At 42.4% G+C, this 71,576-nt stretch overlaps 3 protein-coding genes and 1 long non-coding RNA gene across 5 annotated transcripts; 2 read left to right on the top strand and 2 right to left on the bottom strand.

Moving 5' to 3' along the window:
• Positions 1–17,160: 17,160 nt before the first annotated feature.
• On the top strand, positions 17,161–49,998 carry LOC146581566 (serine/threonine-protein kinase 4 homolog A-like). The gene is made up of 3 exons (XM_085249097.1): positions 17,161–17,508; positions 48,427–48,534; positions 49,070–49,998. The coding sequence occupies exons 1-3, from the start codon at positions 17,161–17,163 to the stop codon at positions 49,505–49,507; spliced, it is 894 nt and encodes a 297-aa protein (XP_085105223.1). The 3' UTR covers positions 49,508–49,998.
• On the bottom strand, positions 49,088–58,111 carry LOC146581563 (uncharacterized). 2 transcript variants are annotated; one of them, XM_085283947.1, is made up of 14 exons: positions 57,972–58,111; positions 57,715–57,882; positions 57,336–57,373; positions 56,951–57,035; positions 56,761–56,851; positions 56,531–56,619; positions 56,323–56,450; positions 56,177–56,228; positions 51,701–51,798; positions 51,463–51,599; positions 51,314–51,379; positions 51,080–51,126; positions 50,766–50,914; positions 49,088–50,054 (listed from the first exon to the last, which is right to left on the bottom strand). In XM_085283947.1, the coding sequence occupies exons 3-14, from the start codon at positions 57,358–57,360 to the stop codon at positions 49,732–49,734; spliced, it is 1,290 nt and encodes a 429-aa protein (XP_085140073.1). In that variant the 5' UTR covers positions 57,361–57,373; positions 57,715–57,882; positions 57,972–58,111; the 3' UTR covers positions 49,088–49,731. The 2 variants fall into 2 exon arrangements, with proteins under 2 accessions (XP_085140073.1, XP_085140065.1); XM_085283939.1 differs by lacking the exons at positions 57,715–57,882; positions 57,972–58,111 and having other exon boundaries at positions 57,336–57,426.
• LOC146581565 (uncharacterized) lies at positions 52,508–53,859 on the top strand. The gene is made up of 2 exons (XR_014893578.1): positions 52,508–52,756; positions 53,595–53,859. It is a non-coding gene; the product is annotated as an uncharacterized LOC146581565 (long non-coding RNA).
• Positions 53,881–55,670, bottom strand: LOC146581564 (uncharacterized). The gene is made up of 2 exons (XM_085283958.1): positions 55,358–55,670; positions 53,881–54,469 (listed from the first exon to the last, which is right to left on the bottom strand). Exons 1-2 carry the CDS (start codon positions 55,615–55,617, stop codon positions 54,199–54,201), a joined length of 531 nt encoding a protein of 176 aa, XP_085140084.1. The 5' UTR covers positions 55,618–55,670; the 3' UTR covers positions 53,881–54,198.
• Positions 58,112–71,576: the final 13,465 nt, after the last annotated feature.

The following is a 71,576-nucleotide window of genomic DNA, read 5'->3' as shown; positions in this document are numbered from 1 at the left end:
GCCGGAGGGCGTATGACAGCATGCCACCATCAGTGCAGGCGGAGTTAGCTCGGGACCAGTTCCTGCAGGCCCTGAGCCCTAAAGAGCTCCGCATGCAAACTCAGCTTGCTCGGCCGGCCACACTCAGTGCAGCCCTGGAGCTAGCGTTGGAGAGGGAGATGCTTGCAGGATCCTCTGGGGGCGCTGACGACGCACACGTGGTGAGGGCTGTGTCAGCACCTGTGGAACAGATGGAGACGCCAGCGGGCCTGTGCAGTTTGGTGCAGACAGCTTCGCTGCAGTCGCCTTCCCCTCAGGCTGGCCCACACCGCCGACCTCAGAGCTGCTGGGGATGTGGACAAGTCGGACACCTCATCAGGCAGTGCCCCAAGCTTGCAGCGGTTCAGGGAAACGCCCACGGGCCCGTGTAGGCGGGAGTACACGGGCCTGGGAGAACGACATCCCCACACCACCGCCACCTCCACCCGGTGCGGCCATCACTGTGGGCTGGACCCAGGTTGGCGGCTTTTGCCATGTTCCAGTGACGATTGCGGGGGTGTCCTGTACGGCCCTGCTGGACACGGGATCCAATGCAACGCTGGTCCGACCCGATATTGTCCCAACCGGAGCTGCTGTACAACCGACTAACGTGCAACTTAAGACTGTGACCGGTGATCTGGCCCCAATGAGAGGGAAGGGAGTGTTCCAGTTCAAGGTGGGGGACCTCGGTGTGTCTTATGCTGCCTGGGTGGCTGACGTGCAGGACGCCTGTGTCATGGTCCTGGGCCATGTTGGCCCAGTGTTCTTAGTTTTCTTGTATGTTTGTATTTTGTTCCCTGTTTAGGCTCTGTTTCCTGAGTTGCCCTGTTGTGTTGTTCCCTGAGTGCTTTCCCTTTGTGACTCTCACCCCCTGTGTGCCCCTCTGTGTATTCATGAGCCCTCGTCCCCTTTCGTGTTTATTCCGTGTCTCCCCTGCCCGTTATGTTGGTGTTCTCCCCGTGCTCTCTCTCCTCCTGTCTGAACCTCTGTACTTCCTGTTTCACCTCTACCGTCAGTGTTGTGTTCACTCCTGCCATGTCCCGTGATTATTATCAGTGTCACCTGTGTTCCCCGTGTGCTCCCACTTCCCTCATTAACCCTCTGTGTATTTATGTCTGCGTCTCCCTCAGTTCTGTGTCGCGTTCTCCCTCATGTTGTGTGGATCTCCCTGTGTCTCTCTGCGTAGGTTAGTTTACTTTTCCCAGTTTAGTTTTGTATTTCCTATGTTCTGCCATTCCAGCATTAAAGCTGTGATTTTGAGTTCATCCCCGTGTCTGTGAGTTTTGCGTTTGGGTCCTCCTCCTGCCTGCCACACAGCGATCCATGACAGAAGAACGCGACCACGATATGGACCCAGCAATTCACAACCCCTCCGCTGACCTCCGGGAGGATCTGATTTATACAGTGGAGTACCACTGTCAGGAGTGGGTGGTGCTGCCCGAGGGTGAGTACCGGGAGACCGTAGCCGTCCGCCTACAGCGGATGGTGTCCGGACTCCCGTGGCTATTCGGCGCGCTCCACCCCCACATCCAGGACTTCCTCGTCTCCACTGTAGGCGTCCTCCCGGAGCGGTCGCTCCTGTACGAAGAGCCGGAGGATGTTCAGCCCGGCCCGCTGACGGATTCGCGGCCCGGCTCGTCTCCTCCCCCTTCCCGGAGAAAACGGCGTTCACGTCGTCGCCGTTCCCGAGCAGCGGAGCAGTTTTCACCCCTGGGAGAGAGTGACCGTGTGTCACACTCTCAGCCCGAGCCTTCGGATCCCGGACTTCTTAACCCGTGCACAACTGTGAGTGGCTCTGTTTTTTTAACACCGGGCTCGGATAATTCTGTCCCCTTTTGTTTGGACTCCGGAGACACTGTACAACGACGCACCACCCCACAGCCGGACACTCGGACTTCCAATTCACCTGCTGTGGTGAGTGAGGACTCTGTGTCTTTTCCAGACATAGTGACTGTTCGCTCAGGGGCTGTGTTTTGTGTGGCGGATGTCGACGCGAGCTGCTTATCGCCGGTGCAGCCACCAGCAGTTCAGTTAGCTCCCTCGCAGCCACCCTCAGTTCAGTTAGCTCCCTCGCAGCCACCCTCAGTTCAGTTAGCTCCCTCGCAGCCACCCTCAGTTCAGTTAGCTCCCTCGCAGCCACCCTCAGTTCAGTTAGCCCCCTCGCAGCCACCCTCAGTTCAGTTAGCCCCCGCTGCCTGGTATTCTCAGCATCGGCATCTTTTCCCGTCAAGATTTATCGCTAAATCATTCGATCCTCCCTTAAGAGAGAGACTGCATCCCCGCTGCCTTCACCCCAGTACACCAGTGTCACCTGGGTCTCCAGTGTCACCCCCAGTTCAGTCTCCAGTAGCTCCAGTGCCGCCTGTAGCGCAGGCCCCAGTAGCTCCAGTGCCGCCTGTAGCGCAGGCCCCAGTAGCTCCAGTGCCGCCTGTAGCGCAGGCCCCAGTAGCTCCAGTGCCGCCTGTAGCGCAGGCCCCAGTAGCTCCAGTGCCACCTGTAGCGCAGGCTCCAGTAGTTCCTGTAGCCCAGTCCCCGATAGCAGTACGGTCCGCTGGTCAGCTTAACATTCAGCCGGGGGTCTCAAATCTCTCTGGCTCTGCATCAGCTCCTGCTGGGAGCTCGGATGAGCTCATCCAGGACTCCGCGGCTCCCACGCCGCCTTCTACCTCGTCAGCTGGAGGGTCCGAGGGGCCCGTTCAGCCTCCTGTCTCCGCTGGAGGGTCCGAGGGGCCCGTTCAGCCTCCTGTCTCCGCTGGAGGGTCCGAGGGGCCCGTTCAGCCTCCTGTCTCCGCTGGAGGGTCCGAGGGGCCCGTTCAGCAACCTTCCTCGTCAGCTGGGGGTTCGGGAGAACCGCACCAGCCTCATGCCACATCAGCTGGAGGGCCCGAGGAGCCCATCCAGCCACCTTCTGCTACGCCTGGTCCAGCCTGTGCTTCGTCAGCTGCAGCCTCAGAGCCTTCGTCAGCTGCAGCCTCAGAGCCTTCGTCTGCTGCAGCCTCAGAGCCTTCGTCTGGCCCAGCTTCAGAGCCTTCGTCTGGCCCAGCTTCAGAGCCTTCGTCTGGCCCAGCTTCAGAGCCTTCGTCTGGCCCAGCTTCAGGGTCTTCGTCTGGCCCAGCCTCAGGGTCTTCAGCCTGTGCTTCGTCTGGCCCAGCCTCAGAGTCTTCAGCCTGTGCTTCGTCTGACCCAGCCTCAGAGTCTTCAGCCTGTGCTTCGTCTGGCCCAGCCTCAGAGTCTTCAGCCTGTGCTTCGTCTGCTGCAGCCTCAGAGCCTTCGTCTGCTGCAGCCTCAGAGCCTTCGTCCTCGTCTGGCCCAGCCTCAGAGCCTCCGTCCTCGTCTGGCCCAGCCTCAGAGCCTCCGTCCTCGTCTGGCCCAGCCTCAGAGCCTCCGTCCTCGTCTGGCCCAGCCTCAGAGTCTCCGTCCTCGTCTGGCCCAGCGCCCACCGGGCCATGGCCAGCACGCCTGAGACTGGAGAGCCGCCGCCTCCTTCGCCGCCGCCGCTGCCTTCCGCGCGGCCGGCCCCCTGAACTGCTCCGTCGTCTCCTTCGCCGCCGCCGCTGCCTTCCGCGCGGCCGGCCCCCTGAACTGCTCCGTCGTCTCCTTCGCCACCGCCGCTGCCTTCCGCGCGGCCGGCCTCCGGACCAGCCCTGTCACCTGTGCCACCCGCCTGGTCGGCCCCCCGACCGTGTGTCCCGTGAACTCTTGTGCCTGTGGGCTCTGGGTCGGCCCCCTGAACTTTATTTTGACTATGGTCATGTGCTCCTGTGTTTTCTGTTGTTTGTTTTGTTTCCCGTTCTGGTCCCTCCGTCCTGGTCCCCCGCCTCCCGCCCTGGGTGGGTTGTTTTCTGTTTTTGTTTTTGTTTCTCGGGTTTGGGCTGTCGGGAGCCAGCCCTTTAGGGGGGGGTACTGTCATGGTCCTGGGCCATGTTGGCCCAGTGTTCTTAGTTTTCTTGTATGTTTGTATTTTGTTCCCTGTTTAGGCTCTGTTTCCTGAGTTGCCCTGTTGTGTTGTTCCCTGAGTGCTTTCCCTTTGTGACTCTCACCCCCTGTGTGCCCCTCTGTGTATTCATGAGCCCTCGTCCCCTTTCGTGTTTATTCCGTGTCTCCCCTGCCCGTTATGTTGGTGTTCTCCCCGTGCTCTCTCTCCTCCTGTCTGAACCTCTGTACTTCCTGTTTCACCTCTACCGTCAGTGTTGTGTTCACTCCTGCCATGTCCCGTGATTATTATCAGTGTCACCTGTGTTCCCCGTGTGCTCCCACTTCCCTCATTAACCCTCTGTGTATTTATGTCTGCGTCTCCCTCAGTTCTGTGTCGCGTTCTCCCTCATGTTGTGTGGATCTCCCTGTGTCTCTCTGCGTAGGTTAGTTTACTTTTCCCAGTTTAGTTTTGTATTTCCTATGTTCTGCCATTCCAGCATTAAAGCTGTGATTTTGAGTTCATCCCCGTGTCTGTGAGTTTTGCGTTTGGGTCCTCCTCCTGCCTGCCACACAGCGATCCATGACAGCCTGCATCCTTGGGCTGGATTTTTTACGAGCCATTGGTGGTGTACTGGACTTAGGCAAAGGCCTCCTCGTACTCCCTGATGGGAAGAAGGTGCCGCTTATTCCTCCCCCGGTCTGCACAGCATCTGCCGCGGCGTCCACCTCCACCGCAGAGACCCCTGCAGACCCGCCAGCAGAACAGCGAGCGGAGGAGGAGGAGGAGAGGCTCTCAGCAGTGAGGAGTATCTGGTCAAAGAACTGTGAGGGGCTGACTCCACAGCAGCAAGAGAGTCTATGGCAGGTACTAAAAGAGTTTAGTGACATTTTTGCCCTGAAAGAAAGTGATGTTGGCTTGACACACTTGGTAGAGCACGTCATTAAGACCGGGGATGCCCAGCCTATTAAAGTGCGCCCCCGCCGCCTGCCCCTGGCTCATCAGGAGGCTGCAGACAGGGAGCTGTGTGAAATGATGAAGGCGGGCATCATAGAACCATCTGATAGCCCGTGGGCCTCCGCGGTGGTGATGGTGCCTAAGAAAAAAAGTCCTAGGATGCGTTTCTGTGTGGACTACAGACCACTCAACAAAGTGACGAAGAAAGACTCTTACCCCCTTCCCAGGATTGATGAGTCCCTCAACTTAGTAGCCGGGTCCTCCTGGTTTTCCACCCTGGACCTGCGGAGTGGCTACTGGCAGGTGCCACTGTCCCCGGAATCCAGACCGAAGACAGCCTTCTGCACTAACAGGGGACTATGGCAGTTCAAAGTCCTGAGTTTTGGCCTTTGCAACGCTCCTGCGACCTTCGAGAGGCTCATGGACAGTGTGCTGGCTGGCGTCCCACGGCAACGGTGTCTGGTTTACCTGGATGATCTTCTAGTGCACGGGAGCTCCTTTGATGCTGCCCTGGATGCCCTGAGACAAGTGTTGGAGAGGGTGGCGGCTGCAGGCCTGAAGCTGCATCCCGACAAGTGCCACTTCATGAGGAGGGAGGTGGAGTTTCTGGGCCACAAGCTGGGTCGTGAGGGCATCAGCACTTTGGAGGAAAAAATTCACACCATTACCGAGTGGCCCACACCAGCAGACCAGAAACAGCTCAAAAGCTTCCTAGGACTGGCGTCTTATTACAGGAGGTTTGTGAAGGGCTTTTCCTCCATAGCCGCACCACTCTTCCACCTGCTGCAGAAGGACCGTGACTTCATCTGGACCCAGGACTGTCAGCAGGCGTTCGACACCCTCCGCAGATCGCTGACAGAGTCCCCAGTCCTTGCCCCCCCTGACCCCGCCCTGCCTTTTGTCCTGGACACTGACGCAAGTAATGTGGGGCTGGGAGCGGTGTTGTCGCAGGTTGGACCGGAAGGGGAGAAGGTGGTGGCGTACTTCAGCCGGGTCCTGAACAGGAGCGAGCGGCGCTACTGTGTCACACGACGAGAGCTGTTGGCTGTGGTGGCGGGGGTGAGACACTTTAAATACTACCTGTGCGGCACAGCATTTGTTGTCAGAACTGATCATGCTGCCCTTCAGTGGCTGATGTCTTTCAGGGAGCCAGAGGGACAGGTGGCTCGCTGGCTGGAGGAGCTCCAAGCCTTCAATTTCACCGTGGAGCACAGAGCAGAGACGCACCATTCTAACGCAGACGCCCTCTCTCGCCGCCCATGTGCTGCAGCTGGCTGCCGTTACTGTGAGAAGCGAGAGGAAATAGAGCGGGAACTCACGACAATAGACGGAGCAGCACAGCTCGCCTGCAGGGTTCTTCTGGTGGTGGATGCAGCGGAGTGGAGGGCACGGCAGGAACAAGACACAGACCTGCTGCCGGTCCTGCAGTGGCTGGAGAAGGGGGAGCAACCCCTTTGGGATGAGGTCACTGGGTTTTCCATCTGTACCAGGGGGCTGTGGGCCAAGTTTGCAGCTCTCAGGCTGAAGGAGGGGGTGTTGGAGCGTGCCTGGAAGGATCCTGCCAAGGGGGAGGAGAGGTGGCAGGTTGTGGTGCCAAGGTCGCTGAGGTCAGCTGTGCTGGGAGCCTGCCATGGGAGCACTGGCTCTGGCCACTTTGGGGTCTCCAAGACTCTTCGCCGCCTCCGCCAGGGCTATTACTGGGGTCAACAGCGGAGGGATGTGGAGGACTTTTGCCGCAGCTGTGATGCATGTTCCCCACACAAAGGGCCACAAGACCAGTCCCGGGCTCAGCTTCAGCAGCAACCAGCAGGAGCCCCAATGGAGCGAGTAGCTGTGGACGTCATGGGCCCATTTCCTCGCACAGACAGAGGAAACCGCTATGTTCTTGTGGCCATGGACTATTTTACCAAGTGGCCGGAAGCATACGCCATCCCAGGTCAGGAGGCTGAGACGGTCGCTGATGTATTAGTGGAGGGGATGTTCAGCCGCTTTGGAACAGCAGAGACCCTCCACAGTGACCAGGGGCGTAACTTTGAGTCCAAGGTATTTGCTGCCATGTGTGAACGCCTTGGGACTAAGAAAACCCGCACCACCCCACTTCACCCCCAAAGCGAAGGGCTGGTGGAAAGGTTTAACAGGACGCTGGCCCAGCAGCTAGCCATCCTTACCTCAGAACACCAACGGGACTGGGATTACCATCTTCCCCTTACCCTCATGGCCTACAGGTCGGCAGTGCAGGACTCCACCCAATGTACGCCTGCCCTGCTCATGTTAGGGAGAGAGCTGAGAACTCCTGCAGAGTTGGCTTTTGGGAAACCCCCGGACGCGCCAGAGGCACCACCGGGCCGGGACTACGCAAGGAAGCTGCAGGACCGGCTGGATTCTGCACATTCCTACGCCCGAGAGCAGCTGGCGAAGGCAGGCCTGCGCCAAAAGAGGAATTACGACATCACCACTAAAGGGAGGCACTTCCGTGCTGGGGAGCTGGTGTGGGTCTACAGCCCAAAGAGGAAGAAGGGACGGTGTCCTAAACTGGATAGCAGCTGGGTGGGGCCTTGCAGCGTCCTAGAGCGAGTGGGGGAGGTTGTTTACAGGGTGCAGTTGCCTCCTAGGGGGAGGATAGTAGCACTGCACAGAGACCGGATGGCCCCCTACAGAGGACAGTCCCTCCCCTCCTTTCCAGAGGGACGTGTACAGAGCGTCCATGACCCTGCTCAGAGGGGCCCCCGACCGGGGCTGCGTTCCCCCCCCTCGGACTCTTCACCCCAAAGCCCCGAAGCTCCGCGTCCTCCTCAGGGGCTCAGGAGGTCAAGGAGGGAACGTAGGCTACCGCCCCGCCTCAGAGACTGTGTCGTTCCCTCGGGGACGAGGAACTTATTGCTGGGGGGGCAGTGTAACGATGGTTAAGTGTTACTGGACAGTGACATGTTGGTTTTCTCTGCACACTGTTGTTGTTCCTTTAAGATTCATGTTTGGTTGGGCTGCAGGAAGTAGTGAGGGTGGTGTACAGGAAGGGGTGGGGGGACCTGGTTGTTCTGTGTGTGTGCCAGGCTGAAGAGAGGTGTAGTTCGAGAGCGCTTCCCCCTGAGTTAACAACCCGCTGGCTTATGTGCCGAATAAACGGACAAACTGAGACCCCAACCGTCTGGTTCTTGTGAACGTTACAGTATGCATAATGTTGAGCAGTGAGTCACTCACACCAAGGCTGAATCCCATTGTGTAGACTGTGGACTACAGGGCTGAACACTTATGAATGTAGATGATACATTCTGAGACGTGAAAGCTGTAAGTCCACAAGAGGCTAAGTGTCTGGGTTAGGAGAGAATATGCCAGTCAGTGTGAATCATAAAGAGGAGCAAATGCAAGCTGAACCACCCAAATGTGAGATATTTTAAAGCTAAAATAAAGGTAAAATGTGAAAATACACACTTTTAAAACATAGTAAGGAGATTAAATAGCACTACACACATTCTGTATCAGTTAAACCTTAGCTTAGAGGTTAAAAAACATGAGTGCAGGTTATTGTGGGCATCAAGTGGGCATCTCTTAAAACAAGTGTTTTGTTCAGTTAAGCATGTACAGTAAAACACCTCCAGGACTCTCAACAGTGAATCACTGCATTGGAGAACCACCCCCACTATTGTATACCTGCTCTCAGCCCTGAAAGTACATACATTAAGCTGTTGGGGTTGGACGATAAACATGCTAAATATTGTTGTTGCATAACAAACATTGGCAATGCCTGTGCTGTGTAGGCATTTACACTGACTGTAGTTGTACTTCTGCCACTTGAAAAAGAGGGAAAACTGATAACTGGAAGATTTATCTCTATGAATTTGATCGATCTGTTACACAATTTATACGGAAAACTTTGAAACCTCTATTATTGTTTATTTAATGTACACATCAGGCATATGTAAAGGTGAATACAACAGAACTGTGTAGGCTTTAACACTGTTAAGTATGTATTTTCAATTCCTTTCAATCTAACTTAATCAAAAGAAAATCCAAGGACTCCTGAGTAAAAAGTGAAGTAGCCATGAGGAATGATACAAAAATGTTGTTTAGAAATGTTTAGAGAGAGCGTTATCCGTATTTTGAAATTATATTGTGCAGCTTAAAAATGTTTAATTATCAGAAAACATGTACAGCAGCTTTACAATGGCTGCCATTTAGTAGGAACACCGAGTTTCAGACGCAATAGAAAAGATCCTCAGCTCTTCGGTGGTGGAAAAGTAGCTCTTGCAATGTCGGGTAGAATTTAAGACATTTCTTAATGAACAAAAACTACAATGAAACTTGTTCTATTGTTGCAATATTACCATTATGCAACATCATTAAACATTTCTCTCTAGGCATAAGAGGTGTTTTTTTATTTTCAAAACTCAACAAATAATATGCAGCGAGACCTCTAGAAGTGTTGTTCTTTTTTGTTATTATTGCACAACTTCTAATGGTGTTTTTCTTTGCAGGATAAAGTGATAATAGGTTTGCTGTGGGTGTCTCTCCTTTGTAGGTCTTACACCCTTAGTTACTGGGGAAAGGCATATAGTTTTAGTTGGCCACATGCACAGACACAGCAGCATTAACACTTGCAAGTACAGAATAGAAACAAGAGGAACTGGTTGTATGTATGTTTCAGGGAGACGGTCCAAATTTTGCTGTACACCTCTACAGTGACAAATAAAGGGATTCTATCTAATTCTGTTGTCTTGGTGGTTTATATAGGACCTGGGACTCTGCTCAGGGCCTGACGCTCTGGTCGCGTCTATCGCGTTCGGTGTAAGGTATGTGCCCTAACCACTCAGCTATCAGGTCCCTCTAAAAGGTGTGTTTTTAAGTGATTTTAAGTTGTTTTGAGTTTGTGTGATGAGAAAACTATGAATAACTAATGTTAATTGACCACGAGGGTTAAAAAATCTGGGAACAGGAATGTTTAGTAATGATGATAGGTTCAGATCTCTTTAAATGAAATGGGTCCTGCCACTCTGTGCTGTAGTTAAGACATAGAGGTTGAAGGCCAAGAAACTACAATAATGTCACAACCCATGCCAGCAGCCATATCCAAACAATTTCACCCACATCACCAAATATGCTTTGCAGTTAAGTCTCATTTTCTTTCCTAGCTGTTATGTGTTAAACCTTTATTTGTCCACAGCTTGTGGACCTTCATGACAATACCATCTGTGGTTGCTAGGGAGATTTGGGACGCAGCTGCAGAGGCTCAGTTCATGACTTGCAGTGATGCCAGTGTAATTTTGCTGCTGCCATCTAAGCTTCGACTTTAACTCCAGCACCAAATTGACTCTTGAAATGCCATTCCAGCATAATGACAGACACTGCAGCATGCATGGCAAACGTTTCCCTTTCTTTTGAAAGAAAGGGTGTTTTTTTTCCTTTCTTTTCTTTTTCTCTGAGGTAGGACGAGGGTGTCGACTAAGCTCTGGGATAATGCAATCTTTATTTGCTGATACTGTTGGCAGAGTTTCTCCAGTCTGTTTTATGATATAGACTCATAAGGTATTTTTTTTCTTTACAGGCCATCTGCATGTTGTTTTATAACATTTTTTGCATATTTCACTGAAGTTTAAATGTAACTGTTAATGCAATTACTCTTTTAAAGATTGTTTCATTGTATTAATATTGTGAAAGATTAAGAAAGAAATAGTGAAAATATACCAGGTACAATATGCCAAGGTCCAGTGGGAGATCTTAATTGCCTTTTTCCCCCTCTGTATTTCAGTTATGCTCCTATAAAACAGAACATTTTTTTAATATATATACATATCGGTCAAAAACCATGTTGTACTTTGCGAATTGTGGATTATGTCTCTTTCTAGCAATTTAATTACAGTCAGTTTAAAGGTCACAGAAGCAATAATAGAGCTGACAACCATAGATGGAGCAAAGCCTGGAAGTATGATCAGGCAGGCAACTAGAGCTCCATTGCTTCATATACAAATAAGATGCTATCTTAGTTCTTTTATATGCATTTTTTGGATCAAGGGTGTCATCATGCTCTGTTGCTGCCCTTATTTGGATACCTTGCTTAAGAAGTATGACATTACTATTACATGAAGAAGGTTAAGGGTTTGTTTCTTTTAAATAATTAAAGGTCTTGGTGTGTTACACCTAATGATAAACTTTTAAAACATATTTGAATACTTAAATCCATATTTTCTTATTTTTAACTTTAAACTCACAAATATTAGTATACAGGGGAAACACATACATATGTTGCTTAATGTTTTGGCTAGCACTACACAATAGTAAATTCTAAATTAGCTTTTCTTCTTTCTTTCTCTTTCTCTCTCTCGCTCTTTCTCTAACTATCATTCTCATCCAGTCACCACCTTGCCAGACACCTCCCTGAGAGACTTTCAAGTTTGAAGGTTTGATCAGACAAAAAGGAAATTACTATCATGGGATTTACTGATTGATGGGACTAGCTGTCTGTCAGAACACTGCAGGAAAATGAAATGGTTTAGCATGGCATGTAATACAAATTCAACACAAATGTGGCTGGTCCCAGTTACATAGATGTTACTCTACTAAATTTTGTATGTACATGTCAAGCACTTTGTTCTTTGTATTGTGTAGTCATATGGGTTTTATCTGTGCCTACAAAAGAGTTATGGTCTGCAAATCTGGCAAACCCAGTCAGAAAACAGAACTGAATTTGAACTTGTTAAATGCCAGAAAATCAGTCGGACAGCTGATTAAATTTCAGGGCTGCAACAAAAATACCAATTACTCAGTGATCACTATAGGTGGGAAATAATTGGCGAGTGAAGGCTTGCATTTTTGTATAATTAACTGAAAATTAACAATTAATTTCTGCTGCTAATTATATTTTCACGTGTAAGTAAACAATTATTAAGGGGCACCATACCTGCAACATGACTTTTCAAAATATCACCTACAAGTAAGAACTCTTGAGTAATCAATTTTTCACTGACTGCAGGTTTTGATTCTCCGCAGACCTGCTGGGAAGGAGAACAACACTGCTTTAAAAATAATTCAGTAGCAACAATCTTTTTTGAAAGGGGATTATTGTAGTTAAGCATTTGTAGGGAGATGAGGCACAGAGAAAAATGCTCTCTTTTCATATTTTCTTTCTTTCTGTCACAATGGCAGGAGCCTAAGAAGCGAAAAATGATAGCCACTTGTTTATGGGTGATTTCAGCAAAGGGAGGAGAGGAGCACCTCCAACGCAAAGTCTTGGCTTAGTGAAGAATGATTTCGTATTTGCCAGCAAACTGAGTCGGCAGGAACTTGTCATATTCATTTGCTTCAGGAGACAACACAGTGCAGCACCCACAGCTCCTGGATTCTACTCTCTCTCGTTCTCTCCCGCCCACTCTCCTCTTTTCTCTGTGTTTCTGGTGTGTGGTGGCATGCTGACGTGCAAAGGTCTTTGGCAAGTGTGTGAACAGAAAATTGTGCCCAAACCTTTGACCAAAGTCTCCCTAAACAGTGGGGAAACCATGAATAACACAGGATATATTTGTGGTATGCCCGTACCTCAACACCTTAGTGTCCTACATGTGAAAACAAGCTTGGAAATGCAACAGTGCCCCCAGTTGGTTAACAGGGAAACTGCTCCGACCACAGGCCGTCATTCTTCTGGGGACATGAAGTAAAATAGGCTGGGAATTTGTCAGGAGTTGAATTTAAGAGCAAAGTGTCAGGAGATGCTTGAGGTGATTTGTTGGGATTTTAGACAGCTGTGAAGAGGTTGACAGTGTTGCAGGGTCTGCAGAACGTTCAGCTTTCTGGCTAACAAGGCGTAGAGGAGGCCTCCGAGGAAAAAGAGCTATCCCAGAGGTAAGAGGTGAATGCTGACATGGTAAAAATTAATTCCAGCTTGAAATACCTGTGGCTAGTGTGTGGTGAGTATGTCACAGGAATTAGACACTGTTGCATTGCGTTTGATCTCTATTAGCTGGCTGTCATGCAAGCTATAGTAAAGAAAAATACTAGATTCCACCAAATCAAATCAAATCAAATCACTTTTTATTGTCACATCACATGTGCAGGCACACTGGCACAGCACATGCGAGTGAAATTCTTGTGTGCGAGCCCCACAAGCAACAGAGATGTGCAAACACAACAACACAAACGAGCAAAATACAAGAATGGCCAACCTGAAACTAATAAATATATGTACAATATATAATAGTGTATGCATTTCTGGATGTGTATACTAAATATTTTCCTACGTGTGTGTGTGTGTGTGTGTGTGTGTGTGTACACATTTTTACAAATTAAATAGTAAAAAAATAAAATAAAATAATAATAATAATAATAATAATAATAATAATAATAATAATAATAAAATATATAAAATATACAGAGTTGAATATGTGCAAAACAAGTGGCATTTATATACAGTATGGAGTGCATAATGTTAAAGTTCCAGTAGTGAAGCTGAGGTGTCTATGACGTGTTCAGCAGTCTGATGGCCTGATGGAAGAAGCTGTCTCTCAGTCTGCTGGTACGGGACCGGATGCTGCAGAACCTCCTTCCTGATGGAAGCAGTCTGAACAGTTTATGGCTGGGGTGACTGGAGTCCTTGATGATCCTCCCCGCTTTCCTCAGGCACCGCTTCCTGTAGATGTCTTGGAGGGAGGGAAGCTCACCTCCAATTATCCGTTCAGAGCACCGCACGACTCGCTGGAGAGCTTGGCAGTTGTAGGCGGTGCTGTTGCCATACCAGGTGGTGATGCATCCAGTGAGGATGCTCTCAATGGCACAGTGATAGAAGGTCCTGAGGATGCGGGGGCTCATGCCGAATCTTTTCAGTCTCCTGAGAAAGAAGAGGCGCTGCTGCGCCTTCTTCACTGTTTTGTTTGTGTGTACTGACCACGTAAGATCCTCAGCCAGGTGTACGCCAAGGAACCGGAAGCTGCTCACTCTCTCTCACCAGGAGCAGACTCAAGAAAATGCAGCAGTAATTTGATTCCGTGCAAATGCAAAAGCATGTTCAAGCAAATCTGAAAACGTGACATCTGACATCATCATTGCGTGTAGATGAAAATGGCTTGAAATTCTTTGATGATGGTCATCTTAATGACTTATTTCTGCAGTGTTAATTATCATATTTACATGCACTGCCAATGATAACGAACAACATGTTTTATTCCTGCCTGCGTGTGTGTGACATTTGAAGGATGACTAAGCTTCAAGGCAGCTCATTCAGTGAAGAGGAGACATCTTTCTCCTCTAACCATTTGACTCATCTCCTGCCACATTTAGATCTGGGTAGTAGGCAACAAACTGAATGGCATTAACCCTTTAAGACCTACCATAGAACCAATTCCGCCAGAGCTTATATTATATTTTTACATGCTGTGGAGCCATTTTTGGGAGTATTTCAAGTTGCTATGCATCAATACAACCATTATATCATAAGTTTTAATAATATGTATTCATTAAGTGCATAGTAATTACATAAATTATAAAAAAAACTGCAATAAACTACAAAAAAATTGAAAATCGTTTTTGTTTTTTAACATATATTTCTAGTTAGAGAAATTTAAGAGGCTTATCCCTCAAAACTGTAAATACAAAAAAGTTGCACAAAATAGTTTCCCACCACAGGAAATTTATTTTGAGTGTCTTCATAGTTTTATTTTTGATATACACCAATTTTTATACACTGCAGGAAAAACGAAAATAAATATTATAGTGCAAATTTGCAAAAAAGCAGCATCTGCATCAAAATAAACTATTTCCAGCAGTGCAATATGACTTCTAAGCATCCCAGAAACGACACAGAAAGTCATAAAGTCAAAGATAACTTTTAAAAACACCAGTATAGGCTCATGAGGCCCTGATGGTAAAAAACTACATTTCCGCGAAAATGACGTCACTTCCGGTTTCGGGCAGGACATGGCGGACATGCGATAGTTCACGCTGATGGACGTAGGAGGTGTTACAAACAGCTGATCGGCAAAGCGTGTTTCTGGAATATTATGTTTTTGTTGCTGCAAGTGCTTTTTATGCAGTTTTTGCAAAGCTATATGTGAAAGGAAACCGTGACCTAGGTACGGTGTACATCAGGGCCGTGCAGAGAGGTTTAAAGGGACGGGTGCTCAAAGTTAAAAAGGGGCACATTGAACCAGGCTGAATAACAACAACACACATTCATCAAGAATCTAATATGGGAAGGGCAGGGCTGTGTTGATCTGAGACTGTAGACATTAAAAAGTCCACAGGAGAGATGGTAGCTGATTAAACAAGTGTCATGAGATAATAACAAAATGCAAAGATTGGTGACAGCGCTTGGAACCATAAGGCAACAAAAAACTGTGAGAAATAATTTAGGCTCTGCCTGTGAATCACTCTTTACTTCTCTTCTTCCTTCCATCCCATATATCACTCTCCACTTGCTGTCGATCTGAGAACAAGGCACAACTTGCTATTGCAATAAACTATAATCTAATTATCCACACCTAACAACTCTTGCACTTAATCTATAATAAAATGATGACAGAAAAATGTTATAGCACTGCCTTTAGTAGCCTCACACAGCTCCTACTGTTTCCTCCTCATGTCCTTACCAGCCATGTCTGGACAATGTTATATCATGAGTAATATTTTTTTTTAAATCCATCTAAATAAAACACTCACATGCACGCACACACAGTGACATTTTAGACCTTCTTCAGAATACTGTATATACTATGGGCATCATGGTGCTGATCCAGAATCCTTACATTATTATTTATTACTAGAGCTACATTTATGATGATTCCATTTGTTTCACTATCCACTCTGTGCAGGGCAAAGCTTATTACATTTTTAAACTGATACAATAATTTTACTGCTGTAAAATCTAAATTCTGTCTTATTTAAAATATAAATCTAATATAATCTGCTTCTTAATGTATGTTCTTTAAAATACAGCGTGTGTTTTTTAATATATTATAATTATAATAATGCATAATTATGTGGACATGCATATTAGATCGTTTTTAGTGAAATATCCAGAAAGGCAGGAAAAACTCTGTAACTTACCGTATTTCCCGGACTACAAAGCGCACCTGAATATTAGCCGCAGGGTTCAAAGCTTGTGCAAAAAGTAGCGGCTTATAGCCCGACAATTACGGTACTTTAAAACTAAATATGTTCCCTAAAACGGTGACAGAGCTACAGACCCATGACAGCCTTACCCAGTCAGCCAGCAGCTATGACCAGCACTACTTGTGCAGTTAATAAAAGGACAGGTAATGTTTGTCGCGCTGTTGCACACACAGCACGCTCGTTTGTTTCAGTTCGTCAGTTGCAACAAGACAGCTTACCAACGTGTACGTAATAAGCTAATACTCCTGGGTGCTATACACTACAGTGTGCGCTGTACACCTACTTACTGGTTTTGTCGCATCAGTCTGTGTCTCTGAGTTAACTTGTGTTTCTCCTACAGCTCCAGACCGCAAAAAATGCGCGTGCTTTTTGTGAGCTCGTTCCCGGCTCGTAACCAGCGCGTTCTGCCGTCAAGGGCGATCATTGGTTAAATGTGATCATGTGACTGATGCAAGTCAGATCCTTTTATTTAGCAAAACTGTGATTAATAGTTAAATATTATTGTTGAGGAGCACAGACAGGACTCCGCACACACACATAAAAATAAATAAATAAATAAAAAAAGTTTAAAAGTTGCCTCAACAAAAGGGCACTTTGGGCAGGAAAGGGACGGGTGCTCAAGCCCCTCTAGCCCCCCCCTCTGCACGTGCCTGGTGTACATTTTAGGACATCGTCAGGTCTCAAGAAAAAAGTTGTCAGGTATCAGACAAAAAAATTGTCAGGTCTCAGTTCTCAAGAAAAAACATTGGACATTGGAATGCCCAGTGCAGTAGCAAATCGCTCGTGCTTCACTGCACAAGCTGGACCCACAGAGTCTGCTAAGGTTTGTCACTGCCATATTACATATGATATTTATATAAACCCATTTAGAGTGAGGTCCATGTAAATTTACCATACTCTATTTGTTTATCTTCTGACAACGTAAGATTACAAGTGCGCTCCAAAGCTTCCTTTGCCTGTTAGACGTGGGAAAGCTGCAGACCGTCAGGGAGTGTACGCTCCATCAAGCCCACAGAATAGAGCCGGACTGGAATTTGTCAGTTCATGAACTGATGGCATTCATTTCAATCCTGTTTGTAAGAGCAATCATGTGTCCTGTTGGTGCCATTGTGGATTGCTGGTCAGAAAGATTTCTGGTGCCAGTAATCAAAGAGACAATGCCCCGAGATAGATTCATTTCAATTATGCCACACCTTCGATTTGATGACAAGGACACGCGGGCAGAACGGGTGAAAACAGATAAATTTGCGGTGATCTCCGACATCTGGACACGCTTCAACAAGAACTGTGCTAAGAGTTTCACTCCAGGAGAACACATGACCATAGATGAACAGCTGTTCCCTACCAAGGTTCGTTGTCCATTCACACAGTATATCGCAACCAAGCCAGACAAATTTGGGATCAAGAACGTGGTCATGAAACTGATGGAGCCGTTTTTGGATGATGGGAGAAACGTCACAACAGACAATTTCTTTACTTCACTGTCACTGTCGCACAGACTGCTGCAGCTCAAAACGCCGTTATGGGGCACGGTGAATAAAGTCTGGCGTGAACTTACTCAACTTGTGCGGATGTATTCCGTAAGAGCAGCAACACGCAGGTGGTCAGTAGCGGTTTTCTACAATATCCTGGACCTGGCGGCGGTGAATGCCTACATTTTGTACAAGGCATGTACAGGGTGGACAGGCAAAAGAAGATTGTTTCTGAGTCTTCTAGCTCAGGAACTTCGTTGCCGATTCATGTAGCACAAGGAAATATTAGCACAGACGCAGGCTGCTGAAGCTGCTGTGCCAGGGACTGTAAAGACAACACAGTGCCAGTGGAATTTACGTAAATTTGCGCAGGGCTAGTAAATCTAGTAGTAGGGACTCGCACCAGGGGGAAAAAAGGCTCAGTAATTCTAGTGTTAAGGTGTGAAACAGCTGTGTACTGCCTTTTGTTCCTGGAGAAGGTTTTTAACTGAGAGCCATGCTGGGCTCAGGGAGACTCTGCTGACCGTCTGTCCCGCGGTCATGCAGGGACTTCATCAAGCTTGGTTGTCTGTTCTTTGTGTGTTTGATTAAAGAATGTTAGCTACCGCTCACCGCTCGTCTGCAGGCTTTATTTAAATGGAAAACTTCCACAACAAAATGGCGTTGTCGACATGATAGGAAACGGTAAGTGACGGAAGTGATGTTGTAGGTGACGTCAGACGCCGGAGATTTTGGCGGAGAAAAAGCAAATGGTAGCATAGAGTTTAACAAAGGTTTTCCAAGCTTCAGTATTACCAAATATACTAATCAATTGTCATATAACTAACAACATCTGTTTTATCATCTCTAACACCCTGGAGGACAACGGGGAGAGTTTAGACGCTCTCCAAGATTACATCGACCGCTGTTTTCAAGATTTAGTAATGCATAAGGCCCAGAGTGCATCTTCCCCGGCCAAAATCGAGACGCCGTCATCGAAGAGAAGTCGCCAGGCAGACTCCCCCGGTACAACATCGCCTGCCGGCAAAGACATCGCAGAAATCCTGGAGTCAATCGACAAGCGATTGTCCAGTTTCGATGCGAGGCTGTCCCTGGTGGAGATTTTACACCGGGAATTTAAATCTCTGAGAGAATCCCTGGAATTCAGCCAGCAGCAGGTGGAAACGCTTGCCGCTGAAAATGCCACGCTACGGGAGTCGGTTAAATCTCTCACCGATAACGTGACCCAGCTAAACATTGAAAATAAAAAAATAAAAGAGTCCGTTATCGATCTACAAGCCCGTAGCATGAGAGATAATCTTGTGTTTTCTGGTATTCCAGAAACTGCCGGAGAGGACGCAGAGGCAACGGTGAAAAACTTCATCAAAATCCACCTGAAGCTGCCGGAGGACACCGTAAAGAACATCGACTTCGATAGAGTACATCGCTTGGGGGGCGCGCGGTCGCGGACCGGGAGACCACGGCCTATTGTGGCCAAATTCAGTCAATTCAAACAGAAGGAACAGGTGAAGAGTCGCGGCAGAGAGCTGAAAGGAACGGACTTCAGCGTGAACGACCAGTTCCCCAAAGAGATCCTGGAACGACGCAAGGTCCTGTTCCCAGTTCGACGTAGCTTCATCCAGAAAGGCTCCCGTGCTGTCATCACCGTGGACCGGCTCTACGTGGACGGACAGCTTTACCGCGACCTCGGCACCACACCGTGGTTATATTAACTGCACTCCAGATAAGAACCCGCTACACTCTTTTCTTATTCATTCACACTTTCCCCTTTAACATGGGTTTAACCTAGTAATATCAGTATGATGTCATAGCAGATATAACACCGTCACCCTCCGTCATTGCTTTAATTGGAATGTTTCCGTTTCGTTTCTTTTTTTTTGTTGTCGCTCACAGTTCATGTGGTTTCTTTCTTTCTCTTGTCTTTCACTGCTGTGGTCACCTACTTCCCCACTCACCTACAAACAACACCCTCTATTTCTCCATATTTTCACAACACGATCACGCAAACACATCAGCTCAACGGCAGCACATTCACAACAGCCTCACAGCACGCACAGACTTGCAGGACACATAAGCAAGCCACGCTTGTTCATATTAGTGAATATTCACACACATAGTCAGACTTATGGAGTCTCTCACCACACTTCTTTTTCTCTTTCTATTTACAAACAAGGGATGTTTCCATATTCTCTCCACCTGTCTAAACGAAACACCCAGCATACATCATTAGACATACACGCACAATTAAGGGCATGCTGAGGTTTGTCACATGGAATGTAAATGGAGCTGGCACCAGAGGAAAGAGGTTAAAAATATTTAACCAGCTTAAAAAACTACAGGCAGATGTTGTTTTATTACAAGAAACTCACAAACCTGTCACAGGTTTAAATGAACTTAAAACACCTGAGTTTCCTAACGTGTTTGCAGCCAGTTATAATTCTAGACAACGGGGAGTAGCAATTTTAATACATAAAAATGTTAATTTTACAGTACTCGATACAGTTATAGATCCAGAGGGTAGATTTCTAATTATTAAACTATCAATATTGAACAAAAAACTATGTATTGTTAGTATATATGGTCCAAATGTTGATGAACCCTCATTCTTCCACGGTTTTTTTAGTGCACTCTCTGAACACCTTGATTGCACACTCATTCTTGGCGGTGATCTCAACCTTGGACTAAATGAAGAAATGGATAGGCTCAACACAACAGGAACTCAGCGTAATTGGCAGTCCACAAATATAATCAAACAGTATATGAACGACTTTGGTCTTTGCGATGCATGGCGCTCTCTTCACCCCACCAGTAAGGAATATACTTTTTTTTCGCATGTTCATCACTCTCACTCTCGTCTGGATTATTTTTTGGTCAGCAGCTCACTGCTGTGTGACATTTCAGACACTGAGATTCATCCTATAGCTGTCAGCGATCATGCTCCTGTATCTTTAACACTAATGCACAAGAATAATACTACGCCAAGTAAAAACTGGAGATTTAATATATCACTACTTAAAGATGAAGACTTTATTAAATATTTTAAAAAGGAATGGACTTCATATTTAGACTTTAATGACACTCCCGGAATATCTGCTTCTGTTCTATGGGAAGCAGGGAAAGCTGTGATGAGAGGTAAAATAATTTCTTTCTCATCACACAAAAAGAAAGAAGAAAACAAAAATATTCAGGAATTAGAAAAAAACATCAAATCACTAGAAGAAGCCTACGCGTCCCACCAAGATCAGGAAACATTGAACAAAATATGCAAAACAAAACTAGAATTAAATGAAACTATTAATAAAAAAACACAATTCCTTATACAAAGACTTCGCTTGCAGAATTTTGAACACAGTAACAAATCAGGTCGATTTCTAGCTAACCAGCTAAAAATAAATAAAGAAAAAATAACTATATGTGCTGCTAAAGATTTATCGGGGAACACTATATATGATCCTGGAAGAATAAACAACATTTTTAGGGATTTCTATGAAACTTTATACTCACCACAAATAAACCCATCTAAAAATGAAATTGATCTGTTTCTTGACAACGTAACTCTTCCAAAATTACTAGACAGTCAAGCAATGGAACTGGATTCGCCACTGACGCCAAGTGAACTCCAGGAAGCCCTGATAAGTATGCCCAATAATAAGGCTCCAGGTCCAGACGGCTTCCCTGCAGAATTCTACAAAGAATTCTGGACAATTTTGGCACCAGTATTCCACAGCATGTTGCAGGAAATCGAGGAAAAGGGCAGACTACCACCAAATATGAATTCTGCCAACATTAGTCTCCTGCTAAAACCAGGCAAAGACCCTTTATTTCCCTCAAGCTATCGTCCAATTTCTCTTTTAAATGTAGACCTTAAAATAATCTGCAAAGCTCTCTCAAAGAGATTAGAGAAAATGACCCCCCTCTTAATTCATCCTGACCAAACTGGTTTCATAAAAGGTCGGCACTCCTCAACAAACACTCGTAGATTACTTAATTTAATAGACTACTCATACGATAAAAACATCGAAACCATAATATTATCTCTAGATGCAGAAAAAGCATTTGACAGAGTTAATTGGAAATTTTTATTCGCAACTTTACACAAATTTGGTTTTGGAAACTCTTTCATAAACTGGATAAGAATATTATACAATTCCCCAACGGCTCGTATCAGAACAAATGACCAGACATCCTCCAGCTTCTGTCTCCTGAGGGGCACCAGACAGGGATGCCCACTCTCCCCTTCACTTTTTGCAATTTTTATCGAACCTCTAGCAGCAGCATTTAGACAGGCTACAACAATTAAGGGCATAAAATGTAAGAACATAGAACATAAAATCAGTCTCTATGCGGATGATGTGTTGCTTTTTCTGCAAAACACACAAACCAACCTCTCTGAGGTAATTACTTTAATAAACTGGTTTTCAAGAGTTTCAGATTATTCAATTAACTGGCCAAAATCTACAGTTCTCCCCATTAACTGCTCCTTCCATAATTCTTCCTCTGCCCCACTGCAATCCGGAAATATTAAATATTTAGGTATTAATGTCTCTCCTAAGCTTTCAGACTTAACTAAACTAAACCACATCCCACTTCTAAAGAAAGTAGAAGGCGATCTGACTAGATGGAAATCTTTACCCATATCACTCATGGGAAGGGTCGCCACTATAAAAATGATGATCTTGCCAAAAATAAATTACTTATTTTTGATGATCCCTAACAAACCATCACAAGATTGGTTCAGATCTCTGGATTCATATATTTCCAAATTCCTTTGGAAAGATAAATCCCCGCGTATTAGCTTAAAAACGCTACAAAGAACCAAGGATAGAGGAGGATTAGATCTGCCTAATTTTCACCAATACTTCTTAGCCAACAGGCTTCAGTTCATCTCAGAATGGTTAAAACATACCTTCTTAGTTGAGCCCTGGCTAGATGTTGAACAGGCACTATGCAAGGATCTAGAGATTTCAGACCTACCATTTATTAGCTCAAACATCAAAAGACATGAATGCTTTAAAAGTATCAACATCAGCTTTTCTCTAACAGCATGGTGGGAGTTTCTAAAAATAACGGAGTCTTCATTAATCCCATGCAAACGTACACCTATCTGGAATAACCCTGACATATTACAAAACAATAATATGATTAATTTCCCAGAATGGAGTTGTAAAGGAATTAAATACTTAGAACATATATTAGAGGGAACAGAATTTATTCCATTTGACAGACTAGTTGAACAATATGGGATCAACAAGACAAGGTTTTTAGAATATCAACAAATTAAATCCATAGTAAAGAAGAAATTTAACCTCAGTCAAATTGAATTACAAACACCACTAAGTGCGGCACATTTTCTTACTCTTAAATCCCCCAAATTATTATCTAAAATATACAGAACACTTTCTAAATTAGATGAATCAATATCCCTTCCTACTGCAAAGTGGGAAGCAGATTTATCAGTCAACCTAGACCAAAACTTCTGGTCTCAGATTTGCTTAAAAACTTTTAAATTAATTAAAAATCCCAGTCTGCAATTAATACAATACAAAATACTTCATAGAGTGCACTATACAGGTCATCGGATGTTCAAGATGGGCTTTACATCTTCCAACAACTGCTCACACTGTCAAGGCAATACACCAGACAATTACATCCACGCTCTTTGTTTCTGTCCACCAGTGCAAAAGTTTTGGCGCGAGATATGTGAAGACTTATCAAAATGTCTGAAATGTAACATTCCAACTTCCCCCTTAGTGTGTCTACTGGGCAGCTTAGATAATGTCACTTCAGAAAAGAATATAGCCCATATGATCTTCACTGCCCTATGCATAGCCAAGAAAACAGTCCTCATGAACTGGAAAAATAAAAATAATCTTAATTCTAACCAATATAGAAATTATCTATTAGATTACATTAGTCTTGACACAGCCTCTGCCACCACATTAGATCAATTGCTCTGGGCCCCTTTTATCAGCTCCATCACCTAGTGGGGGTGGGGGGTCATAGTTTGGTCCCGCCTTCACTGTTGTGATTGGTGAGGGGGTAGGGACAGGCTTAGGGCGTCGGGGGGTTCCCCGGAGGCATCTTCCTTGGGGAGCTCAACCCGGGGTAGCGGTCACGTCCGGTTGGGGGCTCTGTTGGCTCTCAGGTGACTGTTTCCTCGCGGCTGCGTGCAGCGGGGCTAGGGGAGGGTCTGTGCTGACGGACGTGGGTTACTGACCTGGCAACCTGGCTGCCCCTGGGTGGGTCCGGGATGGGCGTGAGGTTCTGGGGGCGCTCCGTCTCTGGGCTGGGGCCCGGGCCGGGCCTCGGGGGCTTGGGTCCTGGTTGGTGTGTTGCCGGGGTTGTGGGCGGGTGGGTGCATGGGGGCCCGGCCCTGGAGCAGGGTGCCGCCGGTGCGTCGAGCCGCCTGGGGGGCTCTTCAACTGGTGGAGGGGATGGTCACATCTTGCAGGAGCTTTCTTCTCTTCAGGAACTCTCTGCAGGAGGGGGAGATACAGGAGAGGTGGAGGAAGATCTCAGCCTGGGTGTTTATTGTCTTATGTAGTCTGGAAGATGTGTGGATGGTGGGGTGGGTGCAGTTTTCTCTGTGGTGGGGTTGGGTGGACTGTCCAGGGCTCTGTGGAGCCGGGGGGCACTACTGCACTGGGCCCCGGTCTGATGGGCCTGGGCCCCCCTTCCCTGGCGGGTCGCGGAGGGTGGGAGTGCCTACTGGGGTCAGCGGGGGAGCTGGCCCCAGGGAGGGGTTACCTGCCCCTCCCTTCCTTCCCTCCCCATCTCCAGCTGCCTCCCTCTTCCCGCTCCTCCACAACCACCCACACATGCAGGGCCTTGGAGTGGGGGTATGTCACCAGGGTGCAGAGGAGGCTACCCCCCCCCCTCTGTCCCCTTCTGGCTGCCTCTGCCTCAATTTTATCCCACAACTTAGACATTCACATTATTCACACTCTCATTACACATACATATAGGATCTTGGGGGTGGGCACAATCACGGAGTCCAAATCACCATCAGGGTGTATACCTCACCCCTGACGTCGTTGCCCACCTCTCAATTTTAAATACACTTAGTCATTGAGGGCTAGCAGGAGGGACCATGCGCTTACCTGCTGCTCCTTGGCAGGTAGCTCCATGCCCTCCTGGGTTTTAATTGCACCTTAGAACACATATGCATCAACACTACAATGAGCGGGTGGAGGGAGGTTTGGAGTCTTCTCCCACCCCCATTCTCTGCGGCCTGCTGGAGCGGGAGGGCTAGTAGGAGGAGTTGGCCGTCCGACTGCGGTCTGGGGTGTGGGGCCTCCCTGCTGCTGCGGAGTCGGGGTGGTCTGCCTCTCCCCACCGCAGGGAAAAGGGTAACACCACCTGGGTCTGGGTGCAATTCCCCCCTCCAGGGGCAAGGGTACCTAGACCCGGTTTGTAGAGTACGCTTGGGGAGTGTGATTGTGTGTACAGCGTCTCTTTATGTCTGTCTCCACGTTGGTTGAGTGTAGAGTGAGTGCATATGAGAGCATGAGGGTGGGAATGGATGTTTGTGTCTGTGTGTGCCTGTATGTCTGTGTCTATATGTCAGGTTGGGTATCAGACGCCACCTCTCTGGGGACACCTCAGGCCCTCCAAGGTTTGGAGGCCTATCTCCACCCACCACCACTTCCCCTGCCGGTGGCGGACTCCCTCAGGTGTCGGTGTGTTGGTGGTTCTTTGTGTCTGGGGGTGGGCGTCCGGGTACACACCGGCTCACTCCTTGGCGGCCGCTTGTCGGGGCCTGGGGCCTGGGGCTCGCTCGGGCCCCTTTGGAGGTGGGGTGCCCCCGGCCTCTCGGCCTGGGGCTCGGTCACTCAGGCACAGCTGGGGGCCGGCGGAGCTCACGGGCGCGTCACTGCAACTCCCCCTGACTTCTGCTCCGCGGCTGCTGGGCGAGCCCTCATCTGGGACTCTCCTCAGCTCTTACTGGAACAGTGGCGCGGCTGCCCCTCTGTTGGTCTTCCATGGTCTCTTGTGTTCTGGGGGCCTCTGGATGTCTGGAGTTTTGATCTCCTCCATACCCGCTTCACACCCTGGAGGACAGGGCTGTGGCCCCCCCACACTCCCTAGCAGATCATTACATGGAGAAATCTTTGGAATGCAAGCATGCTGATCCACACAGGTATTCACAGACGTGGACTAAAGCTTTCTTGGCTGCTGCCTCAAAGCACACTGTGCGCTGTCTATCTTGCGTGCTGCACAATATCGTTTATTATTTAGTAAATATTGATATCTATGACTAGCTAGTTTATTGTGATGGTGCTTTGTTTTCTCTATTATTATGTTACTCTTTGTTGTTTGCTGTCTCCTCTGTTTGTTTTTTTTGTTTGTTTTTTTTTTTTTTTCTCCATACAGCTGACCCAGGAGTTCTTTTTTTTTTTTCTCTCTCTTCCCCCCCCTTCTCACCGTCTCTTCTCCCCTTTGGTTTTCTTTCTTTCTCTCCCCCTCTTTCTCTCATTCATTCTCCCTGTCCTATTTATTAAAAAAAAAAAAAAAAAAAAAAATGACAAAGGATGAACTGAAGCTCTGCCATCACGTAATGTCGCATACTGCTGTTTCTGATGTCATTTAAAAAAAAAAAAAAAAAAAAAAAAAAAAAGAATGTTAGCTACCGCTCACCGCTCATCTGCAGGCTTTATTTAAATGGAAAACTTCCACAACAAAATGGCGTTGTCGACATGATAGTCCATGTGGTCGCTGAACAACGGTTTCGTGGACGGGCTGATCACCCCTGAGGGAAAAGGTACCTTTGTCCTACTAGCTGTTGAAGCAAAGGAAATGGAGGAGTCATGGAGTCGTGTGTTTCAGTTACCACCGAGATCATCGACTTTGAGGGGACTCCTGCAGATGGGTGAGTTGTAGCTAACTTTGTATACAGTCATGAGGAGTTTTTTGTCTGGCCGAGCCGTGAAGTGCTTGCTGCTACGGAGTTTGAGTCTCCGGGAGGAAAATCCTGGGGTTCGAGCCCCCAGGCTTGTGTTCGGTTCCGGTGTTGTGCAAAGAAAAGCAAGAAAGTAATTGCAAAAACACCTGTCCATCACAGGGAACGGTGGTTCAAGTCCACTGTTGATAATCACGTCTGCACAATACAGTGTGCGGAGTGACGGTATTTTAGCACTTTTCTGCCGAGAAGGGAAGAAGGCCATTGCAGGGGACGCTCTGAATGTAAATATGGGATCTAGATATGGGATCCAGTAGCGGCGGACGTTTCACCCAGCGGCCAGAGATAAAACTCAATATTTGACTATATGGTAAGAAATGTGAGTGCAAGTATGTTGTCAGATGAAAGAGAATGGTTGTGTGGGAAAAGTTGATGTGTGTGTAAAAACAGTGAAAAATGGGGTTAAAAATGTTGAAAATTGGGAACAAAAACAAGAAAAGAAAAGAAAAAAAAAGAGAGGAGTGTAGAAATGTGTGTAAAAGTTGTTTCCAACTAGTGGGAGAAGGTGATACACCAGCTCCCCTAGGGTGGACACACACACACAAAATTAGCAGAATTGTTGATAAAAATAAGCAATAAAATAGGAAGAGGGTTTGGTGTTTTTCAACGTAGGGCAACTATAATCTCCCTGGGTTTTTAAGAAAGGGGAGTTCAGAACCAGAGAGGGGAGATGTGTTGTTTAAGGAATGAGTGTGTCACTTGCAGGTGAAGAGCAGACCTGGATCAATTTTCCACGTGCAGCAGTCGGAAGGCAAGGCAAGGCAAGGCAAGGCAAGTTTATTTGTATAGCACAATTCAACAACAAGGTGATTCAAAGTGCTTTACAGAGACATTAGAAACAAGAACAAATAAAAAGCATGATTTAAAATTGAATAAAACAAGCAAATAAACTAACTAACTAATTAACAAACAAACAAACAACAGTATATAAAATCAAAACAGATAAAATCAGTAGTTAAATGTAAGTTTTGAAATTTAAGCTTAAAGTGTGGATTTGGTGCTTTATTCAAATGCAGCTGAGAACAGGTGAGTCTTCAACCTGGATTTAAATAAACTGAGTGTTTCAGCTGATCTGAGGCTTTCTGGGAGTTTGTTCCAGATATAAGGAGCATAAAAGCTGAATGCAGCTTCTCCGTGTCTGGTTCTGACTCTGGGAACTGATAAAAGACCGGATCCAGATGACCTGAGGGATCTGGATGGTTCATACTGGGTCAGGAGGTCATTGATGTATTTTGGTCCTAAACCATTCAGAGCTTTATGGTTTAGAAGAAAATTATAGGTTAACACCATTAGAAACACTCAAGCCAGGTTTTGGCTGAATTATTTTACAGCTTAACTTCCATGTGTTTGTCACCCTGAGAACACAAGCTCCAAGAATCTCTCCCTGAAGACAAGAAATGCAGTTCCAGAACAACGAGATGGATCTCAAGAGCTCACAGCAGCATCCTGAGCAGTGAAGAAAAGGTCCAGCAGCTGTGCAACACAGCGGCAGCAAGGAGAAAAATGGCATCATCATGACTGGATGGATGGATGTGCATTTCCAACGAGCTGCAACTTCACTGTGTGTGAATGGACCTTTGAAAAGACTGCCTGAGTTGGACATTTCCCACTTTTGGAGAAAATGGCAAGATGAGACAGTGGAAAACACAGGACAACTGACTCTCACTGGACTGCTGCAAGGGGGGGGGGAGATGAGATGAGACCACAGTGGAAGGAGCAGGGGAGGACATGGAGGAAGGCTGTTTTAGTGTGGGAAATGAATTTTGGGTTTAGGAAACTGGGAAGAAAAAACGACTGCCTTACGTGGAGAATTGAAAAGTGTCTGGAGCACCGCAAAGAGGAGAGGTACACAAAAATTACACAAACAGAAAAATGCATTAATCCTACTAACACAAACACACATGCAATGAAGCTCATGAAGATCAAACAGTATTTTAAGCATGCGTTTCTGTTACCATCATCTTGTCCGGTTCACTTAGCAGGTTAAGAAGTCATACACAGACTAGTGAACTAGTATTATTTTTGGGGAAGGATGATTGAATCATTACAGGGGTGAACAGAATGATGAGTGGAGACTAATAGATTATTGAGTTTCTTGTTCCTGATGTGTGGGGGAGGTCTTATCATGACACACATCTGGTTACATGGGAAGAAACTCATCATCTAACAGAATATTGCTGTTGTGTGAGGTGTGACTGGTGGATGAAAGTTTTGGGGATTTACTTGGCTGATGCATTTTCTTTTGGTACCACTTTGAACCTGCCAGTTTTGATCTGTCATTCTAAGACAGTACGCTTAGACAAGCCCTAAAACTAGGTCTTCATATTTTTTGATTTTAATAATGCACTGAGATTTTGTGTTTGGCAATTTTCTCTTCTAAAAGCAGGTCTGCAAGATCGGAATCGAAAGCGCTACACAACATGTTGAACAATCGCAAGTGAGCTTCTCCAAAATAAAATGGGCTCGGGAGAAAGCCACTTATTTGGGACAATCAGAAAACAAGTCCCTGCCAAAAAGGATTCAGCGAGGTAATCCAGTCTAAATTGTTTTTTTCTTTTTTGAAATGACGTCATTGCTGGCAGTAGAAACTTAATGCGTCACGAGAGGTTCTACTGTCAGCAAATAACAAATGGGGACTAACTGGACTGGTCCGGGGAAGCTTTCATTTTTAAATTGCAGAGACTGTGACATGAGGGATATGGAAGGATTGACTGAGGCGCAGATGCAGACCATGACCAGGAGAGAAGGCTTCAAGAGGACCAGTGAGAAGCAGGGACCATCTCCAGGACAACTGACAAACGATAGTGGACTGCACCACTGGGCTTCCAGGAGATTGTCATGAGATTGTGAACAGCAAAACCTTAAAATAAAGTGAAAGAGATTCGGCGTTGACGTTGAGGAAGACAACTAAGGTGTACGACATGCTCTGCCTTAAATCGTCCGCGGCGTTGGAACAGAAACTGAGGAATGAAGAGAGCGTGCCTAGCTCCAAAGGTGACAGCGCAGAGGGAGCTCAGCGTTGGAATTATGACTCTGTAAATGGCACAGACACCAGGAGCCATGACCGTGACTGGGAATGACCACCTAATGCTGTTTCACTCTGCCATGCAAAGTACTTTGACACTCTGGAGAAGGCCTTTCCTCTGTGTCATTGTTGTTGCCATTTGCATGTGAGAGCTTAGATTGTGGGGAAGATTAAAGATGAACAAAGGGTGGTGGGAGAACAGTGAAGTGAGGATACACAGTGTGAAACTCCTTTAAGTGAACAATAATGTTGATGTGATAAACAGAATGTCAGGAAAGAAATTCTGGTATTAATGTGATTCTTTGATTTAAGAATCAAAGGGTGGGATTGTATAGGAATTTCTTTTACTTATGTATTAATCACATTATTTTATTGTATGATACCTTGGTGCCACTGGATTTTAACATGTCTCACACCCATACAGTAAGACAAATGGTGGGGGTGTAGTAAGGAAGTTGGGGGAAGCAGACAACTCCACAGGAAGAGTCTTTTGTGTCTTTGAGGACTCTGGGAGGTAGCAAGGGAGTGTGAACCTTAAGGTGTGAAACAGCTGTGTACTGCCTTTTGTTCCTGGAGAAGGTTTTTAACTGAGAGCCATGCTGGGCTCAGGGAGACTCTGCTGACCGTCTGTCCCGCGGTCATGCAGGGACTTCATCAAGCTTGGTTGTCTGTTCTTTGTGTGTTTGATTAAAGAATGTTAGCTACCGCTCACCGCTCGTCTGCAGGCTTCATTTAAATGGAAAACGTCCACAACAGGCAAAAAAAAGCTTTTTGCTAAAAAAGAAAAGATTTAGAGCAGAAGTTTTTTGCACTGCATTTTAAAATGAAAACATATTGCATTTATTTACAAGTAAAGACACACAGAGCAGGAAGTGTGTTACTGTTTTACATCCACAGACACACAAGAAAAGAAGCAGGCAACATGAGGTCAAGTTATGGCAATTTTATTTGTGTGTTTCAGTACATGTATTTAGATTAGAGTTTTTAAAAAACAAACAAACGTCCCAAGAAGAAGGATGGGGTGAAAGAAAGGTGGAGAGAGGAGGAAGAAACTATTGATGTCCTCAAACTCGATGCTGCTGGGTCAGTTCTTTCTCAGCAGTCTGCTCCAGAATCCCCTCCTGTCCTCGGCTTGCTTTTCTTTTGCCTTCAGTTCTTTTAAGGTTTTGTTGAGCTGCTCCTCGGCATCTTTAAATTTTTAACTGCAAAATGACCTGATGAAAACAGTACAAAGGTTAAAGTACCACATGTGCTGTAGTGAAAGCTGCAGCTGTTTTATTGATAAAATTAAACACAAAAAAACAAAAGGATTAATCACCCATGTAACTGTGTCACTGTATATCAGCATTAACAGGACCTCAGTTTGTATCTCAGACCTGCACAGCTTCCGTTTTAAACACTTGATGTACTCAGCTGCATAAAGAGCACATTTGAGTTTCTCTAACACAATTAAATAAAACCTGATGAAGGTCAAAGGTCACAGTTTTCACAGTTTTTTGCAGATAGTGTGTCATTTACCATAAAGTGATGCAGAGTTATTCATACCAGAGTAACCAGAGAGGATCATATATTTTTAAATATATAACTTTCTACAGGACTGAATATAATATCTTTATGTAAAAGTCCGGAGCCTCTGGGGAGTATCCGAGTATTTATAACATTACACAAACCAAAGGTCTCCATCACAGTGTTCATGAAATGCTGGGTTTATCCATCTCCTGGGGCGAGTGCTGAAGATTTCCCTGTGAGGAAGCTGCTGGTGAAGATCATGAGTCCTGTTTGATCAATGCGATGAGCTTCAGTCTTCCTGGTGTTTCTTAAATGATGCCTCTTTCAGCGGGTCAACAGAACTTCTGGCACAGGACAGCTGTGATGAAAGAAAGGGAAGAAGTTTCTCCAAACCTCTGGACCCAGAAACCCAGCTTGGTCCTCCCTCACTAGTTTCTCTCCAGGGTGAATGTAGCTGTTATACATAATATGGATTATTATTAAATGAAAAGAACAAATTAGACTACACTACTGAAACCTTCTGCTGCTGTTTTTAAAGTTTCCATGTTACCAGGCAGTAGAGATTTAAACAGTTTTAGATCCATTACACTCACAGTCTTAAATGTCAAAATCTCGAAGGACAGCATTATATTTTTGATATTAACAGTAACTCTGGGCTTCTGTGGAGTGTGTAGCCGATCTCATCGCTGTCTAAAAATGGATAAAAAAAACCCAAAAGAAGTGCCGAATCCTTCAATAACACAGACTATTAGAGTAGCAGCTGTCTGTGTGAAGCACTTGCTGCAGGGTTGCGCCATGAATGTATTCAGCTGCCAACAAAAAGCAGGACTCAGTGCGGGCAACTGCCATGAGTCTGACGATGTTGGGGTGAGACAGTCTCCTAATAAAACAGAAACATCTCCGAATAAAAAACAAAAAAATCACATTTCGATACTGTCGCTAGCTAGAATGAATTAGCCAGACAAAAATAGTACTGATTTGGTTTCGTACAAAACTAGCTTTCCTTCTCTGATATGTAACTTTCACAACATAACCGCATCTTAATATAAGGAGCAGGGGCAGGGTTGGAATTGTGACATAAAAAAACCCCAAACATCACTAAAAGAAATTTAATTTGTAATTCTAAATAAATTCTAAATGCATTTAGGACGTTTTTTTACTCACTTTATGTCTCTTCTTTTTTTCTGTCGTACAACGTGGGTTACAATTATATTAGCATGACCAATTATGCAAATTAGGCGATGACATCATTTAGCGACTTCTAGCGACTTTTAGGACAGCCAATAGCGATTTTCCTTACTGAGGAGTTGGCAACACTGGTCCCATTTCACAAGCCTCTCACTTCCGGCCTTTAAGTACGCGGCCCTTGTGGACCGTTAAGGCTGCTCACTTTAAGGCTGCAGACCCTGAATTGGGATACAGCCCTTGTGTCGTTAGGAGCCTGAACCGCAGTAAAACTCCGGTGAGGTCAATGACCTTACGCTCTTCCACTGTCACACGTTGATGACGTATCTGGAAATCAATTCGGGTGGGACCAGTGTTGCCAACTCCTCAGTAAGAAAAATCGCTATTGGCTGTCCTAAAAGTCGCCAGAAGTCGCTAAATGATGTCATTGCCTAATTTGCATAATTGGTCATGCTAATGTAATTGTAACCTACGCTGTTGGAGAGAGAAATAACATCGTGGTAGAGACATAAAGTCAGTAAAAAACGTCTTAAATGCATTTAGAATTTATTTAGAACTACAAATTAAATTTCTTTTAGCAATTATTGTTTTTTTAATGTCACAATTCCAACCCCGCTCCTTTATCCAGGCTTGGACCGGCAAAAGTGACCCGAAACAGGCACTCTGGTGGAGTTATTGTGTGTGTGTGTGTGTGTGTGTGTGTGTGTGTGTGTGTAGTTTTAAACTTTGTGGTCCACAAAACAACATAACAGTAAAAGAAGAACTGACTGCGTTACAGTCAGTGCGGGAGCCCTGCCCTGATAGCAGCTGGGGGAGGACTATCCTCCACCTGTGAGCGCTTTGGCACGGGCGAGGTGCCCACCGCAGCACCCGCTGCTTATTGAGAGTAAGAGCGATACGCACTTTCACGTCAAAAAGTCGTCATAAATAAGTCTCTAATAACGCCAGAAAAAGTCGCCAGATTTGTCGCTAGTCGCGTTTCAGAAAAAAAGTCGCTAAGGTGGTCTGAAAACTCGCTAAATATAGCGACAAAGTCGCTAAGTTGGCAACACTGGGTGGGACATGACAACATCGCCACCTGCAGGAAGATTTTCTCTCTGGTACCTTGTGTTCTGATACCTGACAACTTTTTTCTTGAGAACTGAGACCTGACAATTTTTTGTCTGATACCTGACAACTTTTTTCCTGACAACTGAGACCTGACATTTTTTGTCTGATACCTGACAACTTTTTTCTTGAGACCTGATGATGTCCTAAAATGTACACCGTACCTAGGACAAGCTGATGGCATAAGATGTAAGTACAACTCCTCCGGTTTCATATGCAAAAAAAATTATTGCGCTAGCTCACGTGGTTGCAGAGCTCCCGGGATTTAAAAATAGTTACGCAAAACGGAGCGTGCCCGCTCTGACCGGTTTTAAAGGGTTAATTTTCAATGAGAGATGATGGTATATTTTGATGTTCTAACAGTAACTGCAAGCAAAGGGAGCTTCAGTGAAGGTTCAGATTTTTCTCTCGTGCTTCATCACAGAGATTTGTCACAGTTTGCCTTGTGTGTTGTTCTACAACAACCTAAGATATCTTTAAATGTCCTCCAATTTCCCAAAGTAAATAAGAAATATCCTTTGGGGGGGAAATACAGCACTGTTTCCTCGCAAATGTAAACAGCCAGACTGGTTTGGCAAATTAAATTTAACTGCTACCAGAAATTGAGTTTAGCTTTTTTATGAAGGAGGCAGGTGTCCTGCTTCACTTTACTGTTTATGTATTTATCTATCATTTCACACCAGCAGTTGGAAGGAAGATTTCTCATACTCGCCATGAGGAGAGAAAAAAAACCCAGAAGTGAGGACTTACTCTTTAGGGGGTGCAGGTTTGAATCAATTTTTTAAATCATTGCACCATGTAAAGACCTAAAAAAAACAGAAAAAAAAAACAACTGTAAATGCACGTGTTATTTACAAAAAAACACACATCTGGGACTATTTTTGGGGACAAATAATACAGGTTATATACATGATTCAGTATCACGATGTGACAATTCTCAAATGCATGAAAGATATAAATGAAAAGCACTCAACACAGAAAAACTAATTAATGCAAGTGCCATTACACGAAGATGAAAACAATGTTTTGTATCCTGTTCATTCAATTAGTTAGTAATTAGTCATCAGTAAAAGGTGATAAATTATACTACTTTTCTGTAGCATAGATCTTGAGTAAGGTAGAAGTAAGACTACTTACTTAGTAAATAACCTAAAATATGTGTTTGGTATGAAGAACATATTTGAGAAAATATTTTTCATTTCATTTCAAGTTATAGACAGTGTCATCATTTCCACTGTGAATCACTCTACTTATTATTTTGCCATGCGATTAGTCGGGGATATAAAATCATAAAGTCTTCTGATTGAATATTTTTAAAAAACAAAGTATAAATACGAAGACCTCAAAAGCTCTAAAGGCTGGAATCAGCTAATATAGTTTGGCTTGTAGCTCAGGATCCATTCTCGAGTTAGAAACAATGCTGCATATTGACAGTTGTCACCGGTGTTATTAGATTTATTTTTAATATATCTCCAGTACAAAGAATTGTTCATTCATTGTACTGTGTGACTTAAGTAAACCCAATTCTCATTCAGAGCAGGTTTGAGATAATAAAAAAACTATGAACCAAAAGTCCAATTGGTATGCTGCCCAGGTTTGCTGAGATTCTCACAACAGTAAATGTAGGAAGGAGAGGACAAGGGTCATCCAGGACCATTGGTCCTTGTTAATGTGACACATATAAGGCTATGTTTACATACCTATTGATCAGACTCATGACTTATTAGCGAATCTATTTAGTTCATGCATCCTATACATTTAGAAGCACTGCATGGAACAAACAAAAGGAATGAAAATACCGGACATGTACAAACTCCAATGAATAATAAACTATTTTGCATAAAATCTTTGGCACAGTAAACACCGTCATCCCCTGAAGATTGTGTGACCTCCAGAGTTCACCATCACCAACTAGGTGTCTGTCTGAATATGTTATGAAAATTTCCTGTATACATTTTGACAGACAGGAAACAAACAACAGCCCCTGGGAGAAACTTCCCATGTGAGTGCCTCGCTGTGCGGATACAGATGCAAAGACACGCAGACACCCACTGTCTCCCTCCCTCCTTCTGTCTCACACACACACACACACACACACACACACACACACACCTAATCAAACATCAGTTCCCACGTGATTGTCTACAGCGGTGGTTTTACTCTTAATCAGAATCATTCTTTTATTTTAGTCGTCGTTTCTCTTTCTTTCTCCCACTCATTCTGCCACCCAGATGACTCCCCCACGTCCCTACTTCTTGTTGTTTAGTTTGCCTCTGCTAAGCTTTAGATACACAGCCCTCTGCTCTCTTTGATAATCATACACCGTGTCTTGCTCGCCTCCGGTTCCCCTCTAGCACTGGGTTGCTGCTTGGTTGCTGCCAGGTCCAGCCGGCTTGTGACAAAATGAATGACTGAGTGATCGGTTCATGTATAAGCATACTGCAGATGCCTTCTTCTCTAATAGAGTATAAAACTACCTACTAATGTCACTCTAATAAGAACTTACGTAAAATGAGGAACAACCACGTACTGTAGTTCCAACAGAAGCAGATGAGCAATGAGAGAGACAGCCAAATGATAAATATGTTAAAAAGCCTGAAATGATTAAAAATAATATTAATAGTAACAATAAAATCAGTCATACCTTTAACACGTGACACAACAAAGATTATGCTGCTGTCAAACGACATCATCCGTCCCCCAGATGCCTGGAGCTGCATCACTGAGGATATACGTAGTAGCAACTGCACAGACATGACCTTTAGTCCTGGAGAGCTACCGCTGAGTTAAGTACCCAGCACTCACTGATTCATTGTCTTGGGTCAAAACAATGCAATGTTGCTTTTTAAGATACTAGGTGAACTGGAGCCCGAGCACATGCAAGATAAAGCAACTCTGCCGCTGAGTCAATTTTGAGCAGTTCAAGTGAGGAAAGAGTGAGTGTGTAAATTCTGAGGAAGATGTTGGTAGACTAATGTTTTGGTTTACAAAGAGAGCTGGAGGGAGCATTCTTCAGGTGGATCACGCAAGATGCCACACGCTGAGGTCGCTTATGCAGCTTTGCTACCTTTCAGAGACCTGAGAGCTAGGTTCAAACCATGACAAAATTTGCAGGAAAATGTATGCATAGCAAAGGAAGTGGAAACTACACACACTAGGGAAGCAATCAAATTCTTAAATATTTCATGAAGTCCAACTGCAGGGATTTAAGTATGAATCACAATCATGTTGGAATTGTCCAGCATGAGTAAACCTTTCACCTCTGCAAATTTAAATTGCCAAAATGAAGGAGTGTTTTCTTGGCTAAGTAAAGCTATATAAATGAAATCCCACATCTGTGCATCAGCCAGGGCCTGAAGACCAGCTGTAGAGCTGATCTGGAGGCTATGAAGCAGATGGGTTCCAGCCTGGTTTCAAGCTTTTTGGCATGCAAGAAAGGAGAGATTGGGTTCAGAAATAAATTGAAGCAATTAGGTCTGCAATGTTACATTAGAAAGGGGGGGGAAATCCAAACGTAAATATCTGCCGACAATAAATGATCAAAAGGAGCATTTAATTCAATACTTACTAGTTCTTCTGGGATCACAGATTTCCACTGTAATAGGGAGAAACAAAATATGTCTGGATGACGTCTGTAAACGGTAGCTGTGAAGTAACTGTTTCATCATTCCAATATATGGCTTCATTGACCCACTCCTTCTTTTGCAGCATCTGTTTATAATTGTGCGCATTCCCTGTGGGGATTCGTTCATGAGACTCTTCCTCCTTCATACAAAACTTTCAGCTATGCAAGCATGAGCTGTAACACTTACTGTGCTTAAAAATATGTGTCTTCTTAAAATGAAGCCTTTTTGCTTCAAAGAGCGATCAAAGCATGTTCAATATGTCAGAATGAATCGCTACAGAATGATGAAACTAGCTGCAAACAAACACAAAGCACATATGAGGCCATATTTTGCTTATAAAGCACATTATTCTAGTAAATTCAAATCCTGCAAAGCAGAGGGAGCCTACGGTTAGATTAAGTTGCCAAAGGCCCCCAATTATCAGGCTTGTGTGCCTCTGCAATGCACCACATCCATAAATGCAGCAGTCACCCTCTTCACTTTAGCCTTACAATGCTGTCGGTTCAAAGTCTATGAAAAACATTGGCGTATAAAAAATTTCAAGGACAATCAATAATCTAGTTGCCATACTAGACACAACAACACAGGAGGCTAAATTGGTCGACCGGGGAGTATGATGAACCATTTTCGAATCCAATTGGACTTCACTGGTAATGGTTAGCTACCCTCCCCAGCAATATTAGATGTCATTCAGTGGGCTGCCGTGGGGACAGCAATTACCCTTGTGCTAATGTCTGCCTGCCCACTCCATCCCTGCTGCCCAGTGGCTCCATGATTTCTGTAGCTGGCTCTGGCTGGCCATTCTGTTTACAGTGGAGACCTCATCAGACACAGATCCTCCAGATTAGATCAGAACTCTGATCTGCACATCCGCTCAGGCTCAGCTTTGAGCTAATGGCCACAACTGGCAAGAGATCAGGTGGACGCAAACACACACAAGCACCTACATGAACAAATGCACACACATTACAAGGACATGCGACCGCATCATCGCAATTACGTCTGTTACAAGTCACATACAGACATGGACCCACAAATACAGTAGTGAGTATTTTCAAACAGTGGCCAATTCCCATCGGAGGGGTTCGACACATTAAATGTTTTTGACATATGTGCTTAAAAATTGACTTCAATCATTAATGAATTTACAGTTTAACGATGCTGCAAAATGGGTATCAAACAAACTGCAACACACATTTGCCAAAAATGTTGGTTTTAATTAGAAAGTGTTTTAATTATTTATTTGGCTACCAGAGAGCACAAATAAGTTTATTTTTATGAAGCGCTGTGAAGTCACCTGCACATACCCCGAGGGCTTGAGCAATTGGATGAATATATCGGCTATCAGCAATTGGCCGAGCTGCTAATTTAGTGGACTGCCACCTGGAGAATTCAATATGGTAAAAAACATAAATAACCTTGCAACGCACAATCGCTAAATGGAGCCACATGTTGAAACCTTCTGTATGTACACAAATTTTGATCATTCTCGTGACATAAGGCTGCGACGCGTTTTATAATTTCATGGCCAACAAATGTTTTAACTTGCAAGATTTCCCAAAGCCTGTGCTAGATAATCACCACCACATGTTGCAGGTTGTGGAAGCGTATAACTTAAAATGTGTTTGAAGCAATGCTTGTTGAAATATTAGATGCACTAAGATTGATAAAGCCTGCATTAGTAAGTAGGGGGTGGCAGATGAGAAAGTCACAGGTCAGTGAGGAGGCTCTGATTCATGTCCATTTTGGGAGTTTTGTGTTTCCTCCTTAATTAGTTTCCTTTCCACCCACTTTTTACTTTTACTTTGAGTGACTGCTTGGACTAGCTTTGGGCAGCAAAGCTAAATTGAGTTTAAGTATTCCCCTTTACACAAACCAAACCAAATTAAAGAACAATGTTTAGTCTGAGCATTTAAATGTAATTCTAAGGGTTCTTTTATATGTGTACAAACGTAATGAGTTGGGAGTCACACGAAAAGCTATACTTGTATATTTAATGTAAAGCAATATTTGATGTTGTGCGAATGAGAACAGCAGCGTCATTTACAGTAATAACATATCTTATCCCCATCTGGTCGTTCTTTTCAAGACTGCAACGCATCTTTCATATGATTGCATCATTCAGGTACCTCAATTGTATAATTTAGGTGGTTCTGTCTATGTCTATGCAAGATTGGATTTACACTAGTGGACTATATCAGTAGTCATTGGTTGTTGGACTTACTGTGGATAGTTAGACAGTCATAATAACCAGCCATCATCTTTTAATAACCAAAACACAAAGAACCTACAGAAATGTAATGTGTTTATGTAAATACACTTTACCTATATTTAAGTCATTCCAATATTTATAGTGATATATTGGCCTCTAATTAAGCACCTAAGCATAACAAAGAACAATGTTGTTTGCAAAGTTTACAGAAAGACCAAAGGATGCTTTCAGTGCAGTCAACTGATGTTCATTGTGTAACATGTAAGAAAACATTGCTTAGAGCGGGTGAACTTTGTATCACATGTGCAAAGGACATTGGGGAAATACGCTTGTATAGCTTCTCCTAATGAGACAAAAGCTTATGGGATAAATATGTCTTCCCCAGCCAGCACACTTGGACAACATAGCTTAGACATCTTAGGCACAACAAAAACAGCAGATGGGAGGGAGACAGAGGATAATTGCTCTGTTTCTTTAGAGACAACAGAATCAATTTTTATTCATACTCGCAGAGCATGAAGTTCACATATCCGCACATGTAAGCACAGAGACATCCGTGTGACTAAGGATATTAGCCCAGCTTCCCGGCTTCTTGTTACCCTGTTCTCGTGCTTCCTCCATGTATCTGTCATTCAAGCTTTTTAAGCCTGAGCCCCAGTCACATGGGTCTCGCCAGTGTCAAGACTGAGACCCCAATTTCACCTGCAGTGAGCGGATGACTGAGAGCTGTCACCTTTGCTCAGCACTAACAGTGCATCCATCTGCTTTCAACACTTTATAGAAGGCTGTGTGTGGCTCTCTTGTGCCCACATGAAAGGAGAAAAGAAAGTGTGCCTTAGTTTGCTTTGTATTGGATGAATCTTCGTCAGGGAGGAAGGGGATTATTTCACAGCTAGAGGCCAGACCTCATTCATCTCCCTTGGACCTTTAGAAAGTTTCAGATATCAGGATGCAGTCATAGAATTGCTTCATATTTGGACTACGAGGTTTTGAAATTTGAATCAACTCAGTGCAAACATTTGCCTGCATTTGCCCATTATAATTTCTCAGTGGTATTATATATTTAATTTTGCATTCAGATTTTAACAATTAATTGTAATGGTTATAGAGAAGCTTCCAAATGCAGAGTCTGCAGCTGCAGAGCATGATGATGATGGCAAGTAGTGCACTATACCACGGGGAAGTCATACATGAGTAGGTGCCAGTAAGAGGAGGTATTTAAAGTGATGGATTCAGAGACACTAGCAGAGAAATGCTGGGTAAGATTGGTTTTCTTGTCTGATGCCTTGGGATTGAATAAAGCAGAGCACATTTATGTCTGCTGCAGTTTTATCTTAGAGGTTCCTTTATGTAGTAGAAGACCCTGAGCAGTGGCACGCAGTAATCCATAGCTTGATAAAGTAAAAGCCTAAATATGACTGGCTGTCGGAAATACCACAGGAATAACCAGAGTAACACCAGTCAGTAATCACTTTTAATCACAGCAAACGGTGGAGTGCTTTTAAAACTCCTTAAAACACATACAAAGCATTTAGTTATGGGGAAAATATGACTTTAAAGGTGCTTTTCGTGCAGCATTGAAGAATTCAAAAGATTTAGCTTTAGATGGTCTATGTAGCCTGCATCTTTTTTTAAAAAATGCACTTCTTTTGCAAGACAACAGATTTTATTGTCATTTTCAGTGGATGAATAATGTAGCTGGGTTTCAGTGTACCTATTGTGGTATTGAATTTGAATGTGCTACAGCTTGAATTTGCTTTTTTGACAGACTTTTTGTCCACATGTTACCACATTCCAAAATCCCATCCCATACATTGCTCAGTATGTATATTATTTTACTACTTTATTCATAATTAAATCAGCAGAAAACACTGATAACCAGTTATTAATTTCTGTGTAAATTACCAGTATATTTTTGGACCTTGCTAAAGAAGATTGCTGGTGTTGGATAATAGCTCTGCTATTTACCACTGGTATCTTGTAAAACTCATGGCCTCAAAACAGGAAGTACTGACTGTCATTGCGCCTGCATCAATCTTTTTATATACAGTCTTTGTTGTGGTTTGTCTGCAAGAAATTTCAGAAGGAGCCTGATTCTTTGGACCAAATTGCAATGATTAATAAACTCTGATATCATAAAATATCTATTTATCACATAGATAAAATAGTTCCTATATGAGCCAGACACTTATGTCAAAACAATATCATTATTATCATTAGCAGTATTAGTACTTTCCATGCTGCATTTAATCAAATTATTATCGTTTAAGTTAACTTAAAGTAATAAGAAATTATGCTATACTGTGCTCCAGCTTGCCTTAAATATCCTTAAATTTTAAAAGTAATTACACTAAACATCTTGTGAATAAAGAGTTGAATGATGAGAGTACCCTTCACATACCTGCATATATAAACTCCTGTCTGCTTTTGATTTTGTCTCCATTTATCAGTCATTACCCACTTTTGAATTACTGAACTGTCTGAGAGAGTGTTTCTCCACTTCTTACAGCTGTGCATCAGCTAAATGATAGCTCAGTTTGCTTCATTTCCCCTGTTGCGTATATCTTTGAGCTGGGAACCACAGGTGCCCTTTCAAGTAATCCATTTTCTTGTCCCGTATTTGCATATATGCATAATTCATGACAAAATGGCATCCCTAGGAGAGGGTCCAATGAGAGAGCACTATTTTTAGTATGCACCTGGCATCAGCACCGCCCATCCTGATATCTCAGGTTCAATTACAAAGGTTGGGAGGAATAGCAGTCATGAAGGGTTGAGGTGTGCGGGCTGAGGATGGATATGTTAAACTCTTTCCCACTATTCTCTATGCTTTTTGTTCCCCAGAGTTGAAAGAACTTCTTCATAATGCAATCAGGCAAATGAAAATATTAACACGCTTTTGAACAAAGGATCACTCAGTCAGCGCGGCGGTGTGAGAATAAAGAAGGCCTTCATCATCCCAGTGCAACAAAGGAAAGGGAATGTGGCAGGGAGGGAAACATTTCTACTCCCCCACTCAACAAAGGGAAGAAAAAAAACAGAGAGATGAAAAGAAAATGTAGTATTTTTATATTTTGACACATCTGTCAGATTTTGGTCTGTGTGTTGGTCTGTCTGCGCCTGTTCTCCCTGACATTTCTGTTCTGTTCGAATCAATGGTGTTCAATTCAGCAGCCTTTATAGACGTGACGGGATAAATTTGTCAAATCAACAATAACAGTAAATATAATACAATCTTAGAGCTGATTCCTCACTTTCACTTGCTCACCAGAGTTTTCAGTTCACAGATTATATCGTTTAAATAAATATAGCAAACTCTACTCTAAGATAAGTGAACCTAACATAGCAGTGGATTTCTTTTCTTCCTTATCTCTGTCAATTATTGTTTTGCTTTCTATTATTGATCTGACATTTGAATGTACCTGCTTTTATCCATAAAAATGTGTGTCATTCTGTTTATGTATAGTAATGTATTACAGTAGGAGGTTTTTTGGACATATATGTATACATATATATATATATATATATATATATATATATATATATATATATATATATATATATATATACATATATATATATGCAAGAGACCACTAGTACTTCAACTACATTTGCTTGTTTTATTCAGATAGCCTGACAATCATAAAAAAAAGTATTTATGCCATAAAAGACAGCAGTATTTCTTTAAAAAAAAAGTATTTTAATGTTCTGAAGTAAGATTTATCAGTTTAAGAAATATTCAGGGAAGGTGTTGCAAGCCATTAGTTATTTGGGAGCAGCTCTGTTTTCTGTAATAGCCTCATTAATACTTTCTTAAAAGCATGGAGATTAGCCCATTTTTAAAAATGCATCACTTGTATAGTGTCAGTAGTTTAGATAAATTTTTCTCAGTAGGTTTAGTAAATCCATATATATTTTACCCAACGGTAGCTTTGCTGTAGTTCCTCTTCTTGCATTTTGACGCAAGGGGCAACTATAGAGACTGAAAAAAAACAGCCAGCACTGAAGTGGCAAAAACTACAGTTCCTCTTGGTGCCACTTGAGGCAATCCCCATAGACCTAAAGTTGCTATCCCCACATTCACACCATTAAAAACTACGGAGCCCCGCAAGGAACAGGGGAGAAAATAAAATTAAGATTTTGCGAGATCTCGCAAAAGTTTATCTTAATTTTTTTTCTCCCCTGTTCCTTGCGGGGATCCGTAAAAAAACATATTTATAGTCTGGTACAAAAATACAGTTTTGGTGTGTGGACAATTTCCTCTTCATAACAACTCTTGGTTGAATTTTCATCCACCTGGATAATTGATTTGACAGGGTTGGCAGCACTGAAGGACAGGTGTCCCAACTCAACCAGCTGGAAGATGGAGCTAATCAGCGTCTTCGAGGCCTCGGTCATTATTTCTAGTCATTAAACCAGAGTCCTTTACTACATTTGTGCTGTTACGTTATTTTGGAGAATTTTTAACAGGTAATGTTGCTAATATTATTGTTGTGGGGTACTGACCAACCAAGATGTTTGTGCTTTAGTTTGGGTGAGTGAATTTTATTATATGGCACTAATTAGCTGCTGCATTCATAAACTTTATGCGTTTGGTTAGCTGATAAATTAGCATTCAACCCTTCTGTTGAAGCGTTAAAACACAGTCCGAAACCAGTGGGTGTTTCTATGTTTTATACAATCTGTGTTTTTATTTAATTGGTATCTTGCATTATTCTTCCAACAAACCCCAACACCATCGCTATCCCCAAAATATCTTAACCTTACTGCTCACATGACATTTCCCAGAGATGTAGCTGTGGCCTATTTTATTCCCTAAAGTGCTTTCAGCTTTGAGGACACGGGTTGAGTTTTAAAGAAGTGGGACAGTTTCCTTTTGAATGACATTATCTTGAGCAAAGTCATTGCTGTCTACCTGCTCTGCAGTGCACAGGTTTCCTCTCCCTTTTTTTTCCTCTTCTAGTAGGCTGATAAAAACGTAGATTACTTTAACTTTAAAATAGTTAAAGGTTCTATTATTTTGTTGCATATTTCTGTTTTGTTTTTGTTTTTTTCCATGTATGAATTACCTGGTGCATAAATGTGCATAGAGCCACCTGTGTGGATGATTGCAGTATGAGGGGACAGGCTGGGATTGCTATCTCCATGATGGATTGCCAAGAGTAGCTGCTTTAAAATACTATTAGGACATAGTCCCCAGCTTGCTAAAGGGTGTTCGCTAATGTATTGCTTCTCTTGGGACTGAGTTTGTGTCTGCTCCAGTTTAAGACTTTGCACTTAAAAAAAAAGAAAGCAGGGTTGTGTGTGTGTATAGAAACCCTATTTTCTAGAAGAATAACAGCAATAAAGGCTTCTGTTCACCGACACACGCAGCAGTCACACTCACGCTGCTGCATCTTCAGCTCGCCTTGTTTTGGCACAACACTTCGGTTATGCAATTAAAGCACATGAATTGATAGCACAGCAAAACAACAGTCCCAGTTTAATTCCTGTCTAATGACATTGCTGCTTAGCGGACCCCTGCCTCTAGAGGTGTAATACAGGAAAAACCTCATTAACTTTTTTGTGTGTCTCTCATTATTTTTTTTTTTTTTACTGAGAACAACCCACCCTTCCCTTATCTGTTGAATAATTAGAAGTGCAAAGAAGAAAAATTTTAGTAGTACACATATAAGCCACACAAAGCCCAATGGGGGTGTCCTCCAGAGAGATGCAGATGATCCTATTTTTCTGTGCATAAGTGGTGAAAGAATGTGCAAAGGAGACGGGACTATAAATTGTGGCAGCATCTTATGTTGGAGTAATGACAGCCCTAAATACCCGCAGACATCTGGGTCTCTGAGTTATTTATGTGTGTATATACTTTGTTTTTGTTTTTCTCATTCCGGGGTCAATAACTCAGCCATGACATACATCATTTATGCTTGGTATAATCTGAAAATGTTGGTTTCAGCATGGTCCAAGTATTGATCGCTGGATATTGACTGAAAACCAAGATGTCAGATCATTGCGGTTTTGTGTTCTGGTTATTAAATCTATCCTCATTCCTCGCTGCTTCTTGCTCTATTGTGGTCTGACAGGTGCATAAAAGTGGTTGGACTATACTTGTGGTTTATTTCAGTTCATTTTGAAGTGGTAGAATTTTACTACTCTGAAAAGCATTAAACAGTGGGTTGATTTTTACGCAATTAGCTTTGTGTAAGAATAAAAGAACCTTTTTTTAACAGCGGGCCTCAAAGTCTTGTCACTGAGTTTATTTCACTTGTCATTTGTGCATTTTACCTTTGAAATGTCAGTTTACATCCTCTCGGGTTTTGGTGTCAGCTACCTTCTTTTGTCGTTGAGTAAGATAAATTAGTAGAAGCAGATTTAAAAAAAAAAAAAAAAAAAAAAAGAATCTTAATTTTTCTGTTTTATTTCTATTGTCTACAAGGCTTATGAGATCAATCTGCATTTGAGAGGGAGAGAAAGGATGTAAGCCAAATATTATTTCAAAACTTAAATGCCCTGGACAAACTTCCAAACGCTTAAAAAAATCCAGTCTACAGGGACCACTGCAAAAACTGTAATTGACAGAATATTGTTTTTATCCAAACAGTTCTGCACACACAGCCATTGCACTCTAGCCTCGGGGCTCACTGTTCAACTGCTGACAGATAAACTCCAGCTGGGAACATTTTTATTATATATATGTGTGTGTGTGAATAAATTGGCAAAATTATATTCTAAGTGTTTTTCACATTTGGTAAATTTCCATTGATTTATCCACAGTCAAAGATTTGGATGAATAATTGACGGTATTTGGCGATCATGTATGAGTTTCTTTTTAGTTTTCTGGTGTATGACATATTTGTGTGTTTTTGTATGTGCGTTACCATCTGTGTATGTGTAAGTGAAACTTTTAAGTATCCTGATTCTTTTTTTTCATTGACTGGGCTGTTCTAAGAAGGCATGCTTATCACAAGCCCTCAGGGCACCCGTGCTAATCCCCGGGAAAGGATGACATCAAATGAAAGCAGAGCAAGGGATTATGGGGGATGTTGTGGAGCATGATCAACTGCCACTGAGAACTGGATGGACAGGAAGGAATTCTTCCCAGGTGAGACTAAACACAGCCCAAATATAATATGGAATACGATGAAAACAAAACCAGCGTATGAATTAACCATTACATGAAGACGCTTCACCACTGCGAAATGAAGCAGGCTACTGCATTAATTTTAATCAGAGCAACAGGAGTAAGTTAAGGCTGGATAGCACTTTTCCCACTGCAACCAGTCACTACAGTATGCTTAAGTCAGTCAGCACTAACTCCAGTGCTTCTGTTAAGTCATAGAGAGCGCCAGGTACAATCTTTAATGCAATCCCTGTGAAACCAAGGTTTCGTATTTCACAGCAATTCACTGTGAACTGAGATTCACTTTCTCTGTTTACGCAGATAAAGATGTTGACTTTTGATGATGAAGCTAGCTGAAACTCTGCCAGTTGGATTTTTTGGATCGATATAGCAATGGAATTTCTGAGTTTGAAGCTTTGTTAATGCCATGCAGGCTGACTTACAGAGGAAGCATCTTTCATGAAAATGACAACGCTCCAGACACCTGGTGTGATATTTAAAATATCACTCGTGCTCACATTCTTTATTTTACCCTTTTTAATGCAGCATATTTGAAGCACCGCGGATCAGTACAGAGCAGTGTTCACAAAAGCGGTGCAGTGTTGAACTTCTCCAGACTTCACCTGACACATGTGCGTGTGATACAGAAATGTACCACCTTAGTAGGTTTTTAACCTGTCACCTCACTAGTCACCACAGTTAATTGCCCAGTGCCTTTATCGCTAGCAAGTCTGGATCCTGCACGTTCTATCCAAGCATCTCCCTTCCCTGAAAATGCATCTGAAGCATACTGACTAGCTTTGGGCTGCATGTGAGAGATTGTGGCCAATATCCTCACATGACTCCCCTGAAAGTTAATGTGTGAAAATGGCTCAGCAGTCACTCATATAGAGGACCCCCCTGAGAATTCACCCAACCTCGCAGTTCTCTTCATCTCGTTGATTATGGCCTGTAATCTTGGTATTTTAACTGACTGTTACTGTGTTGGTGAAAGCATCAAACACAGCATCAAACAGCAGAAAAAGGTATCCGGTGAACAAAGCGGCGGTTTAAAGAGAGGCGTTCAAATTCAGAGTAGACTGAGCAGAGTGTAAATACTGGAATTAGATTCATTGTGAATTCAAATGAATGCTAATGTTGCTCTGCATCTGTTGGATGTGTAAATGAGCAACTGTTTACCACATCAGATCAGAAGGTGATAATGTCAGTTGTGTGTTCACATCTTGATTCCAAACCAGTGTGGCCAAAAAACATCTCATTGCAGTATTAATGAATCTTTTTTTAAACAACAAAGTTGGGCGAAAGTAAGATATTGTTAACATACCATTACAGCAATGTAATAAGTATTACTCTATGCTTGAAAAATTCCAAAATAACAAATAAATGCAAAATCATGCCTTGAATTTGTACTTGAGATGCTACTGCTTTCAGCTGTTTCTTTGCTCACAAGACCGGAGCGCCACAGAGGGTAGTTTCATACCTTTGTCGTGGCCCTGGGTCATTTCACCCATACGGTGTACATTTTAGGACATCGTCAGGTATCAGACAAAAAATTGTCAGGTGTCAGTTGTCAAAAAAAAAATTGTCAGGTATCAGAAAAAAAAGTCGTCAGGTGTCAGAAAAAAAGTCGTCAGGTGTCAGTTGTCAAAAAAAAAAAAGTCAGGTATCAGACAAAAAATTGTCAGGTGTCAGAAAAAAAGTTGTCAGGTGTCAGAACACAAGGTACCAGAGAGAAAATCTTCCTGCAGGTGGCGCTGTTGTCATGTCCCACCCGAATTGATTTCCAAATACGTCATCAACGTGTGACCGTGGGAGAGCGTAAGGTCATTGACCTCACCGGAGTTTTACCGTGGTTCAGGCTCCTAACGACACAAGGTAAGTTTAACTTTTTCTCCCGTTTGTTCATATTTTTGCCACAGTTGTGTTATATTAAGTTGCAGTTATGTTGTGAAAGTTACATATCAGAGACGGAAAGCCAGTTTTGTACGAAACCAAATCAGTACTATTTTTGTCTGGCTAATTCATTCTAGCTAGCGACAGTGGTGAAACGTGATTCAAATTTAAACTGTTCAGTAATTGTTTTGTATACATTTCAGCAAATGGACAAGCTGAAAGCTTACGAGCAGTTGCATTTGAATACTAATCCTATTTGAAGTAATACATTTCCAGTGGTAGACATGTTAGATTGTCACACCTGGCTATGCATTGTTTTATTAATATTATATATTGTCTTGATAGCTTGAAGGGGATGATGCCGGTTTCATATCACTGGACTTATCCATGGCAGTAGAGTACATCCATGCACAGAGAATCATTCACCAGGATATAAAGCCAGCAAATGTCATGGTAAGCCATATTGTATTTTTCTTTTTCTCCACTTTGTTTTTGAAGATCAAAATAAAAATAGTATATTATTTATTTAACTTTATTCTCTTCAGTCTATTAAACACTACATTTGAACAATGAGAAACTTTTCTGGCATATTCATATAAAGGATTTTTTTTTTTAAAGTAAGAAGCCTTACATTGTTTCTTTAATAGTCCAATTTTTCTTTAATATGTTGGTTCTTGCACACCTACAAAATTCCCAAACATGTTGTAAGTTTAGGCTTTACAAACTGAAAGTTTCTATTATTTTATTAGTCTGTACCACTTGCTTAAGTGGACCAGGTTGGATCATTAACCAATCTGTTAATTTTAATGTTGGGTATAATAAACAATCTCAGAATAAATCTGCAGTGATTGGGTGATCTGGGTGCTAAAAGCTTTGAGGGGGGTTTTTTTTCCCCACAATTATGAGCTGTGGTCTTTGGAATGACATTTTTGATAACATTTGTGAAATTTTAGACAACCTGGTAAGTTCTCATATGTATACCTTATAGGTTCACCACCCTTCTAAGAAGGCAGTCCTGACAGACTGGGGCATGGCAAACATAAGAGACACTGTGATGCTTCGTCAAGGGAGTAAGTTCACTGCCCAGGCTACTGGTCCAGCTGGTGGCACATATCTTTACATGGCCCCTGAATGCATACTGATGTTTGAAGAGGCCTCGTTCCAGACAGACATGTGGTCCCTCGGAGCCACATATCTGGAGATCCTGACGGGTTCCGCTCCGTGGATGGTTAAAAAACAAAGAGAACTGGCTGCACTAATGGCCACCAAAACCCCACCACATGCCCTATCACATCTCAGTGACAAAAACAGTTTTCTTGGTGGTTTGGTGAGCTATGACCCAGACTCAAGGCCTTCCGCATCTGATGTTGTTAAGTTTCTCAAGTCAGGCCTTGATCTTACGAGCCGATATGGCTACAAGTGGTAATGTTGCTACAGTCTGCAGTTCAAAAGTCTTTCAATGTGAATTATGTTCTACATTATTGTTAACAAAAGTTGTGGTAAATGAAACACTGAATCATTATGAAAGATGGCACCTTGTCAATTGTATTTCAACATTTTATTGTACATTTTGTTGGTCAGACAGTTTTCAAATTACCTGTTGATTTTAAACAAGGATAAATAAATGTTAACAAACACTGTTGTATGATTTTATTGGTCATTGGAAATGTTTACTGGTGCACCTTCCATCCTCTCTCTCTTCAGAAAGATGTATATGTCATTTGCCTCGGCAAACGTAGAAAGTGTAGGAACTGCATTTCTGTTCATGGCAGTTGTGAGCTCTTGGACTAGCATGAGGTATGCAGCAAGGCAACCATCAGGTGTGCAGGGAAACTGGCTGTTTTCTAAAATGTTCTGGCACATGTCTCTGAATTCCTGGTTTGCTACCAGTGAAGGCTCTTCCCTCTCACAGATTAATTGCTTGGCATAGTCTAAAAGGTCTGGGTCAACAATGTGCAGCACATTGCCATATCCTGCGAATGAAAGACAATATTGAAAATATGTTCACTTTGAATGTTAAAAATAAATGAATAATGACAAAGCTGTTCTAGAACCTGTATAAGAAGCAGTGTTTACAGATGTTATTACAGAAACTTAAAGATGGAAATATCACTCAAACATTTAGATAAATTTTTAGTTAAAGGTGTCAATATGAAGCCATTTTAGTATTGACAGTAGAAATTCAGAAATCTCTTATTGTACTACAAGTAGGCTTCTTCGGAAGACACAAAAGAGAAAGCACATTATAACAGTTTTACGCTCATTACACTGGCTTCCAGTATATTTTAGAAAATTCATTTTAAAATTTTAGTAATGACTTTCAATGCTCCGAATCGTGAAGCTCCTGCCTTAATTTCTGATCTTATAGAACCCCACGCTCCCTCTCCCAGCCTGTGATCATCTAATCAATGGCTGTTAGTAGTCCCACCAGAAGACCAGAGGCAAGAGATCTTCCAAAGCGGTGGCTCCCAGGTCATGGAATGCTCTGCCTCCATCATTACGTTTCCTTGATTGCATTTATTCTGTATGTTCGATTGTGCTGTTTTATGTATATCTGTTTTATATTATTGTGAAGCCACTTTGTGGTTTTTATCCTGTGAAGAGTGCTATATCAAAGTAAAAGTAAACTAATGAAAGTTAAAAAACAAACAAAATAAAACCCCACAGGCTTTCAAATGACATACCAGGAGGTGGTGAGGTAAACAGAAGGTCGGGTTTCCCAAATGGACCAGGTGCATTGCGTTGCTTGCGGATGTCATGGGTGTTCCAAACTGTTTGCTCTGTTTTTAAGTCTCTTTGAAGCAGTGGCAAGTGTGAGTACTGCAAGCAGTTGCTATGAAAAAGGAGAATTAAAAAATTAATATGTTCATCTGCTTCTTTGAGGTAGAATAAGTAAAAGCTAAATTTTAATCAGTACTCAAAAAACAAAGGCATTCCTAGACCACATACTTTCATACTGCTGCTTGATTATTTTTCATGTCTAAAAATATTGACTTACATGTGCACAGGATTGTCCAGTTCAAGGATCCCAGACTCCATCATGGCCTACGCATGTTGTTTTGAAAAAGACATAAGTTGTGAAGGTGAGAATTTCATTAGTGAAAAGGTACAGATGTACATAAACACAGATTCTGGCCTTGTGTTTTCAGATAAACTAATCCATCGTATGTTTAACGAAATTTGGATGGCTACTCTTTGTTAATAGGTTTTACAGGTGAAAGATTTGCTTTACCTCAAATGTTGTCAGCCATTTCTTAATCCATGTCCGCTTTAAAATACTGTTGAAACATTCAGCTCTCTAAACAACAGAAACATGACATTATCAGTTTTGTTGTCAGGTTGTTACTTTAGAAATAGTCATTTACCAGCTTAAAGACATACCTGGTTGTGCACTGATGTCCCCATTCTGAAGCACCTCCATGCCTGATTCCCAAGATCTCGCATGTGAAATGCCATCTGCATTTGACCCACAACAAGGTTCTCCTTTCCTCTGTCCCCCCGAATCATTTGAGGACAGCCTAAAGACACAAACTGAAGATAATTAGTGAATGATGAAAAAATAAATTTATTAACAAAATGTAATCTTTTTTAACCCCCCATTTTTTAGTATATTGCATACCACCCTGTTCTTGAACAGCCTCAAAGAAGTATCTGGCCACAAAGTTTTGCTTGCGGTTGGATGTGCCCACCTTTAGCCATAGAACCTTCCTGGAAAATCTGAAAAGAAAGAAACAGAAAAGTGGCCACTTGTACATATGATTTAATCATGTTTTGGCACTATGTTTGGTTTTTGTTACATTCCCCAAGAGTATGCTGGTTTTCCATTGCATTATGTCTAGGCGTTGTTTCTGGTTCCTCCGGCCATTTTGACTGCCATAGTTGTGTAGGCTTACATGCCTTTGGAATTGAATGTGACTCTTGACTGTGTTCAGACTGACGCGAGGGGAGAGCTGCCTTTTGTTTTGTAATCCCTTGTATTCTCCTGTTTATGTGTTGGTTAGGTAGGTTATCGTAAATTGTACATTTTATTTTCTTTGGAGTTAAATTCTGTTTACTTTATATCAGGGATGTTTTGTTTGTTGTGTTGGTCTTGGCCCTCCCTGAAATTAACTGCCAGTCTGAAATGGAACTTTAAGACTAGCAGGAAATAAGCCTTTTAAAAACCGCCATCTTGAATCCTCCTTCACTATTCATACTTTATCTTGGTCCCTTACGGTGTGTTCACACCGAACGCGATGGACGCGAATAGAGCGTCAGGTTTACATGTAAAGTCAATGGAAAGGCGCGATGACGCGCGATTGCTGGTCCCGCGAAAATTCGGAAGCAGATTTGCGTCGCCAAAACGCGTGAAACGCGCGAATAAAACCACGCGCGTGAGTTTTTGTGTTGCATTTTGTGCATACGCGCGTTTCGTGTCTACCGCTCGAGTTGGAAAAATCTGAACTCCAGCGTCAAATCGCGCCGCGACAACCAATCAGGAGCCTGGTGACGTGGCTGTTACCTAGGTCAAAGGGGCAGATCCAGCCAAAGCCTTTCATACTTCAATGGAGGGGAAGGCTAATCAATGCGGTAGCAAACAACTTGGAGCTGTACAACACCAGCTGCTTTCAGTACCGAGACAGGAATAAAAAGGACCGAGCTTGGAGGAAGATATGTGAAGAGATCGGGCAACCTGGTAAGTTCATTCATTTCTCTTTTGAAAGTTTTCACTGACCCGGGGAAGCCGCACAAAAGCTAGCAAGCCACCGCTATTTTCCCACTGACGTACAAATACCGTTCTGCTTTTATGCATGTTGTCATTTAGGAATATATTTTATTGTTTATTAATAAACAGCACACAGTGGTCCCGCTGTTCATCCGTCACTGCTTTGCTTTTTCGCTGATTTTTTATTGCACAGTACAGCATTGCATTCTGCAGCCTGATTGACAAATCTCCTGCGCTTGCCAAATTTATCACGTTTGGTTTTGATAACCATCGCGTCCAATAGAAAAAAAACAGCACAAAAACACCCATAACTATGAGCCTCATTCGGAAATAGACACCTGCACCGTGAGGGAAAAAGGCGCACGAAAGTGGCGGGCAGATGAAGACAAACCGCGGCATAATAATACTTTTACGTTTTGCAATCTACAAAGGTTTGCACTTTGAGAATCAATTGTGAGAACTGTGACCAGGGGCTAGTTATTCTGAGAACCCCTGCAATAAATGAGGGACCACTGTCTACTCTACGATTATTATATCCAACCTGTTAACATTTAATACTGTATTGATAGAACCAACTGATTCTGCAGCAGAGCATCCCCAGTCCCTGAGCTCCTGCTGCTGCATCCACAGATATGTACAGCAAGCACTGATACCTTTTTAGTCGGTGGGATTCCCTTGTGATCACCTTTACTAAATATCTACAACCAATCTGATTATATCCTGTTATTGTTTTGTTTTTTTTTTCAATGTTGAAATTAAAATCTAGTAGCAGCCTTCTCATTTCTTTGTGTTTTGTGCTGTTTTACAGGCCCACAGAGGAGGACGGCTCCGAGGCAGATGAGGGACGGGTCCCAGGACGGTCCATCGGCGGTGGAGCTGGCCACCCTGGAGTCCCTGAAGAGGCCACACCAGTCTCCAATGGAGCATTTCCTCCTCAGCCTTGTTCCTGCTCTGGAGAGCAGCTGGTCCTTTTTATTCCTGTCTCTCTGTAAATTCTTATATTTTATATATTTATGTTTAATGTTTTTCTGTTTGAGAATTTTAATATTATTTCAAATAAATTTTTATAATGACTAATGTCTCAGTTCTACTACACAGCAAATGTTGGCACACAACTTGACACATGTAGAATTTATTTCATATTATACTAATGACAAAATATACTGATACAGTGGGATGCAGAAGTTTGGGCAACCTTGTTAATAGACATTATTTTCCTGTATAAATCGTTGGTTGTTACAATAAAAAATGTCAGTTAAATATCATACAGGAGACACACACAGTGATATTTGAGAAGTGAAAAGAAGTTTACTGGATTTACAGAAAGTGTGCAATAATTGTTTAAACAAAATCAAGCAGGTGCATCAATTTGGGCACCACAAAAAAGAAATGAAATGAATATTTAGTGTATATCAATGTGTGTGTCTCCTATATGATATATGGGGTGCCTTTGTCTGGATGTGCTTCCCATCCAGAGCTGCACAGCACAGAGGAAAGTTCCAGCGCTCCTGGAATCCCTCTGTGATGGACCGCCAGTCTCCAGGTGAAGGCACAGCCATGAAGTCGTCCACTAGACAGTCCCAGATGGACGTCGCTGCCTGGGGGGTGATCTGGCTCACCGTGGACACACCGACTCTGAAACTGAACGCGATGGTCCTGAAGGAGTCCCCGGTGACAAGGAACCTGGACAAAATTGTTCAAAATCAGTATTATGTGTACTGCAGTTACAAAATACATCATTCAAATTCCAAAATACTTTTGTGATGTCAGATTTAAATCACAAAACTTAAATCTTACATAAAACATTTTGTAATTATAAGGATAATTACAAAATGTATATTAGATAATATCTAAAACAGTTGTGTTTTGTTTTAACTTTAACATATCATAATTTGATTGGTAGCAACTTTCACAACTACAGTGAGCCAATCACTCACAATTCCTAAACATGTCAATCAGGTAGGAATGAAGTGAGACATTAATAGAAATAAAGAGTTGTGTGTTGACATGTAGCCCTTTCCTTGCTTAAATCATTAATATTTTTGAAAAATTAATCTGTGATAAGACAGCTTATCAAGATAGAACCATGTAACTAGAGATGAACCAAACTGTTCACAGTTTTATCTAACTCTGTTTTAATAAAGGCTGTGACCCCTGCTATAGAGTCTGACAGCTGCAGGGATTATATACAAATATTCAACTATCCCAGAATTAAACCAGGTCTAAATAAAAAGGAGTGAGTATCACTACAAAGGTTAACTCAGTGGTCCTAATGCTACAGTTTGATATCAGCAAACACCGAGCGTATACATTGATGTGACACCACAGCCATGCTATCATGCAAACACTGATAACAGCATAAATCGAATTAAATCGGGACTTGATGAAACCTTCTGAGTATCACTAGAAATATTATAAAGAGTCGTCTCTGTACCACAGTTTGCTTTCAGTAAACACCGACAGCATTCACTGTTAGCATAGCACATCCATGTTAGCAGTGTATAACTGGATGGATTAGCATATTAGCACAGGTATCAATAAAGGACTACCGTATTAAATAGTTTTACTAACCTCAGGCAGACGGACAGGCGCTCTGCAGGTGGGATTGAGCGTCTGTAGTTTGTGTCTAGGCGGGCGATGCTGGGACCGACGAGGGAAAGCAGGTCCTCAAACTGGCCGACGGTGATAGCGCTGGAATCGGCCGTCATCCAGGCGCAGCTCCTGGAGCAAGTGGTGAAACTCACCAAACTGCTCATGCCTCTGGAGGACCTGATGGACCCAGGTACGGCGAGGACGTCTTTTACGCTGCTGCTCTGCTCTCCACAGTACATAGAGAAGGGAGACTCTCTCTTCAAGCGCTAGCTCGATAGCTGCCATCTTGCAAAGATACCGGTCTGGCACAACTTCCTCCCACATTCCTCCCACATTTCCGGTTCACGATGGATTTTTCTTGGACACGCGTTGAGACGCGAATGTACACGCGTCAAATTAGGGGCGTTTGGGGCGTTTTATTCGCGTCCATCGCGTTCGGTGTGAACACACCGTTAGACCAGGCTTGGCCAAATCCAGACCTCGAGGGCCAGTGTCCTGCATGTTTTAGATATCACCCTGGGTAAACACACTTGAATAAAATGATTAGTTCATTACCAGGCCTCTGGAGAACTACAAAACATGTTGTGAGGGTAATTTAGCCATTTGAATCAGCTGTGGATCAAGGACACATCTAAAACCTGCAGGACACCGGCCCTCGAGGCCTGGACTTGCCCATCCCTGCCCTAGACTACTCAGGAGAGATAACACCTCAGTTTACCGCACATCCTTATCTTGAAGCAACTTTGTACTATCACTGAATATAATAAATTAAGTAGCGAATGCCATATTCAAACCTACCCATCAATCCCCAAATGTATCCACATTCCAAAGAACTTCAGTTTATCATTGCCTATATGAAACAACAAATAATAATTACAATTTGTTTCAACAGAAGTACCATCAAAACATGTTTGGAAGGTTAATTGAAAAGATAAAATAAATACCATCAATGTGCCGTGTGTCATTTGGACCACGGCTGATGTAATTCCGACGGGGAATTTTCTTCTTTCCAGGAGATCTCCTCTGAAGACCACTTGCATCCATATACCTCATTATATTAGCAACATCGTCTCTACAGTAACAATAGATTTTACTCTGAGCTCAACAGTAAAACAAGAGAACACTTGATCATATACACACTATTTAACCAACCTGTAACAAGGCCGCACTCCTCTGACATCCCTTACCCGCTTTACCATTGCCCTGATTCCTTGTTCAGGAGACCACTGTTTCATCTCACTCTAAAAAACAAACAAACAGACAATTGAATGTTTTTTTTTTTTTAAATCACTACAGAAAATAACATTTATTGTTTCTACAATAGCTCATGACACAGACTTCAGGAAAATATATATTTTTTGCACTGATGTTTTAACGCTTACCTCCACAGCTTTGTGGATTTCAGTAAAAGGTTGTTGGGGGCATCTTCGCTTCAACCCTAGAAGTTTTAAAACTCGTCTCAGATGCCTCTCACTGTTAAAAGACAACACAGACTTACATTATATTAAATGCAAACTGCATGTTTTGTCATTTTAGAGAGTTGTCACGGAAACTGTTGAAATGCAGACTTACCTTATTTTATGCCCATATGAATTCAGTGCACAGCTGATTTCCTTTTGTTTTAAGCCTTTGTTGAACAATGTTATTATCATCATATCTTGAAAGGTTAAGTGTAACAACAACAGTCTAATTGATCACCCACCTCTTACACTGAACATAAGTAATTAACCAGTAAAGTACTAAATCTTTTTATGTGGCAATTACACTAAAAGCATCGTCTATTCAGTGCCCACAAATAAAACATGTGTAGCAAAAAATACACTTCTTTGATATGAAAGAGGTGAACAGTAGTTAATAAATAAGTTGTACTTTAGTCATTTATTTTTAATGCTCTTTTTTTAATTAAAAAAAAAAAGTATTTTTGGTACAGTCATGGGAACCAGCCAGAGTCGGATACTCCTTTCATCATCGTCAGATGACATATTGCAGCAAAGTCTAAAAACAACAACAGAAAAAAACATATCGGGATCAAAAAATATCCCGACAGTAGCAATAAAGAAAAAGAGCGACAGAAAGGATGCAGGCTGCTCGTGAGCTTTCAGCTTGTCCATTTGCTGAAATGTATACAAAACAATTACTGAACAGTTTAAATTTGAATCACGTTTCACCACTGTCGCTAGCTAGAATGAATTAGCCAGACAAAAATAGTACTGATTTGGTTTCGTACAAAACTGGCTTTCCGTCTCTGATATGTAACTTTCACAACATAACTGCAACTTAATATAACACAACTGTGGCAAAAATATGAACAAACGGGAGGAAAAAGTTAAACTTACCTTGTGTCGTTAGGAGCCTGAACCACGGTAAAACTCCGGTGAGGTCAATGACCTTACGCTCTCCCACGGTCACACGTTGATGACGTATTTGGAAATCAATTCGGGTGGGACATGACAACAGCGCCACCTGCAGGAAGATTTTCTCTCTGGTACCTTGTGTTCTGATACCTGACAATTTTTTTTCTGACACCTGACAATTTTTTTTCTGACACCTGACAACTTTTTTGTCTGACACCTGACATTTTTTTTTCTGACACCTGACAATTTTTTTTCTGATACCTGACTTTTTTTTTTTTTGACAACTGACACCTGACAATTTTTTTTTCTGACACCTGACAATTTTTTTTTCTGATACCTGACTTTTTTTTTTTTTGACAACTGACACCTGACAATTTTTTTTCTGATACCTGACTTTTTTTTTTTTTTTGACAACTGACACCTGACAATTTTTTTTCTGGCACCTGACAATTTTTTGTCTGATACCTGACAATTTTTTTTCTGATACCTGACTTTTTTTTTTTCTGACACCTGACAATTTTTTTTCTGACACCTGACAATTTTTTGTCTGATACCTGACGATGTCCTAAAATGTACACCGTACTACCAGCGTTTTGAGTTTTTGTCATTTTTTATTATGGTTTATGTTTAAGTCCACTTTGTTAGTCTTGAGTTTATTCTAAAGTGCCAAGATTGTTCTGTTTAGCTTTTGATTATTAGATTCCCTCTTATGTGTTTTCCCTGTGTCTCTTTGTGTGTGTCTGTGTTCATACTTGTGTTCTTGTGTCTAGCTTCCTTCTTTGTGTTTCATTCTTAATCCATGTTTTCCCAGTCATGTCTCTGTGTGTCTGTCTGCGTCTCTGGGCATGTTACTGTTACTTCCTGTTTTACTTTGGTAGTCTCCTGCCTGTGCGCTGTGTTTTGTTTTGCTTCTCTTACTTTTAAGGTACCTCGTCTCATGTGTTATGTTCAGTGTTGGGTAAGTTACTTTAAATTAGTAACTTAGTTACATTACTAGTTACTTCTATCAAAAGTAACTCAGTTACTTCAAGTTACTCGTTACTCTCAGAGTAACTAGTTACTAGGGAAAGTAACTTTGGTTTTACTCAGAATTCTCTTGTTAATGTATTGCTTCTGTAACTGGATACCCAGCCAGACTGGCAGTCGTCTAGCTTGCTTACTTGCCACAAGTGCACTGTGCCACCTACCAATAGAAAGGGAAAAATAATCTGCATATTTCCACAAGAGAAATCCCACACCTGGACCGTCGTTGTTCGCCGCCATGATTCTAGCCTACGTCACAGCGTCATGTGCGCTTTTTGTTGTAAGATTCAGATAATTATTTTTTAAAAGCGAGACATTTTAAATGAGAATAAGAAAGAAAAGTACTTCTTTGTGCCCCCCTCTCCCTGTTAATGCCCCACCTGCCCCCCCTGGCAACACTTTGCTAGACCCGCCCCTGCACAGTTACCAGCTGTCAGCTGCTTAGAAAAGGTTCCTGGTGTTATTTGTCTCTCAGAAACAGCTCATAACTTCCCTTCAACTCATTCATGTCACCTAAAAGGTAAACCTGTTTCTCCATCACCTGTTCAGCTCTGATGGTTCAGTAAGGACATCTCCTGGTTTCATCTTCATGTTTCCCAGATAACCAAACGATATCATGACCAGCAGTTTTACAGCTGTGGCTCCAGCAAACATCAGCTGATACTAGAAATTAATATTAAATAAATTCTAACAACAGCTGATCAAGCTTAAACGTGCTGCTGTTGTTTAACGCGACATCCGCTTGTTTCCTCTTTCTGGCGCAAAGTGAGCGATAAACAAACGAGAGAAAAGCCGATCAGCTGATCATTGATCAGTTTCATGATTGAAGTAGCAGCAGGAGAGGGAGGGGAGAGAATGAGAGAAGAAGAGACAGCTGACAGTGTAAAGACACAGAATAACTCCAGCTTTGTGCCTTTTTCATTGTAGCTGAAGTCCGGGACAAACTGTGTTTCTTTTCACCTCAATACGAAATGCTTGATATTTTCTCTGAATACGAGACGATTCTGTTTTTTAGGGGACGGTTGGAAACTCTAATAATTAACCTTATGAACAAAATAAAGTTCAACATCAGTATCAAAGCACCACCCAGCTGTATAGAAACTCTGTCATGCTAGCTAGTACCCAGTACGAAAAAGTCAGCATAACGAAAATAAACTCCACCTAAACTTGGTTTATATCTGACCCAGATGGACTGCAGGTCATAACTTCTTACCTGAAGTTCAGTTCACCTGACGCTCGGACCGGCGGCCGCCTCGGGTCTCTGCTCCTGCCTCCGGTTTCCCTTTCCCTCATCCACCTGCTGCCTCCACCACTTGCTAATGTTATTGAAACTGTGGAAGCTCCACGATAGCCACCACACGAAGTAACGAATAACGATCCTATCTAAATCCCAGTAACGATTAACACGTTCCTGATTTTGGCATAATTACTAGTTACCGTGCTTGTTACACAATAATAATGTAGTTACTGTAACGCGTTACTTAATAACGCGTTAGTCCCAACACTGCTCCACACACAGTTCATGACAACCTTATGCCCTTCCTGTATCTGCTCCTAGTCTTAAACCAGAAACATTACACGTTTTAAGTAAATATGTATACCACTACCACATGGAGTAGCTTGTGAGTGGCAAACTGGAGACAGAACTGATTTTTGCAATTAATCTGATATCGTGTTATTATTTTTGACTGATGTTGTCATCTGTGGCATCACAAGGAGATTTCTGCATTCCTTAACAAGACTTAAAAAGCAACAGTATATAATTGGTAAGCTAACTAAACCAGTAAGGCACTGAAGAGTGGATTGCAATTTTGCCTTTTTAAAACTGCCAGTGTTCCATGTCTCCTCCTGGTGTTATCAAGTTCAGCTTGGTGGGTTTTCTGTAATCTTGCTGACAGACAGACAGACAGACAATGCTACAGCAGAGGAATAAATCACAGCTGAACTTTTTCTCCTGTAACCCGAGCTTACCACTAGTCCTAGCTTGGAACGCATTAATAATTCCCCTTTTGAAGCTGATCTAATGAGCAGAAACACTCGTGTTGTTAAATATTTGTCTCATTCTTTTCTCTAATTACACATTAATGGGCCCATGCTGGGTTCATTTGTTGCAATGTGGGCAGCAGTAAATAATGGCTCTTTAGGGGTAGTTGCTGGAGACTCGCCTGATGTAGAAAGGGACTCGCCTATTGATCCAACCTTAAGTTATTCGACATGCGCTGAGAAATACTGCTGCATGTCAGCTCACTGTTGAACTTTTCAGTGAAGGTCTTTATTTATCAGTGTCTGCAGTAATCAATCTAATTCAAGTGTACAGCTGCTCCTGGACTTCTACCAAAGATGCTACGAAGGAAACAGGCAAATTAAATAAGGCTGTGTATTATCTAAAACCAGATGATAGGACCGGGGCAGATATCTTCTTGTATATGATACATTTTTTGTGTGTGTGTGTTTAAACACAAAAGACAAAACACAAAGAGGAAATATTTGATAATCCCCTTTCAAAAATGTTATTATCTATCATTTTAAAACTAGTCCTTGAGATTAAACTGAGATTGTATGGTCTTTGTTTCTGTTCAGGTGATCCGCTGTCCCTGTTGACGTCATCATTTTTTAACAGTGCCTTCTAAAACATTATAATGCTAAAATTCCCAAATTTAAAAAAAGTGCTGACGTTGGGGAATGATTATAGTCATGGTTAAATGGAAATAATGCTAAGACGGGTGCTTAAACAGCTGATGTCGATTTTTCTTGGGTGGGCCATCTCTTTTCAGTCGGACTCATATGCTGCACATGCTTCATTAACTGATTTCCTTCATCTCCCCGGACACCTTTCGACTGCTCCCAGCGAGCGCATGTGAACTGATATATTTATGCCTGTGCATTTAATGCAGGAGTGAGAAGCAATAGCCTTGAACAGACCGCCTTGCTATTTCACAAACTATCACAAAAGTTCTACCACTAGGAATATCTCACTGCAGTCTGCCTTTCTATCTCGTCACATTAGAAATCTTCTTTAAAAGTTTTTCTTTGAATTCCAATGACCTTGGTGGGACAAAAAAGCAAACTAGTGCCCTTTTTCGCACCTGCCAACTAATCTAATAGGATATGAGCAGTAAAGAGACAAATCCAACCTCATCTCTTACCTAAAGTAGGTTAAAATAAATATTAAGATTATTTACAACCACTAATCAGCTCAGACCTGATTAAGAGAACCATGAGTGCACATCCTTCTTGGTCCCTGAACAATTGAACCGCAGAAATAATTGTAATCATCCTTAAGTGTCCTGGATTCTTATTACTGTTATGAACACTTGAACTGTAATGTTCCTCATAAATCATACCTCATTTCAGTGTCAGGGTGACCTGGTAATTAAGGAGATGATCCTTCAGCCAGGAGGATTGGGTTCAGGCCCTTCTGACAGCAACCTGCTGAAGAGCCCTTTTACAAATAATGTCAGAACTGTGCTGACATTATAGCCTGACACCCCCAAATGGGAAGACGACTCAAGCTTTGTGATTTAATAATATATCACTGTAGCTATCACAAATGAGAAATTTACCTATTACAGAAACTGAATACTTTTTTTTAACTTAATTGCATCCATCTCCATTTAGCTAAGCAATCAGTGTTAATGACTGTATCAAGAAAACGTGCAAAATATTTTGTTTCTCATGCGCGATCCTGGTTTCCACTTTTGTGTCGTAAATTGAACCCCATTTCTTATATTGACCAGCATTAGAATTCTACATAGAGCTGTGTTGATGTGTATGTAGGAAAAACATATTACAGCACAATTCAAACACTAAGTTTGGAACAGCTTTATGTGTGCCGCTGCGCAAACACGGAGAATGTTTGCGTTTGCATAAAAAAAAACAAATTTGATCAATCAAGAAACAGCTGTAATAAAAAAAGAAAGCACACAGTAAATCGAACGCTCGCTTCAGATGCAGATAAAAATGGCGTTCGATATTTGCTTGTGCCATTTGCGAGAAAACGTTCCACCGAACTCAACTGCAGGTCATTATTTTGTTCATCAAACAGTCAAATATGAGTAAAAACTACAATATGTCACCTTGGCACAGAAGAATGGATAATTAAACTAAACAGTAATGAAATGTAGTGTACACTGACTTGAACACAGCACCTTAAACATCACCACCTTTTCATCATATATCACACACATGCATGAATAACTTTGATGTCAATAAGGAGAGATCAAGTGAAAGTAATCAACATTATTTATTGATATAGAGACTCTGAGCACTGCTTGAAGATAACTTGCTGACATTATACGCACAATGGTGGAGCAGGTGGTAGATGTAAACATGGATGACACTCTCTAAACATCCACGATAAGGTGGGGATGCAGGTGGGTTACACAAATAAGAGTTTGAAAGGCAGAATGACAAAATTGCTTTAAAGAACTGGAAATAGATTATTATTGGCATGAAAAAGGAGGTAAAGAAGAGTATTGGATCAATTTAATAACGGTGAAGCTTAATATCATGGAAATAGCAGATGGAACAGCTGGAATTGTCCCGGTAATGCAGGTAGAATAAAAGAACACGTATCGTCATTATTTTTGGGTGCCTGGTCTCAAACCAGTATATCATACCTATTTACGATTATATTTCCATTAACGCTGATAGAAACAACCAGCCCATTTTCATTCCCTGGGTGTTAAAATACTGCCAGTTTGTCAAAGCTGCAAGTATCCCTGACATGAGCACAAGGTGCTCCTTGGCATTGGTGCATTGAAGCACCATCTGTCTCAATAACAAAACAAAAACTCTGAAAGAACACGCTCCAATTTTAGACTGACAGAGTCCACAAAAAGATGCAGTAGAAGTGGTGCAAATCTTGAGAATGTTTTGTTTTTGGTTAGGTTTATGCACGCAAGCTTTCTTTTTTTTATTTAAAGATTAAAAAAAGATTGTTGTTTGGAATTAAAAGGGGAAAAAATAAATTTACAGTGTTAACCATGCGCATCCAAAAGTTATGCAAAGTAATTTGTGTCCAGGAGAAACACACTTGCCATCAATTAACAAACTGTAATATGAATTGTATGAATCTACCAATAGACTAAAACTAATGGATAAGTAAGCCATCGTGAGCTGTAAAATGGACCTGCTTTTAGAGGAGACAGATGAAGGTAGCTAAGGTCAAACACAACATTTGGCTGCATCTCGTTAATTATTTTCCAGAATGTTCATTAGCTTAGGAAGAGGCTTGTGTACACGGCTGTCCTCTCAACCTACTTTACAGTCTCTCACAGGAACAAGGCTCATCCAAATACTGCGTTGTTTTGGCCTCTGCCCAATACTGCAACACAGTTGGAGAGCTGAGTGAAGCAGGGTGAAGAGAGACTGCGGTGGCATCTTTGCTTGCGCCTTTGAGTTAGTGATGAGTGCTTTTGTGCCTCCTCTTGCAGTATTTGAAGGGAAGGAGGGCAGCAGGAGCACTCCTCACGGCCCCATAACAGGCCACACCACAGGGTCCGTCTGGAGCCTGCCGAGACAAATCCAGAATCCAATTGATTTCAAAAGCCAGGAGACCAATGTGTTTACCTCATCAAGCACGCAACCGAGTGGAGAGCATAAACAAAGTGAAAGAAATAAAAGACTGGTGAGGGTTATCATATGTGCGGTGACCCTCCAGTAATGACACTCCCAGCTTCCCCACCTGCACCTTGCCAGTTTTCATATCCGAGCCTATCAGCGAAGGAGGAAGGTGGTTTGCTGATAAAATTCTGAGCGTTCCTGTGGTTGGATTTTCTCCAGGCACAATTATCTTCCCAAGGCAGTCATTCCACCCCCTGTCGGGCAGATGTGAATTGCCTCAATAAGAGGCCTGCCTTCCTTTTTTCTCCCTCCACTGGTTGTTGTTTGTTGATCTCCCTCATAGCCTCAGCACTGCTGTGTCAGAAAATCAGCCTCAGGCTTAACTTATTATTAGCCTGGTTGATGCAATCGCTTTCTTCCAGATTGCCCCTTACATAGCTGGTGGATGACTTCTTGGACCAGGTAGTGACTTTAGATTTTAAGATTTCACTCTGAATTACAAGGAAAAGAGGAAAAAATACAATCTGATTTGAAACAGAAAAGGTTTGTGGATATGGGCTGCCTTACTAGGTGATTGATGGCAAAAATAAGTTCAAGCTTGACTGCACAGCAAAAAAAGAAAAAAAGAGGGCGATAATAGATGTACTGATATTTTCTGTTTTGAAAATTCTAAATGTCTATATTTGACTCCGACTCACCGGAAGAAGCTTTCCAATTCCTGAACTGCGAGTGAAAGTGTTTCACATGCCCAGCAAATTTGGAATAAGGAGAGGTATTGCTTTAATTATCGGTTGTAATTGCCACGGAAGTCATTGTCATATTAGACCTTGGAAGATCAAAGATTGCTTCTGCATTGAATAAAAAAAAATATGGAGATTATGTCTTTGAAGAAAAGTACATCTAAACAACAAACAAGTCATTATGTAAAGTTTTGTACTATGTTGTTATAATGCCTTTCTGAAATCTGTGCAAATGTGTAAAAGCCACCAAGAATGGAAGAGAAAAACCTCTTTGAAATCAAAGGGTGTTAGAAATTTGGTCTTAGATGTTAATCTGACTTTAAGTAGCCATTTACAGAGTACAAAGGCAAAGCCTGATGTCAGTGTGCAGTGGTAAATTTTCCATCTGTACGCAGAGGAAGAAATAATGATGCCATTATGTGGTGTAACCAAACAGTGGAACAGCTTGATATGTTATAATATCCTCGCTGAGACCTCTGTTAAAACCCATTTCCATAAAAGAAGCTGGGAGCCACACTTATTAAAGGCAGAACAAGATTTCTACTCTCACAGTGAGACCAAGGAGGTGTCTGTGCATCGCCATCTACACAAGCCTTTCGTGGTGTCTATTTTCACGCTAAGCCTTGTTTCTGTTCGCCCACAGAACGGAGGTATTACCACCCTTCGTTCAGCGAGCTCCTGCACACATGACAGTTCATTTTCTGCATGATCTCCCAAAAGTCGATACGATCTTGTAAAGACAAATACCAGATAGCGGTGGCTAACTGATGCAGTTTGGGGGGAACATCATTAATCATGCTCTCCTGAGGGATGAGGGTGAGGACTGGGTCTACCCAGCAAGTCTTCATGCATTAATAAAATCACCCGATGATCTATGAATGAATTCACAGCTGGGAGTGCCTTCATTACCCATGCTTCTGTAGGGTCTGAGAGGACAGGTCTGTATCAAATAGAGTGAGAGGCAACTGGAGAAATCTGCACATGCATTGAGATGTCTGCTAGTAAAGATGGGTATGTCACTCCAGATTGAGCACATTGTAGATTTGATGAGGATACGCAATGCTACTATTTGCAAAGCACGCAAATCTGCAACCTTATGAATGTGAGTGCATGCATCTCCTTTCTAACTCCTAAGTGAAAAGATATTTGTGGAAACAAGCAAAGAGAGCTATTGTGGGAAGTCTACAAACATGAACTCGTCTTTGAGTTCAAGTCTACAGTATAAAGTATCACTGTTCCTAGTGTTGCTTTATACTGTACAGAGGAGAGAGCTAAATACTGTGCGAGGGATGCACTCCATTGCTCTCATTATGTGTTTCACAAATGAGGTAATTTTTCTTGAAGTATAGTTGAACTTTTGAAATGTAACTGGGCCCTTTAAAGGATTCCATCTCCAAAACTAACGTCCCATAAAGCTGTTGACCTTCATACGGCACTCGCACATGCTGTAAAGGGTACCAAGTATGATCGCACCATTGTGCCTGATGGCTCTTTAAATATTCTTGCACTCTGGCAGTAAAAGAATTTTGTAACCCATGGATAATGCTGAATTGTGTTATCTTTCCCTTATTCCTCAGTTTTCTGCCGGTCATAATTATTGATTAAAGTCCAAATAAATGCAGTTAGCCAGGTTAGTGGGCAGTCCCCAAATTCAGGTCCCATGATCCACTTGTCCTGTTTGATCATTTTAAATGCATATCAATGAGAGGAGCTCAGTTAAAAGCAATGCGCGTTACTTACTGATGTACAGAGTTTTAGTTTTTAAAAACCGGTTTGATAATTAGACACCAGTGAAGCAACATAGCAGAACAGTGTATTCAACAACGGTAGGAAGTGGGAGAGGACCCCTGTAGTTTAGACACTGTTGGTGGTAGTAGAACAGATGGCAAACGGAGACTTGGATGATGCTCTTTGAACGTCCAGGATACGGTAGAGATGCAGCACCGTTGCAAAAATGAGAGTCTCAAGGGCCGAATGAAAGCGCAGAGTTTTAAAGAACAGGGAACAGAGACTGATTGGCTTGTAGAAGGTATAAAGAAGATCAGTCTGATGTCAGCAGAGTTGAGTTTGACAGCGTGGAAATGCAGAAGAAACAACGAGAATAGAACACATTAAAACCAATAAACACCCACCAATGCATACATCTCATTCCTACTGAACTGATGCAAAACATTCACTTCAGGAGGGCGTAAAATGACTTATTAACCCTTTACAGCCGATCGGAGCGGGCACGCTCTGTTTTGCGTAACAATTTTTTAAATCCCAGTAGCACTGCAACCACGTAAGCTAGCGCAAAAATTTTTTTTGCATATGAAACCGGAGGAGTTGTACTCACATCTGATGCCATCAGCTTGTCCTCGGTCACAGTTTCCTTCCACATAAAGCTTTGCAAAAACTGCATAAAAAGCGCTTGCAGGAACAAAAACATAATATTCCAGAAACACGCTGTGCCGGTCCGATCAGCTGTTCATAACACTTCCTACGTTGGAATAGACGTCAGCGCGAACTTTTGCATTTCCGCCATTACCTGCCCGAAACCGGAAGTGACGTCATTTTCGCGGAAATGTAGTCTTTTTTACTATCAGGCCCTCAGAGCCTATACTGGTCTTTTTAAAAGTTATCTTTGACTTTATGACTTTCTGTGTCGTTTCTGGGATGCTTAGCACTCATATTGCACTGCTGGAAATAGTTTATTTTGATGCATATGCTGCTATGTTAAAAAACAAAAACGATTTTCAATTTTTTTTGTAGTTTATTGCACTTTTTTGCAATTTATCAGAATCAGAATCAGAATACTTTATTGATCCCTGGGGGAAATTATTTATTTATGTAATTACTATGCACTTAATGAATACATATTATTAAAATCTGGGCTATAATGGTTGTATTGATGTATAGCAACTTGAAATGCTCCCAAAAATGGCTCCACAGCAGGTAAAAATATAATATAAGCTCTGGCGGACTTGGTTCTATGGTAGGTCTTAAAGGGTTAAATGCCTGCCTGCATGTGTCATGCTGTCATGAATAATTCCCGATATACAGTGCTTGCAAAATAACTTGGTCTCGCATAAAATATGCATTGTGCTTGTCATTAACGAAGACATTTTGAAAACTCAGCAAGCGTTTAGGTTGCCACCATGTTTTTTCAAACCAGGTGTTATCAGTGATAACTAGCAAGCTTAATTATCAAGGTTCGTGCAGAAAACTGTGGTGGTACAAGGTAACACGACACGGATTTAATATCTGTTAATTATCACTTATTGTTAGACAAAATGAGAATTCTACTCACCAAAACTGAAGTAAAAACCCTTTTAGGCATTTGAATTCTTGCCATTATTCTATTAAAATGCTTTATAAGTATTCTAACAAACACCAACAGCAGAAACAAGATAGTCGATTTTAGTGACCTGATGAAGTGACTTTGAGAGTGCCGTTTGACTGCTCATGTAAATGAAATGTAATCAGCCAATTATATGGCCTACAACTTCATGGATTTAGGCATGTTGACATGATCCAGACTATCCGCTGAAGTTCAAGCGGAGCATCAGAATGAGGAAGAAAGATGATTGAAGAGTTGGTCTGCATATTTCAAAGATTGCTGATCTACTGAGCTTTTCCCACACAACCATCTGTAAGCTTTAAAGAGAATGGTCTTGAAAAAAAAAAAAAGACAATTTCCAGTGAGTGTCATTTCTTTGAGCAAAAATAGCTCATCTGTAAGCCAAATATCAGAGGAAAATGTCCAGACTGCTTCAAGCATTTTGCAAGGGCCAACCAAAATTGAACAATATAAGATTGGGAAAACATGATCTGGTTGAGTCTTGCATGGTAGGGTCAGAATTTGCTGTAAAAAAAAAAAAACATGAAAGCTCCATCCTGCCTTGTATCGATGGCCCAGGCTGGTGATGGTGTAATGGTGTGAGAGATTTTTCTTGGCACATTTCAGGCCCCTTAGTACCAACTGAGCATCATTTAAACGCCACAGCCTGCTTGAGTATTGTTGCTGGCCATGTCTATCCCTTTATGCCCAGTGTGTACCCATCTTTTCATTCCAGCAGGATAACACAACACGTTACAAAGCTCAGACCACCTCGAATTGGTTTCTTGAACATAACAATGAATTTTTTACTCAAACGGCATCCACAGTGGATTGAACAGAACACTTGTGAGAGTCTTTGGAGGGGGGTGGAACAGGAATTCCCCATCGTGAATGTGCAGCCAACAAATAGGCAGCAACTCACGTCAATATGGACCAAAATCTCTGAGAAATGTTTTAGTACTGATACTGCATATTAAAGTGTGTTCTTGTGGTTGTGGTCTGCTTGTGGTTGCTGCTTTATTCACCAGAGGTAACCACAGCAGGTAGCTCTACATGTGTGATTGGGCAGATTTTTTTTTTTTTTTTAGCCCGACGCCCTTCCTGATACAATCCTCAAGGGATTTGTTTCTCCTTGATATCTGGCTAAATTGAAATGTGATGCTATGTCAATAGCATCACAATGTTTATCGTTGGCTCATAGGAAAAAAAAAAAAAGGTGTTCAGGTTGATTATAAACATAATCTCAGTGATTTCAAGTTCCTGTGAAAATATTGCAGACTTGTAAGACTGTGTAAATATGTCATTTTTAGTAAGAAGGACGCTTGGAGAGCTGCCATTTAGGTTCTGTGTTGTGGCCTGTTCTGCCACTGTGAATTCACACTTAAATTGTTGAGCCCTTTGTACCATTTATTTTTTGATGCTTTTCTAACTGCCTGGTAATGAGGCTACCACAGCCATGATTTTCTTCTTTTTTTCACCATAAAGGGAGCTACAGAGCTTTAAAACCATTGCTCCTAGCTAGCAATGATACACAAGGCATCAGTAACTGAATGTGCTGGTCAGGGCTTTCAGTGGTCTTGCTGGGGTGGTGGTTCTGTTCATATAACTTAGGTCATTAAAAGTGTATAACACTAAAAATATGATGGGTCTCTTTGTTTATGAAGCTGTTTCACTATGAGGGTTTTTATGAGGGAAATTGAACAGCAGGTGTAAGATTATTTTTGCAGAGGAACTAAGATGCTGCTTCTGAAAAATCGACTCATCTGCTCTCTTGTTGTTGACACGCTGGTAGAGCTTTTTCATGTACTGCATGCAGCTGCGATACAAATGAGTACAATCCAAGGCCGTGTCTTTCCTCCCGTCATTGAAACTGAGTCTCGGCATCCTCACACAGCACTGAAGCTGAATAGCTTTCACTGTATCTCCACTTATCACAGAGAATGAATGGAACATGGTAAATCAGCGTCCAACAGAAACTGAATGTTTTTGCACTCTAAGATAAGCATTATTGTAATAGATGGGAATGAAAGTTTTCATATGAAAGTTTTCCGATTGTACAGACAGCTCTACAATTGTTGGCAATTCATGAGTTATGATATGACATATAATGAAGAGCTGATAAGAGCAAAGCTTACTCGCAAAATTGAGTCCATCCACATTAATATAACATAGACATAGGAAGAGGAAAATCCAGCAAATGGAAGACATACAGTAAAGAGTCAGCGAATATAATGGATTCAGCAATAAGTAATATAAATCCTTGAAACACAGGAAAGAAATTTATAATTCAACAGAGATTTTCCTAATGCACTTCTATTTGCATCTGTTCAAAAAGACTCTTGTTTATTTGCAACATACAGTTCTGAATCTGATATAAATTCTTAATGTAGCTCATATTTGCTTGATGCATCATGTGCCTATAAATGGCAACGCAAACTTTGATAAATAATTAAATGGTTTTTATCTAAAAAAAGAAGAAGAAAGGGTGAAGGGGGCCAAAAACACGGGGGCTTTTATTGCCTTTTTTTCCACAGCATTTCCATCGCATTAATAATTTTTATTTAATAACATCACTGCTTTATTTCACTTTGAGTAAAATGAAATGATTTCATTTCATGATTATTTGATCTAATCAACTGACTGGAGCAGCTCACGAATCACAAGCAACAATTCATCTGAGTACTCAGCAAACAAGATGTAGAGCTGTCAACAGAGTTGATAACAATGTCATTAGCATTGCTGGATCCCAGAATACAACAACCGAGTTGTTGACACTGAGCACTGAGTCACTTTCCATAAACAAGACCCTTACAAGTACGATGAACTTTATTTGTCCTCAGGGGAAGTAGATAATTACAGCTGCGAAGAACACAAACTGACAAAAACATCGAGGAGTAAACATCCAACACTGTGACGGAGTTTCCAGTTATATCAAAGAGCTTTTGGTGTAATTCACACAGGTTCACATATTAGACTCCAAATGTAATGTACAATTATGTGCGTACATTTACTGAATTTTAAATAACAGAAAGTGAGTACTGTAGATAAAAGTACAATTTTTGTTATCTTTGTAATACATATTAAAAACCTGTGGTATTAGTCCCATTAGTAGTAGTAGTAGTAGTAGTAGTAAGTAAAACAAATTGAGCTTAAAGTAATTTTGGTGCCTGAACTTAAACTAATGCCCAAAAATATAA

Source organism: Mchenga conophoros, linkage group LG2, assembly GCF_057382185.1.
Source record: "Mchenga conophoros isolate Kocher_MC1m ecotype Shallow Benthic linkage group LG2, M_conophoros_male_GT1.1, whole genome shotgun sequence".
Classification (NCBI taxonomy): Eukaryota; Metazoa; Chordata; class Actinopteri; order Cichliformes; family Cichlidae; genus Mchenga; species Mchenga conophoros.
The sequence above is the reverse complement of the archived record's forward strand: the minus strand, read 5'-3'. Positions and strand labels throughout refer to the sequence as shown.

What these genes read in the sequence shown, in the direction of transcription:
- LOC146581566 (XM_085249097.1), top strand. Translation starts at nt 17,161, where the DNA reads ATGCCACACCTTCGATTTGATGACAAGGACACGCGGGCAGAACGGGTG. An exon ending in AAACGCCGTTATGGGGCACG is followed by an intron (nt 17,509 to 48,426) that starts GTGAATAAAGTC and finishes TTGTCTTGATAG; the next exon opens with CTTGAAGGGGATGATGCCGG. An exon ending in TAAAGCCAGCAAATGTCATG is followed by an intron (nt 48,535 to 49,069) that starts GTAAGCCATATT and finishes TATACCTTATAG; the next exon opens with GTTCACCACCCTTCTAAGAA.
- LOC146581564 (XM_085283958.1), bottom strand. Translation starts at nt 55,617, where the DNA reads ATGTACTGTGGAGAGCAGAGCAGCAGCGTAAAAGACGTCCTCGCCGTA. An exon ending in CGCCTGTCCGTCTGCCTGAG is followed by an intron (nt 54,470 to 55,357) that starts GTTAGTAAAACT and finishes AATTTTGTCCAG; the next exon opens with GTTCCTTGTCACCGGGGACT.
- LOC146581563 (XM_085283939.1), bottom strand. Translation starts at nt 57,399, where the DNA reads ATGTTTTTTTCTGTTGTTGTTTTTAGACTTTGCTGCAATATGTCATCT. An exon ending in TGACACACGGCACATTGATG is followed by an intron (nt 56,229 to 56,322) that starts GTATTTATTTTA and finishes TGTTTCATATAG; the next exon opens with GCAATGATAAACTGAAGTTC. An exon ending in CTGGACAATCCTGTGCACAT is followed by an intron (nt 50,915 to 51,079) that starts GTAAGTCAATAT and finishes CCTTTTTCATAG; the next exon opens with CAACTGCTTGCAGTACTCAC.